Raw genomic sequence first — 72,089 nt, 5'->3', positions numbered from 1 at the left:
CTTTCTTTATCTTTAAAAGTTTAAAATTAACCCACCAATCTTTAATTTTGTTTTGTAAAACCCCTTATTGTTAATTATATTATTTTCTCATGAGGATTAAAATATCATTCAATTAAAAAATATTATTAAAATTTTTTATATTTTTTGGATAGTTGAGATATTGATAATAGTCAAAACAAATGTTATTATCATCATATAAAATTTTAAATATTTACTTTTGTGTCAATTTTTTTGTATTTTTTTTGTTATCAATGGAGCATAGATTTTTAGTATTAAAAGATAAACTAATCTAACATGGTAATATTTAAAATTTTAAATATTTTAGTCATGTACATTATATTAATCTAACATGAAAATATAAATAAAATTTTATCTTTTAAAATGATAAAATCATGCACCATTGATAACAAAAAAATATGAATAAAAATAATATAAATATAAATATTTAAAATTTTATACAGTAATAACAACTTTTTTTTTGGTTATCGACACCTTAACTATCTAAAACATATTAAAAAATTATTATAAATAATTATACAATATAATATTTTTTTTAATAATATTTTTTAGTTGAATGACATTTTAATCTTCATGAAAAAATAACATAATTAATAATAGAGGATGAAAAATAAAATTAAAGATTAGGAGGTTAATTTTAAACTTTTAAAAGTGAGAGAAGTTATATGCAACTGTCTTAAAGTTTAAAAAAGTTTATGCATGTTAACCATTAAAAAACTAACAAAGCTAACCGGAAAGGATTTGGTTCATAATTTATAAAGTTACAGATTCAAATCTTGCCTTTGATGTAAGAATTTTATTGATAGATAATTTATAAATACCTTTATTTGAGCTCTCATTTCACAATTTGTAACCATAAAAACAAGAATTCGCAAGTGCAATTTTCTAATTTGTAAAGAAAAACCTCATCAAACATTACATTAATTTTTAGTGATTTACTACACTTATATATTCAATTGCTAATGTCAAAACACAAATTTACAAGTAAGATTCGCTAATTTGTGAGGGAAAATGATTTTCAATTCAAGTAATAATTTGACATATTTTTTCTATACAAATTAGTAAATCTCACTTGCATTTTTTCAATGTTTGCAAAATCATGAAACAAGAATGGAAAATTTTTAGACCAATCTACTAAAGAACTTAATCTTTATTTCAGATATTCAAATTTGTTGGCTTTTATTTAAGTTTAATTCAACCATTTGACACTTTAATATTATTTTCCCTTTACATTTTGAAAGTAATAATTTAACAAGAGTTCCTCGTTAACAACACCCATTTCAAGAAGAGATCGAACTGAAGCTGGAAAAATATCATAGCAGGGGACTGAGAGGTTTCTTTGAAATTGTTTGTAGAAAGAGGTTAATCAATTCAATATGTTGATCCGTTGACCAAGCTAACATATTGTTTAGAACTGTAGAATCCATGCACAGTGATACCAAGGTACTTTAACCCATTTTAACCATTTGACATGGGCCGAAGAGGTTGGAACTACAATGGCAAGAACTGGGCTTGATTTTAATAATGAAATAGTGTTGAAATTGGTCAAAATGCCTTATTGTTATTGTATGTGAATCTAAAAACTATATTATGTCAGAATAAAATGAAGAAGATGATGGGTTTTTTATTAAAAGATAATTTTGCTCCCAAAAAAATTGTTTAGAAAAGATATGGTCCTATAATACAGGATATCTAACGTTCCTCAATAAAAAATTTAGAGAAAAACATGGGTGTTTAATTAACCCTAAAAATAACACAGTATATGAGACGTTGATTGCAAGTCTTAATATGTATGTGTGTGTCTCAGGTCTACAATAAAAATATTTCAAATATAAATTTTTATTAATAATATTTTAAATAGATACTTTAATTAAATAAACATCCATTTGCCTTCGAAACTACAATATATATTTCATGTTATTATTATTTTTTTATCTGGAATTTCATGTTATTATTAGAGAAATATACCCTTATTATTTTTTCATCAGCATAACCTTTTCACGTTAAATTTAGTCACGTGTTTTGCGCTCTCTCTTCAAGTTGAAGACAATTGTCAAAATCTTGCTTTTTTATGGTCAAGGAATTTGTCAAGATCAGCTTGGTGCACGTCGTTGTGCATTGTACCTTTTTTTTTTTTTCAGTAAGATTTGTGTGTTGTACTTTATTGTATTGTCAAATTCCAAAAACCAAAAACATTTAAGGGAAATTGTTTAATTAATTAGTCAAAAATGAAATTGACCACTAACTAATTTGAGTATAGCATAAAATTTATAGTTTTTTTAGGGCTATGCATAAAAACTCAAAACCCAATCAACCAGATCCAACCCAGTGAGACCTAGTCTAGCCTAGTCCTGAAAAATGTAGCCTTAAAAAGGAACAAACCAGTCGAGCTAGATTGAACCATTAGGTAAGATTGAGTTCAAGACTAATTGTTTAGACTATTTAGTCAGGCTTGGTCTAGGTAATTATATTTATTTTTTGAAAAACACACACACATATAATAAATTCAATTGTTAACAGTTACTTCTCAACTTTTCCTTCTGTAGTAGTTGACAATTTTGGAGTCAGTTTCCCTTTGCTAAGGGTTCCCTTTGGATATTACTGGCCTTTTCTTGAATTTGTCAAAGGTGGTTTGAACTCATGGCTTATTGATTCACTAAAAACATATGTAATCATTTAGCTACTAATACTTCTTTATTATATAATGCAAGATGTTACATTTAAAAAGGTTATTGAGCATCCTAAACCCTAAATTATTATGCAAGTAATATTTTGAACCCTAAATTTCTGATATATGCAAAAACTTTCCTCAACTTCTAAATTCAATGTGCCTAAAACATTATTGTCAAGTTGGAGATAATAGCTATTATTTTTGTAATTAGGGGGCCCAGTTGCTTGTTGATACAACACTCATCTTAAACATTGAAAATAACGGTCATTTTCTCCAACTTAACAGTGACATTTCAACTGCTTAAAATTTAGAAGTTGAGGAAATTTTTGTACATTTTAGGAGTTCAAAGTTTATAATGTTATTTGCGTAATAGTTTAGGATTCTGATGCTCATTAACCCTATCTAAAATAAATTAAGTTTTCAAACTAAATCTGAGTGAACTTGTCATTTTAGTAATTTTTACTTATAAATTTATAAAGATTAACTTGTTGATAATGCATTCTATATAGTCAATCGGTGACTTGTTAAATACATGATATGAATTTCTTAAAACTCTAATTTAACGTGCCATTTTAGTAACATTTGCTTGTCAATTTGCAAGAATCAATTCCAAATTAGGAGGTTTTGGAAATTCATGAGGGAGTCTGTTTGTCACGCTTCAAATATAAGAGCGACTGGCATGGGATATGCATAAAAACTCATATCCCTTAAGCATTAATTCAAAAAAAACTCTAATTTAACACTTTGACCACATTAATAGCATGGTTAAACATTCCTACAATGCTTTTCATATAAATCACAAATCACAAATTTTTTGTAAAAATTTTGGTAAAACATCCCCTATAAATAAGACCTCCTAAAATTTCCACAACAATCGTTTATAACATCAAAACAACAACAACAGTGAGCTCTACTCCCTCAACAGCATATAGACAATTTAAAATAAAGATCAGGACTCTAATTATAGTTTATGCAATGACCCTAAATTTTAAATTAAATAACTTTCTCTCCTAGTTGATAGTTCATTTATTTATTATAACTTTATGGTAAATGAAGAGTTGTGGCCTAGTAGAACTTGTGCTAGTTGCTTACTTGAAGGTCTTGACTTTGAATCCTACTTAAGTTAAAGGCTAGTTTTATTTTGTTTTAATTATGATAAAGTTACCAAAGTGCCCTTGTCTTTATCTAATTCCAAAAGGTATTTGATGGGTTTCTAGTAATTTTATCCAAACAACCTTTATTGTTTAATTTCCTTCTTCTCTTCCATTTAGTCGACTTCACAGAGCAGGGGGGAGGGAGAGATCACGTTTGTTCTTCAATGCTCTTCTCCTCTTTCCTGTAGCATTTCCCTCAACTTCACCGTTGGTGTGCTTATCTCCTTGCTGCCGTGATTTGTGTCATTGAGATTATTGAAGCCAGAGACCAACTCGTTCCTCTTCCTTGTTTATTGTCATCCCTTACTCCTTCTTTGATTCTTCTTTGCTTCATTGTCGATGTGCTGCGTGTCTATGTGTGTGTGATCCTCATTTTTTCCTTCCTCTTTAACTAATGGCGCCATGTGAGTAAGGGTTGTAAGGTGAATGTTTTTTTTATCTTATGGTCAACGATTTTGCCCCTATTCTCCTTTGTTGCTGTCATGATTTGTTTGGGAAATTCTAGTGCTGTTATGGTTGATGTTGTATATTTTATTTTGATATTAAGCTAAATATTGATGATAGAATTAATGTTAGAAGTTGGTTAAATTGTTGGATGCTTATTGTGAACTGAACTTTAATGCATTTAAGGTGTTTGTAGAGGTGCTTGAAAGAAAAATTTGGTGGAGTGGATGAATGTTGCTAAATTTTCATATTATAGCTTGGAGGAGTATATGTAAGTAGTGGTTTGAGCTATTGGTTATAATCTTAAAATATCAGAATAGGAGAAAGGATCAAATAGAGTTCTTGTATAGTACTTTATTAAGTTTAAAGGAAGTATAAGAATAGTTAACATGGTATATTATGATTTATGATTGAGGATGAGCTACAAGGAGGTATGAAGATGAATTAAGATTTATCAAATAGTTTAATTGAGTTAAGTATACTTAGAACTTTAATGAATATAGTGTTATCTTGAATATTGCTTGAAAAATTAAATTATTGATATATTATAGAGTATGAAGTTGTTTATAATTTGGCTTGTTTGATGCTTTGATGTTTTTGAATATAAAGTTCGGTGAAAATAAAACTATTTAATCTTTATATGAAAGTTTGAAAGAATTGTGGATGCTACTCGAGAAGCGCGCGTGCACAGGTTGGACTGTCAATTGGAGTCTTGTAACACCTAAAGGGAGATTATAAGTGAGATAAAGATTGTTGGTTATGTGTTAGGTTATATGGGACATCATTGAAAGTAAGTGAGAACTTAGGCTATAGAAATTTTAGAACCCCTTCATGTGAGGGAAGTAGCATTACAATTAAATATTTTGTAAAGGTTTTTATAAGTTCCTCTATTTAAATCTTTACTTTTATCTCCTTATAAATTATGCAATCTGCATTTCTTATCTTATTTTTACTATAACAAGTTTACAATTAATCTATTTTATTTTCTTTATTTTAATTTAGATGTATGTTTTGTAAAGGGGCTTTTGAATCCGAAATGTGATGATTGTTGATTTCTTTCAAATAATCTTGTTATTCAATTCTATAATTGATTTGAGAATTGTTAACATCGTGACTCGTGCATAGAAAAATGGGAAGGACAGTTGATAGTTTGAATATTATATTTTGAAAGGAATGATTTTAAATTTGATATTTTTGCCCAAGCCTGCTTGTTTATGATTAAGGAGACTAAATTCAGAATATTAGATGCTAACGGCAATTTTATTAGCCCTTAGCATGCGATAATATATACAGTTAGCAGGGTGCTTAAGAAGTGTTAGCTCTGTACAAGGGCCACTGCATGTGAAACAGAGAGATAGTTATTTGTTAATGTTGTACTTACACTTGTTTTTGTGTGCCTAATGCTTGCGAATGTTACATCAGTTTTGGTGCCTGCACTTGTTCTCGTTGCTTCGACCATGTTTATTATTCATTTTAACAAAGCCTTCCTACATTGGATTTAAAAATTTATCATTTTTATATTAGTTTTTTAAAAGTATTTTTCTTAGTTATATCATTATTTGAATTTCTTGTTAGATAATGAATAGTGTGATTCTTGATAAACTTATAAGGTTCCAATATAATTCGTTGACTCTATGATTATATTGTTGAGCAAATTTATCATTTATTTTTAGTTAAAGAAGTATGTGTTTCATTATTCCATTGGCTTGTTTTAAACTAAATTTCTTGGTTACTACTTTTACATGTTTTTTATTTATAATTTTGATTGGGATGCTACTTACCAAAAATTTCTTTTATCTTAAATATTGTAGCTAACCCTACATCTCTTGTTGATCATTGAGGGGCATTGTTGCTTTTTGAATAGTGGAAGCACACATTGACCACTTCTTTTGATGTAAATATGTTTTACATTATAGTAATATCATTTAATATTCTACTATATCGTAGTTAGGTCTTAGTCTTATTTTATTATTATATAATCTGCTGGTGTGTATAGCCAAGATCCTTTCTAGATTTGCTGAACAAGTTTATTGATTATAGAAATTTTGAGAGGGCCTATTTACATGAAAAACTCTACCAAAATTTTTACAAAATATTCAAGACTTTACAAACTTTATATAGAGAGATAGATAGATAGATATATATATAAAATAGAGACTTATTGTTCAATGTAAATTATAAATCATTATTGACTTAATCTCTAGTTAGCTAAGGATTAAATAATTTGAATTTATCTCATATTCCGTGTCGGTCACACCTTTAGCACTGGGGTGTGATAGTTTATGTATAGCATCTAGAATTAAATTTATAAAATACAATTTCATAATTCAAATTTTATATCAAAAGAAGGTTTCATCCACTGTTTTTCCACTTCCAATCAGTAATAAACCACTCAATGGTCAGTAGGAGATTTAACATTAGATAACATATCTGAGATCAAAGATAAATTTTCAATGAATAATGTTATAATTTATAGTTAAAGACAATAATGGAATATACATCAATAAATTAAGTATAACCTTACAAAATAACCAATTGAAATGATATATACTCAAGTCTCATGCATCAACAGTTGTTTATGTATATAAACATTGAATGTATGAATTCCAGTAATAACTGTTGAAAATTCAAGTTTCACTTTCAAATTTCAGTATAGATTTTAAATACTTGGAAATCATGTAATTCAATATAAAATCCAAATAGGATAAAAATAACTATTTACTTTACAAGATCAAATTGAAAAAAAATAAAATTCAAAACTCATTCTTTAATAAGACATAATCAAAAAGATCAACAAGCAAACCACAATATATTTGAGTAACCTCCATCTATATCCTTCAGATATAGGAGAAGATTAATAGAATTACAACATCACAAATCACTATAGAAATCAAACATATCATTTGAAAAGTTTTGGTCAAAGACTTATTTTGCAAAATCAACAAAAATCATAATATATTTGAGTAATACATAGCAAAGCAAACCACACATTTCTCTAATGCATAGTGGACACAACCCACCACCATTCTTATCTCAATTGCATGCATTTAAATTCACCCAAATCAAGTTGGGAATTGGTCCGTGCACCGCAGCTTGCAGTATGTGTGCTGCAGCATATGGCACAGAGTCACACACTCAATATTTTTGTGTCATGCATTGCGGCATGTGATATCATGCATCGTGGCATGCCTATCCAAAAATTCTGCGTCATTTTGACAGCAAAAAGATGAACTTTCAGCATGCGCTGTTTTCATATATGACGCCCAATTAGAGTGATTTAAGCACCCACACGAAACTTAACTAATGAGACTTTGGACACGATCTAGTACTCTAATCAAAATTTGAACACCCAGGTACAAAAAGTCACTTTTTCTAAAAATTTTGCGCACCTAAAGGCTCAAATCGATCCCTTTTTTTCATTAGATCACACAAGGCCTTGAATCAAGTTCCAAAGGACTTAATATACTTGATTGATCATAATTTATCACAATCATACACATATGTTGAAATTTGACCTCTCAATGGTCAATTTTTACATTATCTAAACTTCCACAATTTGCCAACACTTGTCATAACTTGGCCACTTGGCCTTTTCTCAACATAATCACACACATTCACATTCATAACACAACCTTAGCTCCAAATTACTCATTTCATTATAATTTAATACTTAGGCTAAGGTTCACCAAAAAACACAACATTCTCAGCTTATGTACATTCAAATCTTTTGCCCCTTAATTCAATTCACAACATATACATACAATCGGGCTAAGATTACACCAAATTAGTACTCAAAACATGCATGCAACCCTATGACAACTCATATACATATATATATACACTAGCTCTTGGTTCATTACACAAACTCTGGAACCACAAGGCTTCTCAACAACTCAAGCCGGTCCAAACTCTCTTCCCTTATCCTGATCACTGCCTGGTCCTGTAAACATTGATTACGGGGGTGAGATAAAAATCTTAATGACAGAATAACTCACTTCTAATAACTATCACATGCAACTATATGAAAGTAAAGTATAATATACCATTTAAATCTTATTAACATAATATATATCACAAGTTCCACTTAAGTCACATCAATGTTTCGCATTTCACCTTTTTACACCACTTTTCACCACTTAGCTAACACAAGTATCACATATTGATAGTATGATCACTACTGATCGAACCTTTAAATCACCCCGACATGAAATCATAGGCTCGCCTTAGACTAACGTACACTCTCATTGGCCCTAAGCTCACCTTTAGTGATAGAATCACCTGGCTAAAGGTGTTCTATCTCATTTTCAGATTATGGTTTTCCCTAATATACACAATAGGGTATTGTTGACTCTAATACCGTATTACACAAACACTAAGGAGTCCCAAATCTCCAACACCATGTCTCAATAGGTACTAAGAAGATCTTCTCCAATACTGTACCTTAGAAGGCACTAAGGAGGTATTTCTCCAATACCGCACCCCATCGAGCACTAAAGAGAATATGTCATATGGTCTTATTACCACCTTCCCACTCAAGTAAAATTTCACCCCTATGATCATGCTTTCTAAACCATTTAAGGTTCCAAATCATCACTTTTCTCATACATATACATATACACATTTTATATCAATTTACACAAATTTCAATACTCGTTTAACCAAAAGCCCTTTTTATACAATAAATATTCAATGCTACAAAACATGCTCAGCTCAAAATAATTTCATGCACTATATAGCATACTCACACACAGTTACAATAAACAGTCAAACAAAAGAAGTTATTCGGTTACCTCAAACCTTTTATCACTAGAAAAGTTATCCGTGAATTTCAACTACCACAACAACTTATCTCAAGCTTCCTTTCTCTACTTACAGGTCCAATATGCCAATCTGGACATATTTGGCACATTTTAGTCATATGATCCATTTTAACCAAAAACTCATATTTACTACTTAGAGCTATATTCATTCGTAATCTATTTTTCATTTATTCATTCTAAATCCATGACTACTCAATTACTACTTTACTTTACCTCAACCGGTCTTACTTTACTCAAATCAAATTTCTGCCCTAAAATCTCTCTCTCTTAGAGCCAAATTGAGCCTACGGGTATAAAGCTCTATCATTCAGTTTTAAACCAATCACAAAGCTCTAATTTAACTTTTGATAATCTTTTTAATTACTATTAAAAAAGAATCAAGCCCTTAAAACTTCACTGATTCAATTTCTCTATAACTTATTTTTAGAGAACTTTGTGTAAAATGGAAGATAAAAGTTATATATAGCTTACCTGCTAAGTTATTGATCAGAAGCACCTTCCAATGACCTGAAATAGCTTGCCCTAGCTCCTCAGCCCTTCTTCTCTCCTTCTCTCGTGTGTTTCTAAATTCTCTCCTCTGAAATTTCTAAAAATAAGAAGTCATTTTCTGGTCTATGTGTCGTGACACACGCAGTACAAGCTACAGCACATGGCACAGTGAGATTTATTCTCACCACATGCACTTATTTTGACTCAAAACATGATCCTCTCACCTGTTCCTACTCATCTAACATCCCAATGAGTCGATCTATCAAATGATCATCTAAATCTCTAATCCCACTACTTTACTCTCGATTAACAACTAACCTTAGGATTAAAAAATTTAAGATGTTACAAATACAAAGTCCACAAATGTAAATAACCAATAAGCATTGATACACGATCCACAAGGGTAAATAATTAGTTAAGTGAGACTAGAAGCCATGAAATAAGTGCGACAAGTGTCACAAAACAAGCATAGGCATACAACCCATGAATAACAAGCATGATTACTAAGATCAAAAATAACAAGTACTAGTGAGGTGCTCATGATTATCAAATTAGCTGGATTTAACCATGATATGCCAAAAGCTAATGGCACTATCGTTAACAACTAACATTTTAAAATCAGTCCCTTAATTTAAACCAAGCATGAATGGGTCTAAAAAATAATATTTTTATCTCTTCACATCATAATACTCATAAAAAAAATTCAAATAATCTCCTATGTATGAATTAATAAATCATTTCTCAAATCATAAAGTCAAACAATATTAATATCATAATTACTTGCGAATACTCACTTGAATAATATCTCCAATTCTTCTATAAATTTTAATATAATGAACATAGTTCCAAACATTATAATCATTAATAAAGTTAAAATCATAACACACACACACACATATGTATATATATGCCTTAATATTTGTAAGAAAAATAATTTGTTAACAAGCCATTTGGGATGTTATTTTCTTATTTATGGGTTCCCAAGTTCCAAAGATTTTCTCCCTTCAACTTCTATCAATATCTTTTTCTTCCACACACCCAAGAAACAAAGGAGGTAATAAATTGAAATATTTGAAACTTCTTTCACTTTCCCAGACCAATGGAACAGGAAAAGTACAAGAAGGTGATGACTTGTACAAGGAAGGGAACTCTTGAATTAGACCTCCCACAGTAGAAGACTAGCTCTGCACATGCTCACCACCCATGAACAGAAAGAATGGAGGACGAAGGTCCAATAGCACCTAAATCAAACGCATAGATAGGGGTTGAAGAGATGACAATAGAGCAAGGAAGAGAAAATATTCGTGACAGTAGCAATAACAACAATGGATGGCTCTCTTTAATACTCCATTGCCGACAACATTGAAGATAGTAGAGGAAGGAAGAAGAAAGTGGATAATGCTATAAGAGTTTTGTTTGAAGCTCTCTAGCTTTCTCTCTTTGGTCCAAATGTGTGAAAAGAACATCAAATTGTGGAGTGAAAAAAATCTACAGCTAATATGTTTTCTAGAACCAAAGAGTGGATACCAAGGAGTTTTCACTAAGCTACCAACATCTTTCTTGTTATGTCTATCCTACAATTAATACAAATATGCCTAAAATACCTTATCATAAATTTTAATTTTACTTAAAAATTTAGTTCATCTATAAGGGATCATAGATGAAACAAGATTAGTATGAATTTGATTAATTATAGAGATCTAAATCAAAATCATAGGCACTTGAAAGGGCTTTAGGTGCTAGACCGACCCGCTATGAGAAAGTTGCATAATATAAGTTATAAGCTTATCTCATATATAACCATGTCACTAAGCTCTTTGACCTAAAGTCATCATGGATTCCTACACAATGAATACTGAACTTTGACCTAGTCAAAAGTCATCTTTCACCAGGTGATCATAAAAGCTATGATTGAGTTTAATGATATTCATGCAGTGGAATATAAATGATCAAGATAAAATTTTTTTCTCACATTAATTGAGAAATATTATTGGGCCCCTCGATGAAGAAGATTGAAAAAATGTATAGCCATCCTATAATTAAAAGGGTTTTTAGTTAGTCTACTCAAAAATTGAGAAAATAATGATCAGATAAAGGAGAATAATAATTACATGTCTCACACTTGACTAAAATATTGTGTAACAAAAGGAATGTGATACGGTTATATAATTGGTTATATCAGATCATCGATCTCTATATGAATTGGATAGTTACAATGTCTTGCTAGAGGCTACTTGTAACTTGTGGGCTAGTAGTGTTATTGGCCTACTACCAACTTCATACAGCCCTACAAAGTTGCACACAAAAATAGCCTAACTCGAACTATAATGATCAAGTTTATTAAATCTAGAATTTGTCTAGATTCGATAAATATAATAATTTATCTAGGGTGAATAAATTTTGTATGTGTGTGTGTGTGTGTTTGAATATTTATCTGATAAATTTTTTTTGTGTGTGTATGAAATATAAAATTCAAAATATAATTAATATATATATATATATATATGTTTATGTATTTGTATATATATTTTTGAAATATATATATTCATGTATATATATAATATAATATATATTTATATATATATATATGATATATTACGTTACGTTATGTTATATTATTATGTTAGTTTTAAATTTAGTTTTATATGATAAATTAAATTTAATGACTACCATGATAATAAGAAGATATCATATCAGTTCTATAATTTAAATTTATGAGATAAATTCAAATTAGATATGATATTATAGATTTAATTTATGAGATAAATTTAACTTAATTTCATTGGCTATAAAAACCTAATCTATATAACATGGATAAGGGATGAGTTTCCTTATTAGAGAGTATCACTTGATGACAAAACTTTGAGAGTTATGAAAATATCTTAAAAAACAAAAGGAGCGTCTAATTGACGGAAGGAAGTTGGAAGTGCTAGCATGCTGTTCGTATTAGAAAGCTATTTGTGTGGATATCGATAGAGGGAGTTGATATGCATTGTCAACTCTTAAGTCCAAACACTTGAAGAAAACTTAAGAAGTTTGACGCTAGAAAAGGTATTTCTTCTATCCACTTTGACTTAAACGAATTCAATTAGTCTGCGACCGTGATTGAAATTGAAATTTAAATTTTCCTCTACACCTTCCAATCCAACATATACTTCTTATCATATTCTATTATCAACATTCCCTTGCTACATTTTAGAACTAAAAACTCTTTTACTTTTGCATCTCAAGTACTTTGAGGCAGATAGTGCTTCAGAAAAGTAATTTTAAACTCATCTCACAATAACGATGGCACTCTGGTTGCTTTTATGGAAATATTTTTATCCAAATACTTGCTAATCCTTGAAATTAGAACACAACAAACTCAACATACTAAATGTCAAGGCATCTCAAGGCTTGACATCTCTTCTCGGTACCTTCAAGAAATGTAATCAGGTCTTCTAATGCATTGGTCACAGAAAAGGAAGGTGAATTTAACTTCATAAATTCTGATAATTTAACTATAGTATTTTCCACTTTCAAGTCATGTGTAAAAAGGGTAGTATGTTCCTTAGATCTAGAGCTTGATCGTTCAACCTTGAAAGAAATATCTTAAAGAGGCCTAAGGGTTCAACCACCCTTAGTCCTAACTCTACTTTGACGCTGACCTCTACCCCTTAGGGGAAAATCATCTTGCAGAGAAGCTCTACTACCATTAGAACTTCTTCTTGACACTTGACGTCTGGGTGGCATTTCTCATTACACAAAGAGACAAAGAAAATATTTAGCTCAAAATACAAAACTATATATTATAAGAAATCAACAATAAGGAAAGGAATGATATTTAAAGACTCTTTATAAGGCCTTAAATAATGCCTCAATTGTGATTATGCCCGAGTTCATGTTGATAATTGAAACCTCATTAAAGAGTCCTTGTTCCACATAACTATAGGAAAACTGGCTCTACTTGCAAGAATGAATGGGGGAAGGGAAGGAAGAGAAGAAAAAGTAGATTGAGGAAGTGCACTTTGATAATTTTAAAAGGAAAAGAAGCAAAAATAAAATCCCATATCTATTACACCCCTAAAATAAGGGAGTGACCAACATGGGATATGCATTAGAACTCACATCCCTTAGGCCTTTATTCAAGAAAACTCTAGTGTAATACTTTGAACATGCTAATAGCGTGGTTAAACATTCCTGCAGTACTTTTCATATAAGACATAAATCACAAATTCTCTGTAGAAATTTTGGCATAATCTCCCTTATAAATAAAGCCTCTCAAAATTTCTACAATAATAGTTTACAATATCCAAACAATAATAGGGAGCTTCGCTCCCGCAACGACAAATAGATAACTCAAAATAAAGATTAAGACTCTAATTATAGTTTATTGAAAAACTTAGAATTAAATTTAAAAAATATAATTTTATAATTCAAATTTTACATCAAAAGAAGGTTTAATCCATTGCTTCTTCACTTTCAATCAATAATAAACCCCTCAATAGTTAGCGAAAGGTTCATCATTAGCTAAAGTATCTGAAACTAAAGATAAATTTTCAATGAATAGCATCCCAATTAACTTACAAGTAAAAATTTCCATTATAGAAATTATTACTTCCATTTTATTATTTTATATATTGTTGGTAAATCACATTTATCAATGGATGTTTCTTTTATTGGACTTTTGGTAAAATGAATCATTTTGGTTTGTAAATTATGTTATGTTGGATTGATTAAGTATTTATGCAAGTTTAAATGAGTTCTTATCCGATAAGTCATGTATGGAATTTGTTGATCAAAATTATGACGTTAGTTATGAAATTTCCATGCATGTTTGGATGTTGATCTTTAAAAGAGAACTATACACAGAACACTGATTGCTAATAGCATTCCATTAGTCCTTAACGTATTATGTTTAATGACTAGTTAGTTTGATTTTTGTGAGCTCTGCTCTCATGTCTTTCATTCGTGGATCTTGTACCTGCATCTATTTCGTGGCTTTGAGTCATGTCTGGTTAATTATCCTCGTAGATTTTGTATCCACACATCTTACTTGTTTTGTAAAGTCCTCATATTATTAACTTTTAATGGTTTTGTGAAATATAAACTTTATTGATTTTAATTAGTAAATGTTTCTATTTCTATTTATTTATTTATTTAATCTATTTGATTTCTTAAGACTAAGTGATAAAGTCACTTTGTCATTATCAATTTAGTAGTTTAGTATTTGTGAAGTTTTATAAAATCTTTAAATCCCTAAATTTGGTGATTTTATTGGGAGGCTCTCTTTAACTTGTCTATAATTATCTAAATTTATTCATTTATATTCTTTCAAATTTTATTTTGGAACACGATTCACTGAAAATATTTGTAGTCTTAGATAATGTAGTTGATGCTATATCTCCTGCTGATCTCTAAAGGGCTTATTTTGAATTTGATCAGGAGACTTGTTTTGAGCATATCTTCTTTTGATATAATTATGTAGTTATTGTATCATATTTTGAGAATTTGATTTAGGTGCTCCACGTTAACTATAAATAAAATCTTGACTTGTAATTCATATTGTCTATCTGTTGCGAAGGAGCAAAGTTTTGTATTACTAATTTGGTTTTGTAAATGATTGTTGTAGAGATTTTGGGAGTTTCTATTCATTGTGGAGGTTTTGTTGAAATTTCTATAAAAAGTTTTGGAATTTTTTTGTTTATAAGAAAGTCTTGTAATGATTGTTAACTTTATTTCAAATGAATTAAGATACTAAATTAGAGTTTTTCTTGATCATGACTTAAGAGATGTATGTTTGTATATATATTTCGTGTCGGTCAAGTCTAATTTTTGGTATGTGACACTATTATAACATCAAGTCAACTTGTTATAACCTTGCTTGAACTTACCAATTTGCAAGGGTGATTGTCATCTTGTCTGGACATGCAAGAGTGGACTTGGTAAAATCAAACTGAACTTATCATTTTTGTAACCTATTTTTAATAATATGGTCATGATCTAGGTCGCGCTTGAGTAGACAAAGCTATGATACATTAGAAATTACGAGGTCAACGCACCTTATAGGAGGGTTAATGCAAATTAGGACGTTTGAAAATTTATTAAGGAGTATAAGTGAACTTGCCTTTTTTATAACGTTTACTTTTTAATTTACTAAACATAAATCTTTCTATATATTGACAAGTTCTCCCTAATAAATTGATCAATTTTTATTTAGTACTCCATTCATCTCTCTCTATAAATATATAGAATGCTTTCTAAAAGTTTATTTTATCTTTAAATATAAAGGTGTCATGATATTTTTAAATAAGTAGATAATTTGATTCTTGTCTTAAAAAATGGGAAGATAGATTAATGGTGTGCTTTACCCACTATTACTATGATATTAATTGACATAATTATGGATAAAATTAAAAACATATTATAATTTAATGTGATTTCAACTAAATAATAAATTTTTATTGATATATGAGATTTAATTAACAATTTTTTATATATAAAAACCAACAAAGTATGTATTTAAGCATTGGATACCCTCCTCCTGTATCCCTCTCACAAGAAGAAAGTTCTGACTTCTTTGTCTACTTCTTGATTCTTTTTCCCCAAATACAAACCGAAAGTAAATCAAAGTTGTTCTAACAACTCAACGATGGAGAATCTAAAATTTTAAGAAGCAATGGATGAACAGGAGAGAAAATCCTTTGCAATAAATGTCCAATGAATTTACGAGAATTTATTGCTCAGGATTTCCTCAAATCATGAGCGGCCAGAACAACAATGAGATGAAGAATCTATAAAAGGAGGGGGAAAAAAATTGGAAGAATTTCAATAAAGGCCCTTGAACTAGATTTATTTAAATTTAAAACTTTTAAATTTTTAAAATTTCACTTCAGTTTAGAATACTTATTTAATATTAAATTTATGAGAAAAATGATAAAATTACCCCTCATTTAAATTAAGATCAAAATTGCCCTACTACTTTACTTTACTTGTTTATTTACTCATGAAATATTATTAATTAACATACTTCAAATTTTATATTATTTTACTTTTCCTATTTTATAAAAATAAACTCTCGAGTCTTGAGAGTAATTGAGAAAAGAAAGGAAGAAACAAATCATATACAAAAATATTTAATGAAACACAATAAATCTAAAACCACTAATTGAAGTATTTTGATATGTTTTTAAGTTTATTTATTTACAGGATTATGTCATATGCATCCGAAATATTTTAACCCACAACAATTTATATAAACATTTTACACATTTTTTTTTTAAATTTTCACCATGGTTAGAAAATGTAAAATAAAATGAACTGAATTAAAATCTTGGGAAATTTAATTTTGGTTAATTAAGTCACACTTGATACTCTTTTTGTTTTTAAAATTATCCTTGATTTCTTTTATAAATAGATATGTGACAAAATTGTAAGAAAAAAAATAAAACTCTACTAAGTTAGGTTTGCATGTAGTATGGATTCTCATCTTTCAAGAAAAGAGTAGAGATCTTTACTTTTAACCCTAATGTATGAAGCCAATGGTGGTCCTAGGAAAAAGTAGTTTGAGGAGTGGAATATATGCCCAACATAAATATTAGTTTTTAAAATCAAAAATGTGAATATTAATTAAATTAATATGAAATTTTAAATTTATTATATTAAATAATAAGGAAATAATAAAAATTATGCAATTATAATAACATAAAAATAAATTATCTCAATATAAACTATATTTATAAAGAAAGCGATACAATAAGTATTAACTATTAAAATCAAGCTTCTTTTATGGGACCAAATAAAATATTTTATAAGGGCACAATTAAAAAATAATAAGGACATGAGAAGTAAATTTTTAAGGGCATCATATGCAAATTTTTTCTGGACAAAGCATGCAATTTCCTCTGTTGGTTGTCCCCCAACTTCGGGTGCGTATAAATAAACCTAGTTAAAATAAGTTTAAATTTTGCTATGATTAGTTGCTATTGATACCTTTTGTCTTACAAAGAAAAAGCTTATATTACGTCTTTTAAAAATTTTATTTGATTCAAAATATAGAATATAAAATTATTTTTATAATTATTTTTAACTATATTTTTACTTTATTTATTTTTTAAAAAAAATGATGAATTATAATTTCAGTTATTATTACAAGGCTTTTATATAGAATATTTAATAAGTGTATAATTGAAAAGATTAAAAAAATAAGAAATTAAGATTTTAACTGAAATTTTTTTAAAATTGTAAAGTAATTATTAATATTTTATATTTTGATATGAAATGAGTATAACATGAAAGGAAAAAGAAAAAAATAAAAATATTTTTTCCTAGATAGAAGATCCAAATTTTTAAATGAGGTCAGAGACATGAGGGAAAATCCTTTACAATAAATGCATAATAAATTTACAATGCATTTATTCCTAAGGATTTCATTGGTCATGGATAAAGAACCAATTGTAGGTACTGGTTTTGAAGAAGAGAAATAAATAAAAATTATTGACACATGTAACATTTTATGAAGGATGTTTTGGGAAAATTACAAATAAGTTCCATATAATAAATCTATCTATAATATGTTTCATAAAATTTAAAAATTATAACTGAATATCTTTAGACTTGAGTGTAATTTGTGGTTGAGATATAAAGACAATACAATCCTTGTTAATTTGATTTTCACTTACAATTATAACTTCAGAATTTAAAAGTAAAAATTTATAACTTGCAAGTCAAATTTTTTGTTTAATGTTTGACATAACATAGAGTCTCCATGAAATTAATTATAACTACTAAAGATTATAATTGGTTTGATTGGGATGTAAGGAGAATAATAGAGCTCATTTATACATTTAGCTTGCAAATTGTTTAAGGTTCAACTTAATAAAGCTATTGACAGTTAATGTAATTTGGCTTTCACTTATAATTATAGTTTCAAAATTTACAAGTAAAAATTTATAATTCACAAATTAAATTTCTTATTTAATGCCTGATAAACATGGAAGCTTCATGAAGTTAAGCATGCATAATTAACTTCATGGAGATTTTATGTTATATTAAATGTTAAACAAAAAATTTGAATTGAGAATTATGAATTTTTACTTATAAATTATGAAGTTATAGTTAAAACTAGGAATATAGACTAGTTTAAACCATATGAGTCGGTCCATATAGATTGAGAAAAATATAAAATGAGTTGAATTTAAGCAATTTTCATATAAGTTGAAAAAATTCTAACCTAACCCTAGTGGGTTGGTAGGTTAAATGAAATAACCTGTCAATCCATTTATTATTTTTTCATCATTTTTTTAAAATTATACTTAAATGAGAAATTCTATTATGATATTTCATGCAATTAAAAAAATTTGCTTTATAACTATATGAGATTGATCAATCCCATCATGATTTATTCTAAAATCTGCTTCTCTTGCAGGGTTTTGGTGCTAAAAGTCCCTCCATTTTTTATTTTTTAATTTTCTTTTATTTTTATAAAATAATGTTGGTTAAATTGGCCAACTCTAACTAGTCAGGGTTAACCCATTTAAGTCACAAATTTTTTGGTCTAGGCCACTATTTTTATACGGCTCAATATTTTTTTAACCTAACTTTATAATTAAATATTCAAGCCAACTTGTGTAAATCGGCCCATATTCTCAACATTTTTTTAGTTATAAATGAAAAGCCAAATTAACATGGCTAGTATTGTCATTGCACCCTAAACTTAAATTATACTTAAGTTTTAAGGGATTTGACTGTAATTTTTAAATTTTGTAAGACTTATTTATAAATTAATTCATTGTACAGGACCTATTCATAATTTTTTTTTCTTTTTATTAAATAAAAAGAGAAGTGGCACATGTAATGGTATTATGTTTGAAAGAGGAAAATGAAAAGTATAGTATGAAAATCTAGATCAATATGTTTCATTCAACCAGTAAATTATTAAATTAGTATCTTAACTAATTTAATAAAATATTTTATTTATAATTAGTTTGATCATGATTTAATTATAATTTTAATTATTAATCCTTGATCAGTATCTTAATTGATTCAATAATAAATTTAAATTTTATTACCATGATGAAAAAAGAGGGAAGTGACACTCGCGTGAAGAGATGAATAAAGGCTTTAATTTGCAGCCACTAAAGTCAATATTTTGAAAACTTACTTCGAATGAGCTCGAATATAAAGAAAAATTTAGACAATGAAACATGACCCAAGTAACTCAGGTTAATTGACCCGACTCAAAAGCCCTAATTGTTATCACCTTTAATTTTAATTTTTGTTTGTTTTTAAAAGACTACCTCAATTTATATCTTTAAAAATAAAAATTCAAGTTTTCAAGTTTACTTTTTCAATTTGGGAACTAATGTATTTTAAATTAATTTATATTTTAAAAATATTTTTAATCTATTTTAATTTTAGTAGTTAATTTATCAATTTTATTAATTAGTATATTCTCTAAAAATATTTATATTTTTTAAAAGTAGAAGATAAGTTTTTATTATACTCCTCTATTAAAAATGTATGGCATTTTTTGAAGAGTTGGATATTCAAAAATATAAGACAGTTTTAATCTTTTAAGATGTAATTATTACATTTTTTTTAAAAATACCCTGTTGAATAAGTTATTTTATATTTATTTTAATGTGAAATAGCTTTTCAAATAGAAGTAAATATGAAAAAATAAGGTTGGTTTGAAGGTAAATAATTATTTTATTAAAGTGAGATTTAATTAAAAATACTTTATATTCCTTCCGTCTCAAATTATAATGTACTTTTGAAAGAGTTTCTCTGTCCCAAAATATAAAACACTTTAAGTAGATTAAGATTTCATTAAATACTTCAATTCTAATAATATTCTTTCTCTTTCTATAATTAATTTTCATCACTTTTCTTTGTAATATATTAAATGATAAATATTTTAAAAAATTTATATTTTATTTTGAAAAGATAAAATTTTTGAATATATTTAATAAGATATATTAGTAAATAAAATTTTATCTAAAAATATATTATAATTTAAAATAAAAAGAGTATTTTTTATCGGAGTAGGTATGTACTCCCCCCCCTCTCTCTCCATCTTGCCATCATGAAAAGAAAAGAAAAGAAAAAAAAAACTGCAGAATTTCAGGATCGCCGAACGCAGATAAGCTTATCCCAAAAAAATTTTGTGCCTCTTCTGGCTGACTCAAAAAGTTTAATTAAATTAAAAATACTCACTTCATTTAAAAATATAAAATATTTCTAATTTTTTAAAATGTAATTATTATTTTTTTAAAGTATCCTTAGTAATAATAATTTTATATTTATTGTAGCGTGATTAATAGGATAAATATAAAAAAATAAGATTAGTTTAAAAGTAAATAACTACTTTATTAGGAGTGAGATTTGATTAAAAATATTTTATATTTTTAAATAAAAGGGATATGATTTATTTTATATCTGATTCTAAAATTTTTCTAAATTTGTTTAAAGTAGTCCCACAAGTTTGACTTAAATTATTAACTTTTAATGATGATTTAATTGAGCCTTATTTCTCTACACAATATTTAATGCTATATCCTTTCTTAAATGCCATAAATGAGATCGTTTTCATCTTCCTTAACATTTTTATAAGACTTAAAAACATTTCTTTTTATAAAAAAAATAATTGCAAGAATGATATATAAATCTCTCTAAAATAGAGAAATAATAATTTGGTCCTATAATATATGGCAATGACAGTCCAAGAAACTTCTTTGAAATTAAATTTACGTGTGAAATTATTTTAATATCCCTCTACGATTTAAAAAGTTATAATTTTTTAAATTGTTTTAGTCATTGATAAAATCAAACTTTTGAATATTTATACCAAACTTACAGAATGATGTTAAATTAGTTAGACTTTACTTAAAATTATAATTTTTAAATCATTTTAGTCATTAGTAGAATTAAACTTGTAAATATTTGTATCAAACTTGTTAACTATATAAAATTATTTGAATTTTGTTGGATAAAAAAAATTGCTGGTAAAAGTTGTGATTTTCTAAATTATTTATATTAGTTATCGGTGAAATCAAATTTACAAGTATTTATATCAAACTTATGAATTATATAAAATTAGTTGCATATGGATATTAAAGTAATTTCACACAAAAATTATTCATAAAGAATTTTCTTAAAATCTCATTTTTATTATGACATCTCACACGAAAGTAAATCATATTATTTTTCTATTTTAGAAGAATTAACCTATCATTCACTCAAAACTGATTGCTTTTACATTTCTTATTGGTTCTTCTAAAAGCCTTTAATTTCAGCATGTAAACGCTTATTGAATAATTCAATTTACAAAAAATATATTATTTATAACTCATAAATAATTTAATTTATTTTAAGCTCTATAAAATGCACATAAAAATGAGTACTTTTTAACAAAACATAGCATTAATAAATGAATTTGAATTCAATGGGGTTTAATTCTAAGTAGGGAAAGCTTTCTTAGTATTTTTTATTCACAAAATTCAAATTTAAAATGTTACTTAAGAAATATGGATTTTCTTAATAAATAGTGTGATTGGTAAAATGAATATAATTATAGAAACCTCGCTTTGATCATACATTGTTATTCAACTCTATCGACAAATAACTTTAGATATATTAAATTTATCAAAATATATTTAACAAAACATACTATGTATAAAATCACGGATATTCCAAGTCATTTCATTTTACATTCTATGTTGTGCACAAAAAAGGAGTTTGCTTTTTTTTTTTGGCAGCAAATAATCTAGTATTAGGTGCTAACAATGAATCTAAATCCAACTCGGTTTGAGTACTCCTAATTGCAAAATTGCTTTCTTAATATAATTTTGAATATTCACAAAGCTCAAATTTAAGATGTTACTTAAAAAATATTGATAATTAATAATGATAATGATAATGATAATGATTTTCATGTGGTTGGTAAAATGAATACCTTAATTCATATTAATAATTTCTTAGTAAAAAATAATCTAACATTGGGTACTAATAATGAATTTGAATTCGCGATGAATATAAAACAAGTAATTACTCTAATTTTGTTTTATACTAAGGACTAGAAAATTTAAGATAAAATTAGAAAGTTACATATATATATTTTTTCAATTATATCATATAACCAACATTTTTTAATAAGCATGAAGTTAAATAACTTTGTCTTGTATTAAGAACTATAGTAATACTTCCTTTAGTCTCTATTATAAGAGACATTCAACTATCTCATTGGAGCCAATATAAGATGGTTAATTCATTAATTTTGTCAAAAAAAAAGAATAAACTTTTAATTTTACTTATATTAAAATAAAAAATTTACATCATATTTATTCTCATAATTAATGAGTTTAAACAACAATAACATTAAAAAATATAATTAATACCTTTATTAAGTACTTTATATTAAATATCACCAATGGCTTCTAAACATGAATTTTCTTTTAATACTCATTCTATTTTTATATATAAGAGAAAATAATTATATCAATATTAAAAAATTAGTTAATGATAATAATTGTATCTGGAATAAAAGAATTAAACTAAAATATCATTATACTTATTCAAAATAAAGTTTCATTAATTATTTTTCATAAATAAAAATTATAATTTTATGAGAGATGATTTAAAAAATTATAATAAATATTTATTAAAATATATGATTTTACTCATAAATAAAAATAAAATAATAAATAATAGCTTTTCTCATGCTATATTAAAAGGGAGAAACAAGAAGAGTAACCCATAGTAGTGCGGTTGGTAAAATGAGTATAATACTACCTCTAGTTAGAAGATACCCTGATCTGACTAGAGCGATGGTTTAGTAAGTTGTTTTTTTTTTTTTTTTTTTTTTTTTTTTTTTTTTTTTTAAAACCCTGAAAACATTTTTAGATTTTTAAAGTTCTGATCTCGCATTCTAAGAATTGTTACTTACATTCTTCTTCCGGAGGCAGGTGTCATAGCTCGAAACCGTCGTCTAGTTTGACGCACCACAACTTCCTCCTACCTCTTCTGTTCATAAATTGCTCTCATTCTTCGCAATTTCTCAACTTTTCACCCTAATTCAAGGGCTCGTTTCAATCCCTCAAATTTTTCTGCCTTCATCGTCTTCTCTCTGTTGATCTTGATGGGTTTCTTGATTTCTCTTATTCATTAACGGAATCCCATTAAGCATAATCTACGTCCTGTGAAACCCAGTTGATTCATGGTGTTTCATTCAGTACCCAAATCCGAAATACCTCCTCCTCCGCCTTCTCCTCCTCCACCGCCGTCCATCTGCCAATCGCCGTCCATGGCTTCGACGTTCTCTCCTGCAAAGACTCACCAGCCGCTTCACAATTTTCCTCTCAACTTGAAGTGGTCGATGAATCAGTCCAATTCCCAGCGCTTTCGCAGGCCTCTTGGTCCCACTCATCTGTCGCCTTCGCGTCATTCTGATCAGGATCAGCATCGCTCTGCTCGAAAGAATGACAACAGGCTCATCAAGTTGTCCTACCGGCCTCCAAACTCTTCTGGATCGGGCAATTCTGCTCACGATGATTTGAAGACTGTATCTGCTAGCGAGATTCGAGCTTTGAATTCGGTTGAAAGTTCGGACAAGAAGCTGAAACTGAAAAAGGAGGAGAAACTGAAGGGATCGCATTTCCATCAAACTGTACTTACCCGAGCACCGGCGAGGAGCAAGGCTGATACTGATGCCGAGGATGATACCGAATGGGCGGATGACGATGAAGAACCTGTGGCGAAGACTTGGAATCTGAGGCCGAGACGGGCAGTGACAAAGCCTCCAAATGCCAATGGAGCGCCGTTGCAGGAGAATAAACCCTTGCCGCCTGCTCAAACTCAACCGGAATCGATTGTCACTGAGCAGAAAGCTGCAAAGAAGAAGCGCAAACTTTCAGTGTCTCTTTCAAAGGAAGAAATTGAGGAGGATTTCTTGATCTGGACTGGGTCGAAGGCCCCCAGGCGGCCAAAGAAGAGAGCTAGGGTTGTGCAGAGACTGCTTGATGTAATTTTCAATCCCAATTTGATCACATGATTATCTGTTTTGTACTTTTGTGGGGATTTGATGCAAGCGTTGCTAATCTTTTGCAGGGTCTTTTTCCGGGCTTGTGGTTAACATCGGTGACTCCTGACATGTATCGAGTTCCTGATGCTCCTCTCAAGGTAATCCTTTCAGAGTCTTGTTTCACCATGTTTTGATTTATTGTGTGTTGGCATGCTTTTCAGAATCTTTTCTGATGAAGTCTAGTTTACATTTGATCTATGTGAGCCTTGTCCTTCGTTGATGGAAGCCGTATTTGTGTTTGAAACATCTTGGACACTTGTATTAGACATGACGCACTACTCTTCAAGATCCATATGAATAATTATATTACTGGGCCTGTGCTAGTTTGTGTTCCTTCTCTGTGTGTCCATGCTTAAATTGATGATACGGATGTTGTTAGTTAAGAGAGAAATTTCATTGTCTTCAAGATAACCTAAACCCCTTCTCCATTAAAGAATAGTAAATGGACTATCTTATTTAAGACAAATGAGTGTTCGTTATGTATTCAACTTCTCGTGTCGGTTAAACTCATGATACTGAGAAATCTTTATGCTTCTTGCAGGGTTAGACTTTCCAGTTGCCGGTTCTAGCCTTCTTGGACATTGGCTGTTCTTTGGGTTTCTGACTTCTTCTGACTGTGGAACATTTTTTTTGCTGTCAGCAGAAGGTATAAAATACCATATACCAACAGATCATATGAAGATGGATAACAAATGTATCTGGTTTTTGGGCCTCGTCTGACTGAGGCATCCAATAAATGTTCGAATAGTGATAACAGGGAAGGGTTATGTGTAGTCACAGATGTACATGAGTTATTTTGTTCAGTTTCTTTTTAGAGAAGAATTGTGGCAATATCAGTTTTATTTATTTATTTTTTTCCCCTAGCTCGTAAATCGTAATTACTGTTTTACAGCTTTATTTTAAATCTCAAGAATTTGAGAACTGGTTTCCAATGTCATCTGATCAAGGGAGAGTTCAAACATGTAACTCTGACTGGTGATATAATGATGAATTAGCATGCATCACTTCTAAGTAAATATTACTGCTTTTTAGATCGCTTTCCCCCATTGCAAATGTGTTTGTTTGCAGCTATTCATTGTCATGATAAATTAGTAAAGTTTGATTCTTAGATGGCTTACCATATCATCCATGTTTTCACGGGCCGAGTTGGAGGGGAACATGTAAACAAGAATGAAAGAAATGTAATCGTAAATGGTTGACATATTTGAGCAAGAGAAGTCTTTAAAAAGAAGAAGAACAAGAACAAGAAGAAGAAGAAGAAGAGGGGGGTGCCTGTAAATTTCTAACATTGAAACAATTTTTTCTGAATTATTGGGATAAAAATACAGGTATCAAATGTGAGGCAAGGAAGATTTTTGTTCGTGAACTGGTAAGCAAATATGTGTGACCATTGGCGCGAGAGGGAGGGAGGGAGGGAGAGGGAGTTAGATAGTGAAGGGATTCAACAATCATCACATGATTATCTGGCTGTCGAGTAATGGTTCCTTCACACAACTACACGCTGTGATGCTTTCAAATGAGTTTTTTTTCCCTACTTTAACTCCTATGTTGATGCTAGGATCTGTTTTATACTTCATACTTTATTGGAGTTAACAGTATCTTGATTATGTCCTTTGCTGGCGTGCTAATGAGATACTGAAAAAGGGTTGTGCATCGATGGCAAACTTTCCCTATTTACCTTGCTTTCTTTTACTTTTTCTTTTTGATCTGTTATCCGTTTATCCATGTTGCATGTAAGGTGTAATTTCTGGACCTTTTTAGGTGTCATAAGAGATATAAATGGAACAGAATTCTTTCCACTATTGCAATTGTAATGTTGCTTGAATTGACAAATACGGGCGTGGTTTTTTATCCCACTATTGTATTTGTGTTATTAATGAAGCGAAATGCTTTAAAGGACTTTGTTGGAGTTTTACTTTCTTATTGATTCTAAGATCTGCACTTGTCAACATAAATGCTCTTGAATGTGAAAGGGAAGATATAGAACAGAATCTTTTTAAATTTCATTGAAGCTACACATACATAGATTTTTTTGGAGATTATGTTTGTGTGATACCGAAATGAAACGCATGATATTCTTTCACCTTTCCTTCTAATATTGATCTATTTTGATTTTGATTTGATAGCTTGTATATGTGCTGTAGTTCGGGGAACTTCTTAGGTATTGATCAGGATATAAATAGCAAATTTTCGCTCACAATTATACCAAGCATGTTTCTGTTACTTGACAATGCCATTAAATAAATGGTTTATTATACATTAATTCATCAGCGTATAATCATCTGACTATTTCTTCTAAACCAAAAGATAGATTTGCTCTCATGTCATCATTAGATATATTGTTTTTACTTTTTAAATACTTCTATGTTAGTTGCCTTTTTCTTTAGTTTATCCCACTGACAGTGATCATATTTCAGCTTGAGATTTTAGGCTGGTAAATAGGTTGGGCCAGCTCATTGTCAACTGGTAACGTGCACTTACTAAATTATGACCTTTTTTTTAAGTCCCAGATGATATACTTAACAGTTTTAGATTGCTTGTCACAGTTGTGTTCAATGCTGCCACTATAAGTAGCTCACTGAGATTGTAAAAATGTTAGTTTATTTAGTTTGTCACCCAACCTTGCCAATAACAAACTAGTTATCAAGTTGCTTTTGACAGCTTTATATTTACTTGCTGCGTGCAATGTGACTATCTGGGATTCCTCTGATTTGAACCCTGCTGTGGTCTAAAGTCTGATCCTTTTCGTTCTGCTAGCTAGATTGACGAATTGACTACCTTCTTTGGATCCAAGATTAATGCAATGGCTTATCCCTTTTTATGCTGGAAATCCGAGGGCTGATAGATTTGACAAGGACTATCCCCCCTTCCCCATCTCTCTTTACGTATATTGTGATATATATTTCTTCGCCTTCTATTTTGGTTCTGGTTTTTCTTCATGCAGGTTTTTATTAAGGACATGACTTCAGTAAAGTTCCATAGGACTTTGCTTCGGAAGCATATGTTTGAGGTAAATTTTTTTTTTCAAGGCTTATTTATGTGGTGCTGAGCTATAAAATATGACTTATCATGTTTTTATTGGAATAGCTTGATAGCAAAGACCTAAAAAATGTACTTATTGATAGCAAAGACCTAAAAAATGTACTTAAGTTTTGTCCTTTTGTTAAAAGAAATCCTGAAAGTGTTTTTGAAATTTGTAATTTGAAACCTAAAATGGTGAGATATTTGTATCTTAGAAAAATTAACTGGAAACTACATTAATGATGTTTCTATGTTCTTATTCTGTAGTTCAGTGTCCTCTGCCAGTGAGTTATTGTCTGTCCTAACTGCTTGATGATAGCCTGAATGTTTATTTATGAAGAAAGAGGTAATTACTCAAATGAAGTAATATCTCAATCTTGTTTTCAGTTCGAAAAATTTCCGTTTTGACAGCTAAAATTTTTCACTGACTTAGTTGTCGAGGAAACTTAATGCTTAACAATAATAATGTTTCTATGTTCTTCTTCTGTTGGTCAGTGGCCTCTGCCAGTGGGTTATTGTCTGTCCTAACTGCTTGATGAGAGCCTGAATGTTTATTTATATAACGAAGAGGTAATTACTCAAATGAAGTAATATCTCAATCTTGATTTCAGTTTAAAAGATTTCCATTCTGGTAGATAAAAATTTATCAGTGACTGATCTCTTAAGCAAACTTATTGCTCAACAATAATGATGTTCCCATGTTCTTATTCTGTAGGTTAGTGGCCTCTGCCAGTGAGTTATTGTCTGTCCTAGCTGCGCGATAATTGCCTGAATATTTTTTATATGAAGAAGAGTTAATTAGGAAGTATTAATACTTCTGTAATCAGTTACTTTTTTGACTTGCTTTCTGTTCTGGGCATGGAGTTACGAAATGTTAGACTTGATGTTGACGATGCTGCTGCTTACAAAAAATGTAATGGCAATATTCAATCACGAGGTGTCTCAAAATGATTCCTCAGGAATATACTAGAAGTGGAACCATTAACTAGGTCAAAAAGGAATAGAACTTCTGATCATTTTTTGGGCTTTTAAAAATCCTTTCTTTTTTTGACTTTTAAGGTGCTTCATTATGGTTTTGTCTCCTTGGGCTAGAGAATATATGAAGGCATCTGTACCATAATCCACTGTTGGAATTTGCTGAACTGCATCATGTGACAAAAAGATAGAATAAGAAGTTTCTAGATTACAGGTATATAATCTCAAAAAGTCTTGTAGGAATTACTCCTGATGAATTTGTTGTACCCTTTGGAGAAGATAAAGCTTTGATGATTTGTCAATTTTAGGGTTCGGTTTGTCTGCAGCCTCTGCAGTGCAATTGTTCAGCCGCAGTCCACACTTTGAAGCAGCTTCATCAATGGGATCCAATTGTTTATCATGTTATCATCCACTAAATACAACAACAATAATATCCCTTATCCCATTAGATGAAATTGACTAAATGAATTGTACGACGTCATTGTACTCTATTCTTTAATAAATTTGATATGCTAATGCTATACATATATCGTGATTGTGCAGTGAACTTTCTCTCAAGACTTGCATACTCCTGCAAGAAAGAGAAGGAAAGGAATGGTTAGAAGAGAGAGAGGGGAGATGGTTATGTAGTCAGCCGAGAAAGGGGGGGGCGAGGACTGGTTAGAATCTGGTGACCGCTTTTTTCTCTCTCTTGAGGATGATGCAGTTGCAAGTGGGGATCTAATCTCAGTGAAACTTATGCTTACATGTATTGTGTCTTTTTAAAGATTAACTTGATGTATATTTTTTTTATGACTATTGAATAATAGAGAGAGTTTTTTTATCAGAAGAAACTACTCTACTAGATTGGATTTAATATTTATATTGATAATTTTTAAAAAATATAGATTAATCTGTAACATTAAAATTTGATTTGAATGGTTTAAATTTATTGTAGAGTTATAGTGGAGAGAAATCAAGTCCTTTTTGGACTTGGGATGCCATGCACTGGAGCGATGTTTAGGTCAACGTAAGAGGAGAGTGGTTAAAATATCCATTTCTGTTGAGGTTGATATCTCAAAAGTTCTGGCCAAGATGCCATTGACGCATTTTGAATTTGAGGTTCTCGGGTCAGGAAATGTCAAAAGTGGATAGCTTTCTTTATATATGGCGCAAGTTTGATCTCCTCAATGTTCTCTGAAGGCAGACAAGTGATGTGATATTATTTACTTAATTAATGTTTTTTTTAAATTTAGGTAAGTTGGATTTTGGAAAATTACCAAGATCAACTAGAATATGCTCTCAGACTCAGAGTACTTCCAAAAATATTTATAGATTGTCAACAAATAAGATTATAAAATTAATGATGAAATTTGATCTCGTAACATTGTGGACTGTGTAGGTCAAATGAAATTTGATCTCGTTTTTTTTTTAATTTTTTTTAAGCACTGTGGGATCCCACTAAACCAACAACTGTAGGTGTTTGGTGATATATATAAGTAGTGTGGTTTTTCTATTTTTAATTAAAAAATGCATCATTGACAGTCGAACAAGGGTTTCAGCCTTAGAGTACGGGGCTTGTGCAAGCAGTGCTCGTGCCTTCCAAGCGCACGCAATTGCGTCAATTATATATATGTATATGTGTGTGTACATATATAAAACAAAATGCGATTTATATGGTTGACGGGGGAAAACAAGATTTAAAATCTCTAAGAGTTGAAGTTCTCTTTTATTCTTAAATGATTGTTCAAACAGTCTTAATATTTTAAATTATTTGTGATAGTGGTATCACTTTTAAAATAATTAAAATGTAATAATGTTCTCCCGAATGTTAAATCCTAAAAAATGTCCATTAGTTATGGCCTCATTCGGCCCACTTGTTCATTCAGTCCTCTGCCACACAATTAATGAACGTTTTTGAGAATTCAACATCAAGGGTAACATTGTTACATGATAAATATTTTAAAGATAACATTGCTACTACAAAGAGTTAAAATACTAGGTGCTCCTTTATGAATAATTTAAGGGAAAAAATGAACCTAACCTAATTTCTATAAAATTTCTTTTAATATTTTTGTTTAGGGAAAACATGGATCCTATAAGAACATTAATGACAATTATATATCCTAAATTATTGAAATTCTAATAACAAATCATGGTCTTTACTTATTGTTTAGCCAAAAATGTGATTTTGCTTCAAACCTAACTATTTGAGCTAAAAGAAGTAATTTTAGCCCAATGTCATGGAGCCATTGTTCTCTTCCCAAAAGACTAACTTATTAGAGCGTGTAGCGCACCCGTTTATATAGTCAGGACCCTCCCCAAGTCCTTCCAATGTAGGACCTGGCAACTCCCCAGCCAATCCATGACGTCTCGTTATGGGTGGCTTACCAGAGGGACCCACTGAATGGGCAAATTCGGGTCTGGCTCTAATGCTACTTTGTCACAGGGCCATTACTCTCTCCCTAAAAGGCTAACATATTAGGGTGTGCAGTGCACCCACTTATATAGTCAGGACCCTCCCCAAGTCCTTCCGATGTGGGACCTGACACCAAGCCCACATAAATCTTCTAAAAGAGAGGTAATTACTTGCTAAGAAGAAGAATCGGTGCACCACTTTAAAGATGCTAAAGAGTGGATGAAACATAGGAGAAAATTGCAATTAATAGCCCTAAAAAGTTGAGCATGTCAAGGGAAAATTATTACTTTGTGCCAATAAAAGGAACCTATCACACATGTGCGTGGTCTACACAATTTCTCTAAACATTTCAACAACTCAACCTCAAAACTAGACTTGCTAAGTACAAGACTTAAACCTTGACCCTATATCACCCAAGCTTGCCTAGCGTGACTCCTTTTATCCTTTAGCACATTCAACATAATTTTCTTAGCACGCTATGCATTTAGCAAAGAATAGTGGGTTCTCCAGTAACTAATAGAATGCCTGCTCCCAGCAAAATAGCAATAACAACATACTAGCATTTTTTCTTTTACTTTTCCATCTTTTATTTCATGTAATTTTGCTTATATCATTTTCAATATCATGATTGCTCTCACCATGAAATGCCCACATTTTTCTTCATCTTTATTTATTTATTCCTTTTACTTATAAGCACTTGTATTTAGGGAAGTTGTAGTAAAGGACACTTGGAACTTATTGTTTGATTTAAAAGTCAGGTACATCACTCCTTTTGAGGACATGCTCATTTAACACGCCCAAACATTGTGAACAATTTTTTGGCATGCCTAATAGGATCTATGCATGTGTACTAATGAGTTGGATATTTTCAATGCGAGAATGATTTCTTTAAACTTGATGACTTAGAGAATTGTCTTAAGTACTAGACACCTTAAAAGCTAGTGATCTGAGAATCATAATACCTAGATATCATCTCTCCAATAGAGTCATAAATCAGTGAACCCTTGGAATCAATGACCTAAGCTCCCTAAAAGCTAGCTATCTAGGAACCAAAATACCTAGAGATCATCACTTCAACAAAGTCATAGATTAATGACCCTTGGAATCAGTGACCCTGTGTCTCCCTAAGAGCTAGTGATTTAAGAGCTAGAATACCTAAAGAACTATGCTTAGAGATTAGCGTTCCAGTAGACTCATGAATTGGCTCACCCCTAGAATCAATGACCTAAGAGCCATTGATATGGAATCAAAATACTCAAATGAGATTATAGAACCTAAATACTTAGAGAACCATGCTTTAGATATCAGTGCTCTAGCAAAGTTATAGATTAACACACTCTTGGAATTAGTTACTTGGGCTCCCAAAGAGCCAATGATCTAGGAATTAGAATACTTAAAGAACCATGCTATAATGATTTATGCTCTAGAAGAATCATGGATCTAACCAGAACGGAGCCACATCCTTGTGGAACTGGCATGGAACTATACCATTAAATTGAAAAATAATGATAAAAATTATACCTAATCTCAGGGTCTAGAATGTGATACTAAAAGCATAGTACCCAGGTTAACTACATTATGATCCAAAAACAGGTATGATAAGAAGAGCTCTAAGGTGTATGCCATCTTCCCAACCACACATTAGAACCCTGAACAAGTATCAAGAACCTCAAAATGCAACATAGAGCATCAAGTAGAGATCTTAGAGCCTTTAAGGCAATGCATCATGGCCTTTAATAAGTACCTTAAGTCTATCAAGAGCATATTATAAGAGCTCGACGGGTACTCTAATAGCTTCAAGGATAAGCTTTGTAAAGAAGACAAGCCAATAGCTGACTCTTAGCCTTTAGATCCAAGCATATTTGAAGAGCTCAAGGGGAACTTTTCATATAGCTTCAAGAATGAGCTCTACAAGGATAATGAGCTGGAGGCCAACTCTAGGTCTTTAGAAGAAATCTTATATGAAGAACCTGAGGGTACTCTTTTGATAGCTTCAAAGATTATCTTTACGAAGATGATGAACCAGAGGCTAACTTTGAGCCTTTGGAATAAGTTACAAGTGAAGAATCAGATGTCATCTTTAGGCCTTTAAAGCCAGTTATAAATAAAGAACCTAGGAGGCAACTCTATAAGAGCACCTAACTCTTTAGAGATGATGAACTAGAAGCGAACTCTATGCCTTTAGAACTTTGATTAAAAACAACTAGCTTCTTAAGTCCCATGTCACATACATTAGGAATACATGGAGGATGGAACAAATCAAATATCCATATAAACTTGCAATGAATTTAGCTAATGCAAAGGGCAATTGTTTAGGCCAAAATATGAGTTTTGCCTCAAACCTAACAATTTGGGCTAAAAGAAGTAATTTTAGCTAAAGTCCACATAAATCTTCTTAAAAAAAGGGGGTTATTTGCAAAGAAGGAGAACTGATGCACCACTTGAAAAATGCCAAAGAGTGGATGAGACTTAGGAGAAAAATGTAGCTAATGGCTCTATCAAAAAAGTTGAGCATATAGTCAAGGAAAAACTACTACTTCGTGCTTATAAAAGGAAAGCCACCACAAATATATATGTTCTACACAATCTCTCTTAATACTTCAACAACTCTATTTCAAAACCATACCTACCTAGTGCAAAACTCAAACCTTGATCTTGCATAACCCCAAGCTTTCCTAGTACGACTTCTTTTATCTTTCAGTAAATTTGGAATGAAATCAACTGAAAGTAATGGATAAACAATAGACAGTAAGGCAATGAACAATATAATGTTGGGTAATGAACAATAGTATGTAAGGAGATGAACAACTTATATTAGTCTGATAAAAATATTTGGAATGAAATCAATTGAACATAATGAACAAATAACATAGGTCAATGAACAACTTAAGTGTAGGGTAATGAACAATAGATAGTAGAGAAATGAGCAACTCATGCTTGCGTCGTCTGGGGTATGTTTTGTGGAGGGGTTACTTTTGTCATTTCTCTCAACATTTTAATTTCACTTTGGTGCTCTTAAACTATAGTGAAATTTCAAAATTTTTGGGATTCTCTTTTTTATTAACTATGGTCAAAGGGTCTTTATTGAGATTTCCCTTCTTTTAATGGTATTCTTATAACAGAGAAAGCATTTACGCAAATGATGAAATTGCGACTCCTTTAATTAACAAGGATATATTTGAAAAGTTATAATTTTTTAAATAAATAAATCAACATAATAGTTTTTCTTAATTTGCGCAACAAATATCCCAAATACTTTATAAATACGACATTGTGAAGTATATAACATAGAATATATATATATATATATATATAGGGAAAGATGTTTTCATTTTTTAATCATTCAAGTGAGTTGGATGCATTTTTGTTGTGAGGATGATTATGTGCAAAATATTCCTATTATTCTGCCAATATGTCATCGCGATCTATTTATTAGTAATAATCAATGAACAGAAAAAGAAAAAGAAAAATGATTACTTTTGTGCTAAGAAAAGAACATCCATCACCTAAAAAAAAGCCAAAAAAGACTCAAGATTTTATATATTTTATATAATATCAAGAAGCTTTTATATGACAGATTTAGGAAAATTGAATGCAATCTGTGACTTTGATAGAAGCTTTAAAACTTGTCAACAAAGAGTTCTTTGATTCCCATGTTTTAATAAAATAGTTATCCAAACTATAATATAAAACATCTTTTAAAAATATTACTTGGTCTAAAATATAAAGTGTTAGATAGTTTTTATAATTAATTTTTTTATTATATCTCTATTGCATTTATTACTAATTTTGAAAAAGAAAACAATATATTTAAATTTTAATTGTTATTATTAATGCACTTATATTAGATATTTAAGGAGGATATAATTAGAAATATGTAAAAATTTTTAAGTGATTAAAGTTTCACCTAAACCATGAGTAGTTATTAATGTTTTATATATAGGTCAGGAAGAGTATATTAAGAAAATTAGATAATTGCTCATATGAGAATAGTGTGTTACCATATAGCGATTACATATCATAGAAGATAATTAATACAAACAACAATAATAAAAAATATTATCCCTTAAGATGTGGTATGAATTGCATTAAAACCATAGCTTTCATGCCACTAATTAAGTCATAAACTTGGTTTTCCCAATATAATTGGTGATGCCTTGTTTATGGATGCAAGGAATTCGGAGAATCCATCAATCCTATAAATCCCAAGACAATTACCTACTGAACAACTAGCTGACATGATGTCTTTAGAATGGATCAACAATTATGAGAAGCAGTTTCATAGTGTTCAAAGATATGTTTATACTACAAAACTCCTATCATTTACAAGAAGCAGGACAGTACTGTTAAGTCTATTTTTAAGAAACCTGGAACCATAATCTAAACAAGATCTTTAAAAGGATTATGTCTATTTCTCCAGATTTTACATCATACAAAGAACATCCTCCAATTGAGTGGTTTAATGTAGATGCTCAACTTGTTTATGTCTCAATATTAATGGTCATTTTATTTGGTATTGTGCCCTAAAAATATGTGATCCTAGTTGTGACTATTATTTCTATAATGATTTAGATGATGATGATTGCAATTCCAGAAAGAGAAAGACTAGGAAGCCCAAACATCCTAGATCTCTATGTGGACATAAGTGACCCCTAAAGGATGATGATGGTGACCATGGCTCAAAACAAACCTTAAAAAGAAAATGGGTAAGACCCTTAAATCCTCCCATTGAAAGGAGTACTCTTTTTGAACTTCTCAAAGAACTTGGCCATGAGGACCTTCACCCACTTAAGAAGCTAGATTTAATAATTCCAACCATCCAACAAATACTTGAACCTATAATTCCAATAGTCCCACCTGTACTAGTACAAGCTTTGCCTTGTATTGCTATGATGAGACCCTATAAGGAAGAATTTCCTCCTCTTGAGAGAAAAATTGATAATAGGACCAAGGTGACTAGCAGGCCCTTTGTCCTATAAACAGAAGTATCCCCTAAAGGGATTCTTAAGCCTGTAACTCCAGCAAAAGAAGTTCTAAACTGGTAGTCTCAAAATGCTATCAATCAAAATAGAGTCCTTCACAAAATAGATTCTAAGCTTGATTATTTGACAATCACATCAAAAAACCCATTCTCACAAGTTAATCTAATTGATGATCGAATACAGAATCTTTATTAAAGACTCTACTGATGAGAATAGAAGATGGATACAGAGCTCCTTAAATTTATAGATCAAGGATATGATGGACCAAAATACTTTAGAAAACAAAAAGAAATTTATAAAGTAAAGAAGCAGCTATAACAAATAGAAGCAAACTTAGCCTAGGACTAGTCCAGGACTATTTATGAATGCCATCCAACCTTTCCCATCATGACTAGACAATTCCCGACCTATACTTCTATACACCCAACATACCCAATTAAGCCTGATTACAGTAAGGTTTCAAGATGTCTTATTCAGTTCTTAGAAAAGCCTAGAAACAACCACCATAAAAACCAAAAACACCCGTGACCTATAATTCACCTTCTTACCAAAAGCCTTAAGAATATCAAGCCTCACCATCATTTATTAAAATTCTAGAAAAATCCTTGATTATAAAGATACCACCTAATTCTCCACCAAAGACCAAACCACCAACTACATTTGAAAAATTTAAAGGGATTAAAGATGCCTCAAACCCCTCTAGAACAATTACTTCTATGAAAAATTCTATTTTTGGCCAGTTTTTTTTGAACAAGAAGATTCACATTTTGTAGCCTTAATTAAGAACTCCACAAAATACACAAATTCTAAATCAAACCAATTAAACCACCTGGTTGATCTATCAAAGATTTCTATGGTCCAACCTCAAACTCAACAATAACCAACTCAGGAAGAACCCAGAAGATAATCTAGAACAGAAACAGTTGTGGAAGATCTCCCTGATAAAGAATCAGTAGCAATAACTATGGAAGGTGTTCAATATACACCTATCCATCAAGACTCAAATTTCAAACCTACATTTGGATCCTAATTTACATTTGATGATACTCCTCCATACAAGTGGAGAGATAAACTTCAAGAATTTAATGCTTTGATTGATTTACAAATGATAAGATTTAATGTTACCATGTGAGAAGTTTTTTCAAAATTTATCTTCAAAATGACTAGAAACCTAAGAGAGTGGTTATAAACTCTTAATGAATACAAGATTAGAATCATATAGCTCAATGCCTCTTAGTTCCTTGGAGTAATTATAAGGAATTTATTGGAGATTTCAACAGCATTTTCAAAAGGAGCCAATAGGAGTTTTTTGAAATGAAATGTTGCTCACGTGATCGACAAGATCTTCAACATACATTTACTGCTTCATTACCAGAAGAACTCCAACTAGAGCTACACGGGGCTATTAATGCATTAAGAAGAGATATGTCACAAATCTCTCTTGGTGAAATTTATCAACTAGCTTTGTCTACCTTAGATAAACTTTATAAGCAACAAAGTTTCTTAAAGTCTATATTGAAAGGAAAGCCAAGACTTCAGTCAACCTATAAAAAGCCTTATCTAAAGACTAAATGTAAAGAAACTAATCTTTGCTCTTACAAAAAGTTTTTACCAATACAAGCGTAAACTGTTCAGACCAAAAAGGCAACGTTCTTTTAGATTCTTCAAATAGAGAACCTCAAAACCCATGAGATCATATAGATGTTTTATCTGTGGACAAAGAGGACATTTTGCAAAAAGATATCCTAACAAATCCAAAAAAGACATGAAGTTATTACAGTCCCTTGAGATTGTTACTCCTCTTGATGATGATAAAGATGTTGAATTAGTTATTGAAGAACAATCATAAAAGGATGAGAATACTTGCAATATGTTACCAATTTCTAATGATAGTTTAGATGATGAGCAAGTTTTCCATCAATATCCTCCCTTTCATGCTATTAGGCCTAGCCTAATTAAAAACCTTAACCTATCTCCTTTGAATCCAACACCCATAGGCCTTATAAACCTCAATCAGCTACCATATCTACCACAGTTACCACGACCCAATGTCAAAATCCAGATATTCCTTCCAAATATGATAAACATGTCTTTATTATAGCTTTCATGGATATTGGTTCTTGCAAAACTATTATGAAGCCCCTTATTCTCCCTCGAGAAGAGTGGGTCCCTCATAGTGAGTATGTTACAGCTGATGATAAACTCTTCAAAATAGATCTTATTATCAAAAGAAAGATTGGTGTAAGATTTTTCCCTGAAAACACTTATTAGATAAAAGTTCTTGGAAGCAATCTCCCTACCGAAGACATTCTTGTTAGATTTGATGTGTATAAAGAACCTAAAGACTTGCAAATACTCCCTAAGGGTATTCATTTTAAAAAATTTTTTAAAGAATACATTGACATCTCAAGCATTATGGAGATCCAATAAGCCCCTCTAGGATATGAAAAAATCAGGGATCAACTTCATGAATTTTGTTATAAAAGTCATATTCAATTTGAGCTTCCATCTCTTTTATGGAAAAACAAAGAGTTTTTTATCAAGCTCCCTTTTAAGAAAAATGAAGATGTCAACCTAACAAAAGCATTCCATCCTGGGATGAATGTAGAAGATCTTGCCTTGGTTAGAGAAGAATGTCCAGCCCTACTCAAATAAGGTCTCATTGAGCCTATAAAGTCAGATTAGGCTTGCCAAGCCTTTTATGTAGAAAAAAGATATGAAAGATAGAGGGGAAAAAAGAGGTTGGTGATTGATTATAAGCCTCTTAATGCCTTCTTTCAAGATGACAAATTTCCTCTACTCAAGATCAACACTTAGATGATATATTTGAAGCAAGCCAAGATATTTTCAAAGTTTGATCTTAAAGCAAGATTTTGGCAACTTGGAAGAAATCCTACAGACAGATGCAAGACGGCCTTCTGCATTCTAAATGGCCAATATTAATAGACAGTCATGCCCCTTGGACTAAAAATTGCCACATCACTATTTCAAAAGGCTATGATCAAAATCTTTGAGCCTATTATCCACAATACTCTTGTTTATATTGATAATATTTCATTATTTTTAGAAACTAAATAGTAGCATAAGGATCTTTTGGCTCAATTCTACAAAATTATCTAATAGTACAGGATTATGCTTTTTGCCTGGAAAGGATATGTTGGTATAGCCTAAATAGAATTTTCAGGTATGTTAATTCAAGATGGATAGTACCAGTCTAGTCCACACCTTACTGAGGAATTATTAAATTTTTCTAATGAAAACTTATCTAAAACTCAAGTACAATAGTTTTTGGGTATAGTTAATTACATTAAAGACTTTATTCCTCAAGTGTCTCATCACATAAGCCAGCTATCCAGACTTTTGAGGAAAAATCCACCTCTTTGGGATCCAAACCATACAAAAGCAAATTTGTCAACATTCTCCTCCATTTAGGATTCATGACAATGACAGTGTATCTTGCAAACTGATGCTAGTGATGATTTTTAGGGAGCTCTACTTCTTGAAGAAACATATGGGAAGAGACATTATTATGGTCATGCCAGCGAAGAATTCAAAGTCTCTGAAAAGCATTATCATATAGCATACAAATAAGTCCTAGCTGTGAAATGTGGCATTGAAAAATTTACTTTTTATCTCAGCACCTATCACTTTGTTGTAGAAATGGACAACACGTTATTTCCAAAAATCCTAGATCAAAATAGAAAGATCCTCCCTAAAGCACAACTCCTTTGATGGAAAGATTGATTTTCTGATTATAAATTAACAATTTATCACATAAAAGGAAATCACAACACCATTGCTGATTAGCTTACCTAACCTTAGAAAGAAAAAAAAATCAACCTCATTACTGTGCCAAAAAAGCCACCCCTCTTCATCCTAAACATAATGCCCAGTAACTTAGTTTCCCACTAAGACACAATCCAACCACTGTCCCAGAAGTCCAAAAGTTAGCTAGAAGAAGCCTGTTTTACTGGCTTCAAATTCTCCTACAGAAATTTCATATCCAACCTCATCTTGAATATTTTGATATTCAAGCTCCTTACCTTGCTATCCCCTTCATCAAAGGCCTTATTCCAAATGAACTCATATAGTATATTTGATCATTATCTTCTCTTTATATATGTGTTATAGTAGTTCTATGAACACCGTATTTTGTCCGGGCATTTTTTTAAATTTAATAAATAATCAAAAAATACAAAAATTGAAATTTAATCCCTTTTTAAGATTATATTTTCAAAAAATAATAATAATGATAATTTAACAAAATCAAAAAAAAAAAGAAAGGTTAAATCTTGAAAAAGAAAATCCCTCTTCAAATTATCCCAACCATTCAAGATATTAGGAGCTAATTTTTGAGAATCAACTTCTTTTGAATTTCTTCATTTAAATTTTGTTATCTTCTAAAAAAAATACATGCTTGCTTAATTCCAAATTAGATTTCTTTTGTCTTTTTTTTTTCTCTTCTAATTTTTTTTAAATTAATAAACAGGATTTTAAAAGAAAAAAAAGAGAGAGAGAAGAAAGGATTATAGATTTTTTTTCTCTTCAAATATATATATATATATATATATATAAACCAATGGGTTAAATCTTAACCCATTGGTTCCAAAATTTAGTGCTTAGAGTTAGAGGAAGACGAAGCCAGCCAAGAACAAGAAGGAAAGAAGTAGAGCAGCAACGTACGGCAATATCAGAGAAGACACAACAGAAACATGCAGAAAATAGAAACATGAGCGGAGAAACACAGCACACACACATGCAAAGAAAAGGAGTCAGAGATGCATGCAGAAAAAGAACACACACGTACACTTTCGGCTGGGCGCAGAAGAAGCAAAACAGAGCAGAAAAAAAACAGCAAGCAACCGAAACACGTATGCATATGCTTTCAGCTAGTAGGAGAAAAGAAACAGAACCAAGGACGCACGCACGCATGCAGGAGACGGCACAGCAGAGAAAGCAGATGGAACAGCATAGAAAAAGTGAGAAGAAATAGAGGCAGAAACATAGAAAAAATAGAGACGGAACAGCACAAAAAAAGAGAAGAGACAGAGGCAGAAACGAAGAAGAAGCAGAGCAGGAGAGTAATGATTCACCTTTTCCATTCTCTATATGAGGAGAAGCTGGGTAACCGAAGAGAGGAGGCTAGGAAAAATCGAAGAAAAATAGGGGCTGGGCCAAAAAAAAACTAGAGGAGACGGAGGGAAGAAAAACTGAAGGAGAGAGAGAGCACGTGGACGAGAAAACGAAAAACAGAGCATGAAGAAGGAGCAAAGAACCTAGACGATAGTAGAAAAGGAGAGGAAGAGAGGAGAGAAAAGGAGGGAGCACTGATTCAAAACTAAAAAAAGAAAGCCAGAAACGAGAAGCAGAGCACCGAGAAGAGGAGGAAGAAAAGAGCACGAGAAAAAAAAAATAGAGGAGAGACGAAAGAAAAAAAAAGAGACAGCAAAAACACGAGGGAGAGGCGAGTCCAAGGAAGAAAAGAGAGAGATGGAACGAAACTGGAAAGGAGAGAGGAGAATAAAAACAAAGCATAAAAGAGGGAGAGTGAGGGAGTGAGAGGACAGCGATGGAGTACTCTGATGTGAAGAAACAGAGCATACATGTGCACGTGGGTACTGAACGAGATTATCTTCTTCTTCTCCCTCAGTTACATGGGCTCGATTGCCAGCAATGCACAGGTTCTGATTCGATCCATCAGTTGGAGGAAGTGATATAGCTTTGAAGCACATCTTGAAGGAGCTTAAGGACTTGCAGAAAGATCCATCAACTTCATTCTGCACAGGTTTTAATACAAGTTTTTCATAACTTCATGCAGCCTTATATTATATCATTTCCTAATCTCAATGTATGCATAGCTTGTTATAAGGTACAGTGATGGATATATCACACTATAGATTTGATTTTGGCCGCCTATAATTAAAACTCAAACATACTTTTACAAATTAGATTCTGTTAAGCTAAAAATCTTGATTATATAATGAATGTGTTTTTGAACAACCCATATCATAAGAAAATTTTTTATCATAATAAAAAATTTAAATCCCCACAAAATGATCCTTTATCGTGGAAATCAATAAGATTTTGTGGATACGAGGATCAATCTTGTAGGCATTTATATGAGTTTCAAAGGCCCATTATTAAATTTTTTTATATAATAAATATTTAAATCTCACGTGAGATTTTAAGAATCTTCGTAGAGAATTAAATTAATCACATTATCGTGTGGGATAGTAAATCCTCGCAGATATTGTGATTCACAATTTATACGGTAAATAAATAAATGAGTTTTGTAAATAAAATAAAAAACATTTTTTATAATTTTAATTAATTAAATTAATGAATTTAAATTATAATTATATTTACCCATTATATCTTTTGGTCATCTGAGATTTTTGAAACTCCGTAGACCTTTAGGATAATCGTACTACCGTATGATTCAATAAGGCTTCGCAGGTATAACGATTAAGATTTCTATGTTTAAAAATATGCGTTATATAATTACGCATTAAAATATATTCAAAGCGAATATTATTTAATCCTTTTATCATGTGAGACCTTGTATCTCTGCAAATATTTAGGATAATCTCGTATCGTGTAAATTAATAAGGTTTCGCAGATATGAGAGTAAAACTTGTATGTTAATATGAGTTCAAAAGGCCTATCATTAAATTTAACTTTCTTTTTTATAACCTAAATTAATAATATATTTAAGTCTTATGTGAGATTTCAAAAATCTTCGTAGAGATTTAAATTAATCACATCATTGTGGGGATAATAAGTCCTCACAGATATAGTGATTATTAATTTCTATAATAAATAAATGTTTTTTTGTAAATAATCATGTAATACACAATTTAGAAAAATTAATTAATCAAATTAATGAATTTAAGTAGTAATCACATTTACCGATTATATCTTTTAGTTATGTGAGATTTTTGAATCTCCGCAAACTTCTAAGATAATTGTATTATCGTATGAGTCAATAAGACTCTGCAGATATAACGATTAAATTTTTAATATATATATATATATATATTATATAATTAATTAAATCAATTAATTAAATTTATTTCCTTTATCGTGAGAGATTTTAGAATCTCCGCAGATATTTAGGATAAATCATATTATCGTATAAGCCAATAAGGCTATATAGGTATGATGATTAAAATTCTTTAAAAACATATATACATTCTTAAGCAAACTATTATTAACACTTAAAAATAAATAAATTAAATTGCTAAATTCTTTTATCGTGTGAGGTTCCAGAATCTCTGCAGATACTTAGAATAATTGCATTACCGTATGAACTAATAAGGCTCTGCAGGTATAGCAGTTAAAATTCTCAATCATAAAACATTAAAAAAATAATGATTTTAAACCCTTTTCTTTCTTTTTTCCAAAAATTCAAAAATGGAGAAAATAATTAAAATTAAATCACCTTTTGCAATTTAAAACACACATATCAAAATTTTAAAAATTGTTTTATTTGCAAAATGGTGAATTATTTCTAATTAATTTCCCTTCACAAAGTATTTTCACCAACAAATTTTTAAGCCCGAACTACGTGGACTTTGATCCCCATCACAGGGTACGTAGGCCTCAGAGTTAGATTCTGAGTCAAGTCCGTCCTCCCAAATAAATAAACATTTCTCACCTAATTCTTATCATTTTTATATCAAACACATGAATATAAAAGGGATAATTAAAATAATTATAAAACCATATTAAAAAGGCACAACGAACTTCAGGTAACCGTTCTAACGAACGGGTGTTGTGGGGTGCCTAACACCTTCCCCACACTCAACCGACTCCCGAACCTATTCTCTGATTTCGTAGACCATCCTTATCCTCCATTAATCGGTTTCTCGAGATTTACCTCAAAATCTTAGTGCCAACTCCTCGTTCGATCCGGTTCCCGCCGCGAAGGCTAGGATCTCCGCTCGGGCGCCGTCCGCGTCGCATTTTTTCGGGTACGACAAGTTCCTTCCTTAGAAATATATCATTTCCTGTATGACTTAGCTGTTGAAGGTTCAACCCTATGAAAGCTCCTTGAATAGTTCTCACCTGTCCCTAAATAGTGCAAAGAACTCTCTAGAGTAGTCCAAAAAGAATTATTATAAGAGATCCCTCTACATGAACAAAAGGCCTATTAATTTTTCATCCTTCATCACCCTTATCACCTCAACAGTAAGGGAAGACTTTATGTGGCCAACCAAGTTTGCTTATGGAAGAACATCACTGACTGGACAACACATGAAAATTCCACTTTAATTAAATTAAAAGAATTCTTATGTGAAATGAATAATTATCCTATTCTAGATCCTTATCTTAAGTGCACCTCCCTCAGACTAATCCCTCACCAACCTATTCTACTAAGTAGTCCCCTTTTATCTATCAAATATCAATTCCTTGAATGACTCACAAGCCTTGCTATACAAATAAGATACTCTACTTGAATGGAATCCTATGATGGAGCATCATCATCCACACCTCTATCATTCCCACCAGACAACCGGGACCTATATCAAATAGAGACCTAAACTTACCAGCTATTTCCAGAGCTAAAGGACATATCAACTCCAGAACCTACTCAAGATATGTATCAAGATGCTTGGGAAGAAGAACAACTAAAATAGCTCAAATGAGACAACCTTGCCGTTAGAAGGCGTTGAAAGGAAGAAAAGACTTGGCTCAATCCGTCACATGACTAGGAATGCATCCACAAAAGCTTGCGCTAATCATAAAAGGAATCTGCTTTTAGTCATGTCCTCCTTTATCTGTCTTGTCTTAATATAATTTTGTCAAAAAGTCACTTTTGACTTTAGACAAAGCAGTTTGCTTTAGTCATGTTAGTTTGTTTTTACCCCTACTTTTACTTTTACCCTGTTAGGCATGTGATAAGTATTTGTTTGTTTGCAATCATGTATCGTTTGTTTTGACTCTTGGCTCCATCTCTATATAAGGGGCCTTCTACTTCTCTTGTAAGGCAGAACTTGTTTGGAAATAAAAATCCTTTATGTTTTCTCAATCATGCCTCTCTAAACTCTCACTATCTCTTGAAAGCTTGATTCCCTAATATCTTGTATATGTCACACTAAGATTCAAGTATGCTTTGCATTTGCTTCTTTGAGGAACCTATGCATTAGAAAGAATCTAACCTATGATCCATGTGTATGAGCTTATGTCACTACGCTTAAAGATCCGTGGGTTGAAGTGTCAAGAAGTTGAGGATCTTAAAATGGCTAGAGTTTGCCTGGGAGAGACGTTTAAGGGCCTTACTTGGATCAATATACCTTATAGCACTGAGACACAAGGATCTCTAGGATTGGGTGCACAACCTAACTTTTGGGAGAATGACAATTAGGTCCTAGAATCTTAAATTAATAATAGTTTGGTGTTCAACATATTTTAAAAAAAAAAACAGTTGAAGTCTCAATCCAAATAATTGCAAATTCAAAAATTTAAATTGCAAGTAAGTATTAATCAAGTTTCAAATGTAACTTTTAGATTGTAATAAGAATTTTTGTTTATAACCATTTAAATGGATATTTATAATTTATTTTTCAGAAAATTCTGTCAGGAATCTAACTATCATTAATTCAATTTTTTAGAATTTCACTGCCAGTTTCCCCAATTTTTTTCTTTAAATTATATGTATATATGTATGTATAAATTAGGGACTAAATTTGGCTATCAACAAAAAAATCATCCCAATTATGAAAGCAAATAGCTTTTTGTTATACTGTGCGAGCAACACAGCATTGTTTTCATCTTCAATTTGAAGAACATCTATTTCCATATAAAAAACATACTTCCTCCATTTAAAAATGTAAGGTATTTTTAACTAAATCTCACCTCCAATAAAGTTCTTACCTATTTTTAAACTAACCATATCTTTTTATATTTACCCTTATTAATTACCATATAATAAATATAAAGTCACCATCAATAGGGACACTTTTGAAAAAAAAAAAAAGATAATGAATACACTTTAAAAGACTAAAAATACCTTATATTTTTTAACATCCAGCTCTTCAAAAAATACTTTATATTTTTTAATGGAGGGAGTATTCTTTTTTATACAAGAAGCTATAAAAAAAAACAACATAGGCCGCAACTTTCTTTAAGAAATAACAGCTTTTAATATTTAAAAGTCAATTTCTTTTTTTTTTTTTTACTTTTGGTTTTTAAATTTTGGTTGTCCATAAGCACAGAATCTCAAGAAATGGATCTATTTAAATTAACGATATATTATATTAAATTATTTCTCATTTTATGTTATGAATATTTAAAAGATTATTTGGATATCCATATCTTTTGATTATTATTATTTTGTAAATTTTTATTTAATTTAATTGTAATATCTGTGCTTATAAATCGGGCAACCCAGATGTAGTCAACTCATCGAAATAAGAAATATCTTTTCTCTCATTCCCCCCTTCTAGTTTTAGTCTTCTCATTTCCTCTCAATCTCTATTTTTATAAGAGATTGCATATTTATAACAAAAAATGATCAATCCAAATTAATGCAATAATTAGAAATTAAAACGAAGACAAATTGAGAAGATCCAAATTCGTGCGATGCATTTGACCCTAAAAAGAATTATTTTGATATAGAACTATATTACAACAAAGTAATTATATATAGCAAAACCAAACTCAAGTACTCACACTTCTGCACTGTGTTTGAATATTCCAAAACCATATTATTGATATCATCGTTATAAATTCCCTTCTTGTGTGAGCATATGTATAATAACTCAGAAACATTTGCACATATATTATTAGTAAGATGAAAATGAGAAGCCTCCATTATTGTTGCTGCCAAGGTTAACCTGTGTGAGATGAACTTCTTGAGGAAGAAGACGATACTTAATGCCGAGGCTCTCGAAAATCCTCTTCAGTTCGAGCAAAAGCTCCGATCGCCGGCCGTTTCTCTCGGCAAAGTTTTGGTGGTTAATGGTGTGTTGAACGCAGAGAGCCATCTTCATCTTGTCCATGTTCTCTATCTCCTTCACTATCACTGAGTGTTTTGGATTCCAGTACTTCGGTTTGCTCTCAATGTACCTGCAATCACATAATTAAATTTTATGATCCTTAGCTCATATCTATACAGAGCCCGAGTAAAAAGGTTAAGTTTGATGGGCCACTTGTTTAAGATCATTTTTATAAATATTTAATTTTGAAAATTTGAAAATTTTTAGTATAACCAGGCTTATAATTAAACCTGACCCTATGAAAAGGAAATCGAGCACGGACGATCGATTTATGCCCTTTTTTATTGGCATAATTACATACAAATCTTACTCAATACAATTAATTAGTCTCAAGTTTATTGACAATTAAGTTAAGAAGAATGACAATACAAGTTATCAATAAACCTAGGAGTGCTTAATTGTGTTGAATGGAACTTTAGAGTAATTCTACCTTTTCCATTTTACCACTAAAAATAAAATATTTTTAATTTTTCAAATAAATAGAGAGTTTAAAATATGTTTATGTTTTCAAATTTGAATTTATATTACTTATTTTTAATTTTTAAAGATTATATTTTATATTTTAAAGAAAAATATGTAATATTATAATATAAAAATTATAAAAATGGAAAAAGGTCTCACCAACCTAGCACAATCCAATCAATAAAAGTTAGACTTAAAGAAATGATTAATTTTACAATAACCGGGCTTTTAGGTTTGAACCCACAAGGGCCAAGCCAACCCGTGAACCAGATCTATGTTTATATATATATATATATATATATATATCCATATGCTTGAGATAAATCTAATTAATTAAGAATGTAATGTGCTTACGCTTGAATGGCCTTCTTGAGGGCAGTGATATTGTCCAAAGAGGTAGAGGCGTCAATAGTGAATTCCACAGCGTCAGCCATGTCTGGGCTTCTTCTGAAATTGCTTATTGGTTTCGTCAGAAGAACTGAATTTGGATAATATATTTTCTCGCCGTCATATCTCAAGAACACTGTTGTCAATATGTTCATCTCTTCCACAATCATCTGCAAATTTAAACCACATTATTCACCTGTTTTCACATATAATTAAAAAAATAATAATATTTCTCTCGTATATAAATGTGCTATACTCATTATTATTCATGAATTATCACCATTGCCACTCTCTCTCTCTCTCTATATATATATTTGTGATTTATAATTCCTCCCATACTTATTATAAGGATTTATTAGAATTAATATAGATTAAGAAAATTAGTTAAACGTCACAAGTTCTTATAGTTTTCTAGAATTACACTTAATTAATCAAGTTAAATAGATCTTGTTCCCACCATGTTTTCACTGAAAAAAGAAGGGAGAAAACATTTTTTTTTAAATGAGTCATAATATATAACTATGTATTTCGTAAAATTTTACATATAGAGTCTTGTATTTGATCATAAAAAAGGGTTTCATAACTATGATCTGGAATGGCTGCAAGAAACGACAGCATTTTCTGTGATTATATGTCCACAGAGACTAGAATATCAGTCTTGTGTAGTAATAATAAAAACAAATAAAAGCAAAAGGTGATTAGCTTATTTGGTTTCTGTTCATATTTTTTATTTTTAAAAATTTTTTTGTAATACAGTTTTTAAAAATTAATTTTTTAAAACAAAACAAAATAAAAATTCATTTGTTATGTTAATTTAAAAATAATTTTATAATTAAAAAACAAAATGATAATAATGATTATTGACAGTTAATGATAGTGATTTATCATAGAAATTAGTCAAGATAACTATAATTTTTAATAATCAAATGCAGTATATTTTAAAAATAAAAAAATAAAATAAAAACAACTTAAAATTGTTTCTATTTTTTTGTTTTTAAAATAAAAAAATAAAATCAGTTTTAAAAACAATTAAATTAAAAACACTTATCCAAATAAGTTGTTAAATTTTGTTGTTTTGAAAAAAAAATTAAAAATAAAAAACAAACAGGCCCTATTTTTTAGACTCTATGTATTGCTGTATATAAAACACGCATGCCTAGTTTATATTGATGTTTGCTAAATAGATATAGATGAGAAAATACCATTCCAAGTCTCTATACTTTAATAATCAGGTATGGTTTTTAGTCGATGCAGCTTATTTTCACAGTTTCTCAGTCCTTCTATTTGGTCTGTGTAAAACATTAGTCCGTTTTTTTTTAATAAAATACTTCTAAGGACCATGAGTTGACCCAACCAATGTTAATTTTGTTGAGGTCCAACACCCTAATGCTTATTTGATGTATTTGTCTCTCACTTTTGCACGTAGCCATTTTAAGGATCTGGGATTTATTTTCTTATTTTTTAATCAAAATAATTTTTTTAATCAAAAAATTTTATAATTTTTTTAGGTCAACATGTTTTTCCTTGACAGCAAATGGGTTTAACAGTGATGTTAAATTCACCTAAGCAAAATTAACATCGTTTGAAATATGTCATGGTCCTTCTAAGTATAATTTGTAAAATATAGAGAATAACATTTTAGATGAAAAAAATAAAAGGAATGAAAAACCACGAAAATAAACCACATAAACTAAAAACAAAACACTATCAAAGTATAGTAGGAACTTGGAGGAGTATTTTCCTTATGCTATATTTGGATACATATAAACTTAGATTTGGGCCAAATCTCTCATGTGAACACTTAAAAATTTATGAATTTTGATTTTATTTAAATAAAAATTTTATTTCAATTTCATAATTTAAAAAACCCTTGTTATTTCAAATATGCACCCTTGTTATTTACACTACCCAACTAAAGAATTTTAAATACATGGATTTGAATCAAATCCAAATTTACCAATCCAATAACTACTTTATAGTATTATTAGGCAAAAGAAAAATATGGTTAATGATGTATAGTATAAGTACGCATACCTGAGTGTTCTCAATGACACAACGATCTCCGACATCGAAAGGGTGCATGAGGAAGACAAAGATGATGGATTCAAAGACAGTTTTGCACATATTTTGGAACACAAAACCTACGAGCAAGAGTTGAGAAGTGACGACGAAGATGACTTTGGTTGTGGCCAAACCCATCACCAAGAGGGACACCACAGAAATGATCACTACTACAATCGCACTCGCTAGTTTGTGTAGTTGACGAACCGCTGTCTTTGTATCGTTCAATGAATGAGCCAATGCTTTTCTCTCTACGTACGCTTGCACCTGCATGCATGCATGCATCATCATCCTCATTTTAATTATTCAGCACAACGTCTCAATTGAGTTCGAGTCCGTGTTAATATATAAAATATCTTTAGAAGAGCTACTTTCAATTAAACTCAACAATGCTTGAATTTAACCTCATCAGGAAATTATATATAAAAATATGTTAAAACATACTTTTAATTTTCTAACTTTATATAAAAATTTAATTTAATCTCTTAATTTTATAAAGTATGCGCATGTGTATGCACATGTGCACGATAGAATTTCTTACTAAAATGTATAAACAAGAACACACATATATATTTGTGTGTTTGATGTTTAATTTGACAAAAGTTCATTTGTCACAAGTCTATTTATATTTTGATATATTTTTCAAAGATCAGTTTAATAAATTAAAAATTCGTTTGAATAATATAAAAATGGAAAAATCACATTCAATGTTTTGTGAAAAAAATTACTCACAGATAATGACCAATAAAAAGTTATCATTTGAAAAATAACAAATTTATGTTTTTATTTTAACAACAATTCATTCTATATTTGTCCTTGTCTGTAAGTAACCGCCTTCATAGTTGTTTAGCTTGGAAGCAATTTTCCATATAAAAATCAATTGAAATTAACTTCAACTATTTGAAAAGTAAAAAGCTATTTAAAGATGTATTTGCCAAGTGGATTTTTAGTTGAATTTCAAACGGATTTTCATATAGCAGCACAGTAAATATGCAAACATTTGCACTTAGGTGGCATGCCATAATGACCTTCTGAATGTCGAAATCTCTATCCAAGCATACCATATGGTGAAAGGGTGTATACGTGTGTGCCTGTGTGATCATGCAAAAGTTTCCTTATTGTAATTAATATATAAAGTAAAATGCAATTACTTCTGTAACAGCACGACCTCACCACTGCCTTCCCAGAGTCTTTTGGCGGTGCTGAGACTCCTCCCCTCATGTGGCCTAATCCAGCATTCGGCACTAGTGGTACAGTGCCTTTTGAAACCTCTCCAAATTCGATCTTCCAACCTCTACCACCTTAACGAAGTTGAGGCTGAATCTGGTACCATTAATTCAATCCTCCAACCTCTACTACCTTAACGAAATTGAGGCTGAATCTGGTACCATTGAGTCAATAGGGAGGTTCCAAAAGACCCTCGTGAGGGTGGGGTGAGGAATAGCCACAGTATCACCTATGGTGAATGCTAGACTGGGCCCTGTGAGGGGAAGGGTCCCAGCACCGCCAAAAGATCTTAGGGAGGCAGTGGTAAGGCCGTGCTGTTACATAATGAAAGGAAGACAACTTTATGCCAAGTTGAGTAAATGTGAGTTTTGGCTTAATGAAGTGAAGTTTCTAGGGCATGTTGTTTCTGAGGAAGTTATTACAGTTGATCCTCACAAGGTTGATGCAGTATTGAAATGGAAACGACCGACCTCAGTATCAAAAATCAGAAGTTTCTTAGGGTTGGCCGGCTATTATAGGAGGTTTATTGAAGGGTTTTCTTAAATAGCATCGGCATTGACTAAATTGACCAGGAAAGACAAACCTTTTTTGTGGACCAAAGAGTGTGAAAAGGCTTCTATCACCTTGAGAAAGAAGTTGACGACTGCACCAGTCTTAACTATCCCTGATCCTAAACAATCATTTGATGTTTATACAGATGCATCGCTTAAGGGTCTTAGATGTGTTCTCATGCAAGATGGCAAAGTTGTAGCCTATGCATCGAGACAATTGAGGCCTCACGAAATAAACTACCCCACTCACGATCTAGAGCTAGCAGCTGTTGTCTTCGCTCTTAAGATCTAGAGACATTACCTCTCTGGTGCACGATTTGAAATGTTTAGCGATCATAAAAGTCTTAAATATTTGGTAGACCAGGAGCTGAATATGAGGCAAAGAAGATGGATGGAATTCTTAAAAGACAATGAGTTTGAACTGAAGTACCATCCGGCGAAGGCCAATGTAGTGACCGATGCCTTGAGCAGAAAGACCGTGCATGTAGCTTGTATGATGATTCATGAACAAAAATTATTAGAAGATTTCTCTAGTTTTTCACAAAATATCCCAGATTATGCTATGTTCAATTTGAATACTACGGTGCTTACAATCGAATTTTGGGATAAGTTGCGAGCAACTCAATTTGAAGACCCATACTTGTTAGAAGTTCAAAAGAACTTAGATGAGAAGATGACTGGCACAGATTTCACTTTTAATGATAGTGGTCTTGTAGTCTACAATGGGAGGGTTTGTGTTCCTGATGTGAAAGTGTTGAAGGACACAATTCTTGCTGAAGCTCATAGAAGCAAATTCACTATCCACCCCAAAGCAACCAAGATGTATCAAGACATGAAGCGGTACTGGTGGTGGTATGGTTTGAAGCATGATGTGACGAAATATGTGAACAAGTGTCTAACTTGTCAGAGGGTGAAAATAGAGCATCAGAGGCCTGGCGGTTTATTGCAGCCATTGAAAATTCCAACCTAGAAGTGGGAAAGTATTTCCATGGACTTTATTATGGGTTTGCCTAAAACACAGGCATGGTACGATGCAATATGGGTCATTGTTGATAAAATGACGAAGTCAGCCCATTTTCTACCTATCAGAAAAGGTTATACCATGGATAAATTCGCGGAACTGTATATCCACGAGATTGTGCGATTACATGCAGTGCCTAAGGATATGGTTTCAGATCATGATCCAAGGTTCACCTCGAACTTTTGGAAGGTGATGAATGATGCTATGGGTACTCAATTGAAGTTCAGTACGGCATATCATCCACAAACCGATGGTCAAACTGAAAGAACAAATCAAACTCTTGAAGATATGTTACGCGCATGTGCACTTGAGTGGACAGGTAGTTGGGACAAGCATTTACCGTTAGCGGAATTTGCCTACAACAACAGTTATCATTCAAGTATTCATATGACTAGGTAAGTGTTCTAAATATTTTTTTCTTAGTCGTTTTTCCCTTTAAGCTGCAGATTCTGAAATTTTAGAAAACCTAGGGTTTGAAAGAGGGATGAATTTATGTTGAATAAATATAGTTTTTAAGATTGTTAGTAGTGTAATAAATATTCTAAAGTATTATTTTGTTGATAGAATTAGAATTTGAGGCATTTGAGTTTATCCCTAGATCCCTATAGGTAGATTTTTAATTAAATCTGAAAATATAAATTGATTTATTGATATTTAGATGATTATTTGAGATGAGAAATAAATTATTATGGCTATAAAATAATGATTCTAGGCTTGAAATCAAGTTTGCAATTTTTGGGTATTTTTATGTGCAAATATTTGGAATAAAGAGAGAAATTTTCATATTAGAAAATTATTTGAATGAAATTATTGTGAAGGAGACTATTGAACCAAGTAGATAGGTTCAAATACATTAAATTAAATTTTAGAATTCAAGAGACTAAGACTAAATTCTTAAAAAAAATATATAAAAATATAATAAATACTTAGGTGTTAGAGTATGAGTGAAAATTGTGTTAATAATATTATTGACACATTGAGATATGATCAACTATAGATTAATTTTCTTTTGACACTATTCAAGCTTTGGAAAGCTTTGAAAGTGTTGTAACTTGAAGGGTAACCTTTAACCTCTCAAAGGTTGAGGTAATCGAGAGAAATCTATTTTATACATTTGTATCTTAATTAATTAATTATGTTAGTGAAATAAAAGAATATATATATATATATATATATAATTTGAAATAGTTGTTTGTAATGCATATGACTTTGTTGAGACTTTATGACTTGTGAGTAATGAGATTGATGGTTGATGATTATGTGTACACTCTTGGTTATAAGTTGTGAATTATGCACAGTGATGAATTGTATGAGCATGTTGAGTTTTATATGATGCTAATGTGGTTTTGTATGATAATTTAAAAATTGATGCAAGAGGCATGATTGAAATATGATAATTCCTGATGTTTGTTGAACAAGAAAGTTGATGAGCATATGGGATAATTTTGAATTATATATATGAGTTTTTGAAATACATTTTCTCATGAGCATGATCATATGACGGGAGTTCGCTTTAGTAAAGGAGTTAGCAATTATACAAATCCATATGATACTTGGCTATTAATCAATAATCCTAGGGGTTATAGCCGCTACTTACCTTGTAAGGTACTGTAGCATTGTTCCTATTAAGGGACTTAACCCTACTGGCTTACCTGGAGTTTTGGATAGAGCTAGTTTTGGGCATGACACCCCATAGTGTGTGATTTGGGAGAAACCGTGTTCATAAGTAAGGTAACCCTGGCCTGGTAGCCCCTCATGATATGATTAAGGCTTTGAGTAGTCTCACCACATGGACGATCCCTTCTGGTTGTTGGCCCACGGATTTCATGTCAGAGGAAATAAGGGGGATATAAGGAAAAGATTGATCATGCATATTATTATTATCATGCCATTTGAGTGATTGATGGCTATGTTAAGAATATGATTATAATTGTGGAAATGAGAATATGTACTAATTTTGTGAATAATGTATATATAGCAATTTGTACAAAGTTTGTACTTGACTTTCTTCTTGAGATTGTTCACATGAGTTAGATGCTAATGTGATTAACATGTTATTAATGTGATTATTTACATAGTCACTTTGATAAACTTATTAGCCACTTGCATGCATGATTAATTATCATGCATTTGTACAACTTAGATGTACCTTGGTTACTGAATGGTTGTACTCATCCCTCTCTTTTAACATATTAAATATATAATAGCATAGCCTCACCACTACCTTCCCAGGGTCTTTTAGCGGTGCTAGGATCCCTCCCCTCACGGGGCCTAGATCCAGCATTCGGCACTAGTGGTACAGTGCCTATTCCTCACCCCACCTTCACGGGAGTCTTTTGGAACCTCCCCAGATTCGATCCTCCAACCTCTACCACTTTAACAAAATTAAAGCTAAATCTGATACCATTGAGTCAACCTTTTATATAACAGCACGACCTCACCATTGCCTTCCTAGGGTCTTTTGGCTGTGCTAGGACCCCTCCCCTCACGGGGCCTAGTCCAGCATTCAAAAGACCCTGGGAAGGTAGTGGTAAAGGCTGTGCTATTACATAAAATGAAAGCGACCACGAAGATGTAAGCCCCGTTCTGTTACTCCACTTGGGACCATGTGAATGCCTGTGTTAGATCGGCCATGTTATTATTGGGCCAAATATTGTTGGGCTCCACACTCGTCTCAGCCCATCACCTATACGAGAAACCAACTTCTCTGGCTCCGAGGACGTCGTTTCCGACACTGCATCTCTGCAGATTGAACTCGAGGACTTTCTTGAATCCAATTTAGAGTCGACGACCCACTCACATCACTTCTGTAGGCCTTAAGCTAACAGCACGACCTCACCACTGCCTCCCCAGGGTCTTTTAGCGGAATTTGCCTACAACAACAATTATCATTCAAGTATTCATATGGCTCCATATGAGGCGTTGTATGGTAGAAAGTGTAGATCTCCACTTTGTTGGACCGAGTTGAGTGAAAGAAGCATTATAGGTCCAAACATTGTTGACCAAACCACTCAAAGGATTGAGACAATCCGACAAAAATTGTTGACTGCTCAGAGTCGGCAGAAGAGCTATGCAGATAAGCGGCGTAGACCTTTGACTTTTGAGGCAGGCGACCATGTGTTTTTGAAAGTATCACCAATGACAGGCATTGAGAGGTCAATAAAAGCTAAGAAATTAACTCCTAGATTCATAGGTCCTTTTCAAATCTTACAAAAAATTGAGACTTTGGCCTATCAAATTGCCTTGCCACCTCATTTGTCAAGAGTTCATGATGTATTTCATGTCTCTCAATTAAAAAAATATCAACCCGATCCATCTCATATAATAGAACCTGAAGAGGTTGAGCTAAGGGAAAACATGACCTATTAAGTGGAACCAGAAAGAATTGTGGATGTAAGGGAGAAGCAATTGAGAAATAAAACCATTTGCCTTGTGAAGGTAATCTGGAAAGGAATGGCCCCTGGTAATACAACCTGGAAAATTGAGGAGAAGATGAAACATTCTTATCCTCATTTGTTTGAGCAAGGTATGTTCCCTATGATTATTCAAATTTTGGGGACAAAATTCCTATTAAGAGATGAGAATTGTAACATCCCAATTTAAATTTTAATAGTTAATTTGGATTAATAGAAATTTTAAAAAAAATATTTAGAGGTAAGCAAATTAGTGGGAGATGATTATTAAATCTAACTTAAGATATAATTCTAAATTAAAATTTTAAAAAAATTAAAATTAATTAATTAATTAAAAAATATTAAATTATTATTATTATTATTATTAAAAGAAAAGGAAAAGGTATAAAAAAAACAAAAGAAAGAAGAAGAGAAGCTTTCGGCGTTCGTCCGCGTGTAATGATTACATATATATATTATGTAACAGCAGGGTCTCACCACTGCCTCTCTAGGGTCTTTTGGCGGTGTTGGGACCCTTTTCCTCACGAGGCTCAGTCCAGCATTCGGCACTGGTGGTACAGTGCCTATTCCTCACCTCACCTTCACGGGGGTCTTTTGGAACCTACCCATCCAGTGCCGAATGCTGGACTGAGCCCCGTGAGGGAAAGGGTTCCAACACCGCCAAAAGACCCTGGAGAGGCAGTGGTGAGACCCTGCTGTTACATAATATATATATGTAATCATTACACGCGGACGAACGCCGAAAGCTTCTCTTCTTCTTCTTTCTTTTGTTTTTTTATACCTTTTCCTTTTCTTTTAATAATAATAATAATAATTTAATATTTTTTAATTAATTAATTAATTTTAATTTTTTTAAAATTTTAATTTAGAATTATATCTTAAGTTAGATTTAATAATCATCTCCCACTAATTTGCTTACCTCTAAATATTTTTTTTAAATTTCTATTAATTCAAATTAACTATTAAAATTTAAATTGGGATTCCCTCTCATTTTACTAAAATGACATATATATTTTTTATTTCAAAACTTACACTTTAGTCCAATTATCAATACTATTAGGAATATTCTGTTAAATTTTGATTAAAAAAGGAATATTCTATTAAATATTTTAAAAATATTTTAATATTTTTATTTTTAATTTTGTTAAAGAACTTAAAATTATTAATTTTCCCCAATAATCTAATTACCTACTCTTTGTCCCCTCAATTAAAGGAACTTTAAATAATTAAGTATGAAAATATTAAAATAAGTAATTTTGAAATATTTTTTTCAAATTAATAAAATTAGAAAAAATATAGCTTTTGGTCCTTATACTTTGCTTTCATTTTGCTTTTAATCTCTATACTTTTTTTTGATACCTTAGGTCTATACACTTTTATTTTTCATTATTTTTGGTCCCTCTATGAACAAAGTATAGGGATCTTAGAAGGACCAAAAACATGAAAAATAAAAATGTAGGGACCAAAAATACTAAAAAAATACATAACTAAAAGCAAAACATGAGTAAAGTATAAAGACCAAAAGCTATGTTTTTCCTAAAATTTAAATAAAAATAAAAAAATAAATTATATTTACTATTTGTTATCATATAGTACATCCCTATGTTATTAAGTTTTTTGCATGCATGTTTGAAATATTATTTTAGACAAGTTATGCATTTATATTTTTTTAAGATTACTAAATAAATAAGCTTGAAAAACTAAAAAGTTTAAAACATAAATTAAATTTTTTTAAAATATAAGCATTAATTTGTTTAAATATCTTGAATGATTTTCAAATAACATCTTTATTCAAAGAGGGTATTTTGGTCCAATATATATGACTTAATGGTTAACTAATGGTTGTGTATATGAAAATAAAATTTTAAAAATAGAAGGGACAGGTTTGCATTTCTAAACTATTAATTCCAGCAGATGTTAATATATGTTTAAAAAATAAAAAGAATGTATTCATAATTAAAGAAAACTAGAAGGGAAGTCAATGCATTTTATTCATATATACATACAACATAGATAAAATTAATAGCAGTTAGGCTGAGTAGGAAAAACTTAATTAAGGTTTCAAGTTTGAGTTTTTGGCAATAAAAAATGTATGTATATATAGATATAGGGAGAGGTTCCACTGTTTGGATTAATAAAAGTTCTTATTGGGAGTATTAATTAGGGAGGTTAATTTTCAGAGAAATACCTAGATAGACAAAATGCACCACATCATTTATAATTTATCTAATAAAAACATGATATTTAAATAATATTAAATATAAATTGATTTTAATATTAATGATAGATGAGAAAAAAATGCAAGAAATCAAATGTATATTTTATTATAAAAATAAAATTAATTTAAAAAATATCACATAAAATTTTATTTAGATTATTTGAAACATTTTAATTGGATAAATAATAAATGAAGTGGTGCACCCAATCAACCTAAAAATTTTTCTAATTTTCATTGTGTTGGAGGGTGTATATATTAAGAAGCTAATTGTTAGTTAATTAAGGCTTACCACCCAATTTCGAAACGAGGACTTGGTAATTTTTCCAGTTTCCAGTGCTCCTCCAAATAAAGGAAAAATCATGTACACTTCGTCTCTCTTCAAGAATCTGAGTAAGTCTTCTTCTTCTATGTATCTGAAATATTTATAACCCAAAACATTAATCAATATAGGATTTCCTTCAAAAATTCATCACAAGAAGAAAGGTAGAAACGATTATATATATGTACATCTAAATCTATTTATATTTTGGTAAAATATAATTATTGGTCTTCCCTCTAGTTTTATTACGTTTTGTTGTCGATCCCTATATTTTTTTTTTAATGTTTTAAATCCTTTTATATTTTTTCATCTGAAACGTTGGTCGTCCCTCTATTTTTTAAACATGCCCATAGGGACAACGACGCCGCACAAACGTTATTAAATTAGGATATTTGATGCATAAGGTAAAAGGTTTGATCCACAGTGATTGAAAGTCACCTTTCAACAGTAACAGGACCTGTGGCCAAAAGTCCAAAACAGCCTTTGTAAGAAAGTAATCTTCCCTTTTGTTTTTACCTACTACTAATTCATATCACTAACTCATTATATTTTAAACATGCTAGCATTTTCATTATTAACATTGTTAGTTATGTATCAACTAATTTAACACTATTATTAGTGCCATATCATTGTCCCTCTATGCATATTTAAAAATAAAAGGACTAACATTATAAATAAGAAAAATTAGAGGGATGTGGAACATTGAAAAAAATATACAAGGATTAATTAAAAGCAAAACATGATAAAAATATAGGGATTCATAGTTATATTTTTCCTCATGTATAATATAAAAACTCTAACACAAGCCACACTATATAAGTCTAAACTATAAATACTACTGTTCAAGTCTAGCTAGATATGTTTAGTAATTACAAACGGGCTGATCAAGGACTTAACATTTAAGAGCAGCCCATGCCCAAAAAAGACAATTGAATTTATTTATTTATTTCTAACTTTGATGTGTGAATGAAGTCCATAGTAATGCTACTATTCATGTCTTATGAATAATTTAGCTTCCTAAATCATAGTAATCAATATGCATTTGGACAAAAGGGAAAAATCCAATCTTAATTTGTTTTAACCAACATCCCGATAATTTGAGGGCAACTTGACTCATAAAACAAAGTACCCTCAAATATTTCAGTTTTTAAAAATTTTGGAGTTAAGACTTTTTTTTATTTATAAATCTACACCGATAAAGAATTATGGATCTGTTCATGTCGGTGAGGTCATAGGGAATAATACTATTTTTTAAAAAAATATAATTAAGATTAAGATTGTTAACAATAATGAAATATTTTCAAAATATGTATTATAGAGTCAGTAATTTGAAGTTGCCAGACTAAACTTATAAAAAAAAAAAAAAAACGCACACACATATAAATAAACTCAGCCTTAATACCCATGGGCTTCCAACTTACTCAAGTTAGTCCAAATACCTAAATTATTATTTTTTTATTTTTTTTAAACTTCAATATTTAATTTAAAATTAATTGTTTTTGTTATTATAAAAATATAAAATATGCTTTTTAAAACTTTAGAAGACTCAATTTTTTAAAAAAGAAAATTTGAGAGTCTTAAAGTTAGAAAATCAAGATTAAATACATTCTAAATAATATTTTAAGATATTTTATCAATTAGAAATAATAAAAAATAAAAATATTAATTCTTTTAATTTTTTAAATGTAAAATAATGTGATCAAATATATAATTTTTATAATATAAAAAGTTAATTTTTTTTCGAGCATGTTAGCCTGAATTATCAATTTTAATATATTATTCTATTTTTTACTCAATAAATTAGACAGGGCATGATGAGAGTGCACTTTTACTAATTTATGAATACTATACTACTTTATGGATTCTCTTGCATTATTGTCACAATCAAATGAAACTGGTTGAATTATAAAAAAGAAAAATAAAAAATAAAAAAACAGAGCACAACGCAAAAAGGTAATCAATTGATTTTTTGAATTTTACAACTAAACTAAACTCTTCCACTATTTATAATTAATTTCTTTTTATATTTGTAGCCAAATACTTTTTAAGATATACGTTTGAATTATATATTCTTTAGTCTTATTATATGGCATTTCTAACTATTTTATGTGAATCAAGAAAGAATAATTGAGTCATTAACTTTGGCTTAAAATAAAATAAATTTTTAATTTTGCCCCTATTTAAGTAAAAAATTCTGAATTTGTATTACATTCTCTTCATAGTTAATGAATTTAAATAAAAATAATATTAAAAATATATAATTAACACCCCATCAACTGCCTTATATTAAATACAAACATTATTCTAGAATGCATCCTATAATAGGTACCAGAGGGGATATTGATCGCGCAATAACATTTTCTTTTATTTCTTGTTTTTCCATTAAAAAAACTTATTCTTTCTCTCTAAATTATTCATAAATTTATGGTTGCGCTAGTTTTTCTCCATAAATTCATAAAGTTATGGTGGTTCAGTATCATGTTTTCTCTATCCATGGTCTCCCACTCTTCCTGCGTCATTTTCCATATAAAACTATAACCATTGATATTTGGTACACATGACTCCATACCTAACATGGGTCTCACAAAAATATTGAAAGTAGCCAAATGAGAGTGAATTATTTTGTTCTTTTTATTACAAAAGCTGATGAAGAGACAATGACATGTCCACTTTGGGAGACACACTGAAGATGACAGCTTTAAAGATAAATAAAAGTAGACAACAGAAGACTGAAAGAAAGTAGGAAGCGTCCATAATGATATAGTCATACCAATAAAAGAGAGAAACTATTATAATAAAGACGCCCATAATAAAGTCCGGTTCGTCCTCAGTGCTGACATGTGCTCATCACCCACTAAAGATCTGAGTCATCTAAATTTTTAATCTGAATAATTCAAATTTTTTTTAATTTTAAATTTATTTTTAATTCTATATTTTATAAAAACAAAATTTATAAATTTTTTTGAATAAATAAATTCATTATTAATTTAGATGGTAGCAATTTAATCTGAGACTCTAATAATTTAATTTAATATTATAATTTTTATAAATTAATTATCTAAATATACTCTGAACAAAATAAATTTAATATTAAACACATCAATTATAATCAATGTGAATTTAATATTTTCGTTATTCATACCTAAGCGCTTCAGCACTACGTTCACATTCATTTGTATTGGAACCAATTTTATTACTTATCGTATACATGAGCATTGAAAGCTTATTATTATTATTTTTTTAGCCAGGAAAGCTTATTATATTTGAATAATTTAAATTTAATTTTTATGATCTAGATTTATAATTTTTTAACAGGTGTTTTTTAAATAAAAAATATTTTTTTTTGAAAACTATCTTTTTTAGATTTTGTATTCAATAAAATATTCTTTTGAAAAAATAAAAGTAAAAAATTGAAAATATAGACTATTCAAATTAGATATAAACAGTCTCAATATCCCTATGTATAATAAGCACTAAAACTGATTTTGATGTACATACATGTGTGTAAAACCATCTTAGTATATGTTATTATTACATCATATTCCAGCATTGTCATTACAATTTGGGATATCTCTTTTAATACAGTTTAAAAAAAAAAAGAATAACTTTAAATTTTTACACTTAAATTTTGCTATAAACTCATGCATTTTTTTATATTTTAGAATATCAAAAAATAAAAATACAGGAAACTAAAATATTAAAAAAAAGTTCATAAATCTATAGTAAAAATTGAGCAAAATATAAATACCTAAAGCTATGTTTTCCCTACAATTTTTTTGTTTCAAATTCTCACTTGTATTTGAAAAGAGAATCAAGTCCTTTTCATTTGATTAATTTTTCTAAATACTTTTGTTGATTTTTCATAGAAATTAAATAAAATTTGAATTTTAATCCTCTTACTTTACATAAAATTTTAATTTAATGTTCCACATTTTTAAAATATTTTTTATCCTCTAACATTAACATTATTAATTTCATTAATAGAAAAATACTTACACCGAAATTTTAAATGATAACAAAGAATTCTCAAATGATAATTTTCAATCCAGTCATCTTTATTTTTTAAAATTAAATTTAATATATAAATATTTAAGAATGTTATGCCATTAATAAAATTGTAATAATAACATGTCACTTAACGAAAGTAATAATGAGGTTAAAATCAGGGACCGAGAAAATATTTTATAAAATTAAAAGATTAAATTAAATTTTTTTAAAATTATACATAAAACCAAATGTTGTGTGCTACTTTTTCCTATCATTTAGGATATACTCTTATGTTTAATATTAATATTAATATTTTTTATGATGATGATGATAATAATAATAACAAAAACAGATATAGCTAATTAATGACATAGAAGGATGAACATACTTACTTGGCCCCATCCTTTGCAACATTCTTGAATATCCTCTGAGCACAAGTCCTAGCCTCCCACTCGCTGCTAATCTCAGACTCGGCGTTTGCAAAATCGTCCACCGTCCTCGAAATCGTCGACAGCCCCGACGACATGACGTAGCTCACCAGCCTCTTCACGCTCCACGCCGTCGCTCTCCCATCCATGCTCAGCCTCTTGAGCTTCTCAATGTCAATCCTCCTCGCCCCATCCCCGGCCTTCCTCGACTTCGACTTCAACGGCTGAGACTTCTCGTACCTTAGCCTCGCCGGCATCGACTTCGACGCCTGCAACTGCCTCCGCGCCGGCAGCTCCATCTCGTCCTCGTCCAACGGCGGCCCAGAGAGTGCTTCCAACACGTAGTGATGGAAAACACTCTCTTTCATTCTGTCAAAGAAAGCTGCGACGTGAAACGATGACGCTAGAACTTTAACTAGTACTATCTTTAGCAGCCATATGGTCGCGCCGACGAGGATGGCGATCAGAGCTCTGAAGAACTTCTTGAGGACTTTGTTTTTGTTATGAGCCTCCTGGAACATAATCGTCCACGCGATCAAAACTAGTGCCAACCACACGCAGTTCTGGAAACTCTTTCGAAGACCGTACACGAAGTAGAGTACTTTCTCTCTCAACATGAAGTTTCGTTCAATGAGAAACACGATGATCCGGACTACCCATTCGGAGACTAGACGGCCACAGAAGATTACCATCACCAGCAAGCACCATTTCCAGATCTCTAGGCCCCACTGAATCTTGTGCTTGAGAGATTTAATAGTAAGAGAACATATCAGGCAAGTCATGATGATGAGAAACAAAGTCCATTCCAGTAAAGCCCTCTTGTTGATCTTTCGCTTCCTCTTCTTCCTATACTTTCCGGTGGCTTCATCCGCGTCGTCACAGCCGTACTCGTCACCGTTTTCGAACCATTCGTCGTCATCGTCGTCGGTGGATGAGTAGTTAGTAGGGTTTTCTGGTTGCGAATTCAAGGGCTGTTGATCATCTGATTCAGGGATGGGATTGTACGCTGGTTTGGGTTGGGGGATGGGGTAGTTGATCTCTTCAAAACGTGACTTTGGTTTGGAAAAATTGAGACGTTTTAGTGTTCTGTTTCCGGGATGGGATTGAGAGAGAGTACTGGTAGGGTGTTCTTGAGAAGCATGATCTTGTTTAGGGTTTGGATGTTGCTGATGATTATCCATGTTGATGACGACTTGGTCACTGTTAGTTTTGGGGGTTTCGAGTTTGTGGAGCTCCATGAATGGAGTGATCTAGAGCTCAGTGATGATAGCTATAACATTGTGTTGTGTGTCAAGTGAAATGACAAGGCTTCGCTGTTAAAGAGATCGAGAAAGAGAGATAATCATGGCGGCCTTCCGCGCTAGATGACAAAATAAGGCTGGATGAGACTTTTAAAATTTTTATTTTTTAAAAAAATTAATGGCTTTTTAAAGCTGTTTTTCCCCCGATGTATCTTTGACAAATTTGAATAATTTTTGTCATAATGAAATGAGATAAAGACAATTATAAATTAAATTGAAATAATCTTACACGGTAAAAATTCAAATTAATTTGGGTGAAAAATGATAATACTCTAGATTTTTTAAAATACCGTGTGATAGAATTTTAAAAAAAATTTGATAGAGGAGTTAGAATGATAGAGATAAATTTTATCAAAAAAAAAAAAAAAGGAATGATAGAGATAAAGGAAGCAGTGGGATGACAGACTGAAAATGTGAAAAGTGGTATTATAAATAATGTCATCAATTTAAATTCTCGCTTCTCCATTATTTCATAGCTCATTATTTTCACTTCCTTATCAATTCATAATTTTATTTTTGAAGCTTTTATAGATATAAATCATGTTATAGGATGAAATCAAACAAATAATATAATATTTATTATATTTTATATAATGATTAATTTATTATATTTGTTAATAATATATTTATTATTGTCAAACTTTTAAATTAACTTTATGAATTTATCGCTTTGATATTTTTAATTTACATATGTTAACTTGCTGATCAATTCGAACTAGATAAAACTTTGTTAAACTTGCTAATTGACTCTTCAAGATTACTGTTTTTATGTTTTTAACTTATAAAATTGTGTCAATCTTCTCATAAACTCGTTGAGTAAAATATGCATGGATTATGTAGAACTTGATTTATGGAAGTGGTAAGATCCGGTTCAATGAAAAATAAAACTCAAAAAAACAAAAAATAATATTAATAAAAAAATAAAAAATACTAAAAATAAGTTGCCCTATTTTAAAAATTCTACTTTGAGTATAATACTCTATGAATGTAAATAGATTTAATTTTAATGATTTATATTTGAAATATATTTAAATTAAATTATGATCATATTTTATATTTTAATTATTTAATTGTGCATTTTTAAAGATTATTTATTAATAGTAGTAAACTCTCATAAGTTTTCAATTCGAATTTACATTTTAAATTTACATCCTTATCATAAGTTTACTTAAATTTATGATTTTGACAACCTGTTGTATATTAATGATAAACCTTTTATAAATTTTTAATAATAAATACATTATATATTCATGATAAACTCATTATATATTAATGATAAATCTCTTGTATATCAACGTAAATTAGCCACACTTCCAAATTTTTAAAAATTAATTTGATCCATATGTTTTAGGTATGAGATTTTTATTTTTATTGTTTTGCCAATGAGCTAATTTATGCTCATTTTATTTATCAAACCATCACATTTCATTTTTTTTTGGCCAACCAAATTGCTTTCTACTTAGAATTAGAGCCAATCTCCAAAACATAAAGTCATAAACAATATGAAAGCAATATGGTGTTTCTATATCACTTCCTTTTGACCACAATATAAGATATTAGATGACTAATTCACAATTCTATTAAAAAAAATAGTTGAAACCTTAATCTTTTAAAAAAAATTATACCTTTACCATTATACCCTTATTAAATACTTTATATAAGTACATTGATATTGATAAATTAAAATTTTAATGTAATACATTATTTTTTAAAAACGAGTAATAAATAAAGTATGAGTATAGTTGAAAAAATTATAAAATTAGCTAATACTTTATATTTTAAACTAAGTAAGATTTTAAAAAAAATCTTATATTATGGTGCGAACGAATTATAAGATATGAGACAATGATTTTTCCCTCTCTTTCCTTTTATGTCTTTGACAAGCTTTAGTATTTTTATTAGTTTATAAGGCTAATTATTCATAACATAAAAGACATGAAATGATGGTGTTTTGTTAAAATGATTGCAGGGTTTCTTGAATGGGGATGGAGACTACAGGCTTCACAGAACCAAGTCCGTTGCTGCTGGCTGTTGCTTTTTGACATCAAAGTTGAACTATCCAGCAAATCTGAATGGCCTATTTTGCAAAATATTCTTTTTAAATGTTCAAACTATTTTATTTTAAAAGATGCAAGATAAGGGTAAAAATAATCTCTTAAGTATCCATAATTAAAAAATAATAATTAGTGATTACAATAAAATAGAATAGAGATAAAAAATCTGAACTTGGTACAAAATATAAATGAAAAAAAATGAAAAAATGAATTCTTTTTTTATTAAAAATTATGAGAAATTTTCTTCACAAATCGTCTCACAAAAAAATATAAATGAAAATATGAATTCTTTTTTTATTAAAAAATTATGAGAAATTTTCTTCACAAATCATCTCACAAAAAAATTCCCACCTTTTTCTTTCAAATCCTTTCTTTAAAATATGATTGCTAAATGCAAAACCTTAAGTTAAATTAGATTATTGTGCTACTTCTTCCATAGGATGCTTTTTTTTTTGTCCCTAGAAAAAACTTGAATCTCACTCATTCTTTCATTAAAGTGAATTTTAAACGTTTATCCATTAAGAGTTTGTTTTTATTATTTGTATATAAATAAAATTATGCATTTTTTTAAAAAGAATGACACCCATCTTCTATTGATACATAAACAACGTTGAAAAAAAGTTAAAGAAAAAGTACCTGATGCATTCAAAGAAGACAAAGCACTCCCAATTAAAATTGATAATTTAGGCAAGTCAGGTTTATTTGAATTAAATTTAAATTATTCTACCTTCTTAGAAAAGCTCATATAGCTAAGCTCTTTTCTAACTTTTTTTGCCAAGTTCGGGCTAATCCATTGGGTTTGATTGAAATTGCCAATTATATATACATATAGAGCTAGAAATTTTAGGAGTTGAGCTTATTCTGGCCAGGCCAAAAATATCTTATTCTCTTAAAAAAGTCAATATAGTTAAGCTCGACCTTAACTTTTTTTGACAGGTTCGGGTTAGTCCATCGGACTTGACCCGAATTACCAACTCTACTCCCAATCACATCCATATATTAAAATGTTACATCTTATAAATATTTATTTGTTTATTTCAATTTAAATTTTTGAAATTATATAACTTTTAATTTAGTCCTTAAACATTATCACATTTATTAATTTAATCCTTAAATTTTAACTTAGTATAATTTAATTTTTGTAGTTTATTAAGGAATTGTAAAGCCGTGCAGTTATAAAAAAAATGGAATTGATGGGACTAAGTTACATTGAATCAAAAACTCACTGATTTTTTATAAATCAAAATTTAAGAAATGAATTGTTGATTGAGGAAAAGTTTAGGGGCTTATACTTTTTTATAATTTTTATTAAAATATAACCTAATTAAATTTTATGTTGAAAAATACGTATTACAGGAAATGCTTGTTTAGAATTTGTTCAATTATTTAGAAAACAAATAAAATATGTGTGTAAATTTCAACAAATTAATTTTTAGATATCTGGTTACCTAATTTAAAATTCATGTATTATTTTAGTATTACAGTATCCAAGTGCAAATGAACTTGAACTGATAGATGAAGTTGCACATTAAATACAATTGAGCTTAATAATTAATATATAATAAAAAATAAAGAAGCTCAATTGCAAGACTAAGAACTTGGTGTTTGTAATTTCTATGATATGAGAAACTTATAATGCTCACACTTAAGGGATTACTATAGGATATCCAAGTATGAGTAGATTTTTTTTAATTGCTTATAGATATCTTTTTATTAGAGGTAATTTTGTTCGAGACACAATCAGATACTAAATATAGACACTTGTCACAGTAAAAATTTAACTTATGAATAGTGTGAGTAGACTTAAGTCAATGTAGGAAATCTCACATCATATAAAATTTTAAGTTGAGCCTTAAAATTTTAAGTTAAAATGTTTGTCCTTTTGTTACTTTTTTCTATTTATTCTCTTCTCCTATTTCCAAGGGGTTTAAAACTTATGTACTTAATTAACGTGTTTTTCCTAATTGAATTTATATACTTAGTTTGAAATTTGATTAAATAATTTCATCAATGTAATTTATTTGCGTTCACTTGGATAGCCACCCGAAAAAAATATGTTTAATACCGACATTATCTTGTCAAAGCAGAAACATTTAAATGCATTTTTGAATGGTCAACAAGCCAAAAAGCAATTTCTTTAATTGTCAACACAATTTGGATGGGAGAATAATTGCAAAAATTCATTCTATCAATAAAACTACATGATAATGATTTTAATTATAAAAAATATATAATTTTTAGCCTCTATAATTTTATCAAGTTTTACTTTTAATCTTTATACTTTTTTAGTATTTTTAATCCTTAAAATACCAAAAAACTGAAACTACATGGATTTAGAAAAGAAACATCACCAATTTTTCTAAAAATATAGGGATTGAAAATGTTGAAAAAAACTAAAAAACTAAAAATAAAATTTAATAAAACTATAAAGATTGATAATTATGTTTTCCTATTATAAAATTAGAAAAATGCAGCGAGTGGATCTTTTTCAAAAGAACTTATATTTTATATTTTAAACTAAATGAACGTTTGATGGAGGAAAAGAGAAAGATACAACAGAACATATTATTCATCTTGTTTTGAATAAAAAATGTTATCAGAAGAACTATAAAGGATACTCTAAAACCATCTTCTTTGGGCTTTAAGTGATGCTCCGATTGCCATTAATTAATTATTTTCAATTTAGTAATCAGTGTTAGTTGCTTATAATTAGTGGTCATTGCTCACAATAAAATAGTTTAAAATATAAAGCCCTGGGTACTTATTGATTCCACTACTGTGGTTTAATTAATACTAATAATTATGTAACTTTTCGTTTTTTTTTTTAAAAAAAAGCAGTATTGGTATAAATAAAGTAGGCAATGACTTACTGAGCACGCGGGGACACATTTTTATAAATTTTTATACAATACACTTTCCATCTTTATATATAAGATATTTTTAATTGAATTTAAGCAAATCAATAAAAATAAATTATTTAATTAAAAGTACAGCAATATTTTAATTTTATCCTTAATTATTATAAATAAAAAATAAATAAAATAAATATCTTTTTTTAAAGTAAAATAATGAACTAAAAAGTACATGCAGGACAAGCTTAAATATTTTTATAAAATAATGCTAATTAAGATGAAGGTTTATATGTCCTTTATTTTACATATTATCTTATATTTCCTTCCTTTTTAAATATAAAAACTTAATTAATTCATACAATTTGAAAAAATTGGTTAAGTATAATAACTATGCTTGAAATTAAAAAATTTAGACTAAATTATCTTATATACTTCTTTTGATCTTGTTTATAAGTTACTTCCATCATTTTCACTAGAACAATAATAAATCTTAAAACTCATTATATCTATTTAAAAATTCAATAAATTTATAACTTTATCCATATTAAATATATATATATACTTTACAAATAAAAAACTATAGCATTCAAAAACCTTCCCAACATTTAATAGGGGCCGAATGATAAAGATGAACATAATAATTATTGAAGTACCCTATTTAACACTCTAAAATTTTCACTAATTTTTTACAAAAACAAGATTAAATAATCAAAGCTTAACTATTAAACACTTACATAGTAGACAAATATCTACCATGATAATAAAGAGTAAAACCTAATTTTTCAAAACACTACCATTGTGAATAAATGTTTGTCATAGTAGAAAGAGCTTAATATACCACTTTCAAACTATACCATGATACAAAAGGAGCTATCATGGTAATTAAGAATAAAAATTACTTTCATAAAGTTTACCGTGGTAGAAATAAAGAGCTTTTCTTATAATAAAATATTTTTAAAAAATGGACTATCATGATAGAAAAGGTTCTACCGGATAAAAGAAAATTAAACATAAAAAAAAATGCCTACCATGGTAATTTAGGAACTAAATAAGTTAATTAAGTAGGAACCAATGGTAGTCCATTTTAAATAAATACAATGGAAGACAATATTAAATAAAATGTACATAATGTGATCCCACTAAAAATAATACTTAAAACCATGTTTTTAAAAGTCATACCATGTTTTTAAAAGTCATAAACACGAGAGTCAAACCACAACAACCAAGCCCCAGAGAGAGAGAGAGAGAGAGAGAGAGAGAGGAGAGAGAGGAGAGAGGAGAGAGAGAGAGAGAGAGAGAGAGAAGAGAGAGAGAGAGAGAGAGAGAGAGAGAGAGAGAGAGAGAGAGAGAGAGAGAGAGAGAGACTTTTGGAGGCGACTTTATTGTTAAAAGTTTTTAGTAATAACTTTTTATCACCAAAAATCTTGTTGCTAATAATTTTTTATAACAATAAACATAGTCACTGTCAAAAATATACAATTAGCAGTGACATTTGTTGCTGTTAGAAGTTTTTCACCATTAAAAGTTTATTTTTAGATAGTTGCTGCTAAATGTATACTTTTAACATAAACTATATTTCTCATTGCAAAAAACTATTAGAAACAAGATTTTTTATAACATTTTAGCAGCAAAAAGTCACTGCAAAAAATCTTTAGTGACAACTTTTAGACTTTTAATTGCAACAAAAAGTTATTTTTTTAAAAAAAAATAAAAGAGCCATCTTGTGCCACGTATGCGCCTTGTCACATCATGAACTTCTAAAGTTTGACTAGTTAGAATATAAGAAAACTCATATTCCATAAGCCTAAACCCATAAAATATCTGACATAATAATTGGCCGATCTCATCATATAATCGTCATTCATATTAAACAACTATCAATATTAACAAAATATTTAAACTTGTTGCAAAAATTTCGGCAGAGTCTCCCTTGTAAATTGGACTACCTGAAATCTCTACAACTTGTCAAAAGAATATCCAAGCAACATTCGAAGTTTTACTTCGATACATTATATATATACGTATAATCTAGAACATTTTAAATAAGGATTCTACCTATAGAATTCATGGAGCAACTCTAGAGCAAAAACAAAATACTTAAATATTTACATTAATCCACAATGTCAATGGAGCAACAAAAATACTTCTTGTCTTAAGGAATCCCACGAGGTCTACTAAAAAGCAGGTACACTTCTACTATCTGAATACCAAAAATTCTTCCAGTAAATAACATCCTCAAATAATTTAATAAATAAAAATGATAATCGTAAACATATATAATAGGAAACCAGAGATTAATTTAATTATCAATGGTATCAGAAAATTACCATACAATTTATCCTTGGTAATTGAGTAACAAAATAGAAAAAAAGAATAGAGAATTGTAATCATCAAGTCAGGAATATATTCTTTTTATAAAACAAATCATAAAAATACAATTATTAAGAGTGAAAAATACAATTTGAAAGATTTCTTTTCTGTTAGGACCTAAACAGAGCGAATAACAGGCGTGGACACACAGTTCACAAGGGTAAGTAACATCTAGCGTGACTAGAAGTCATGAAAACAGGCGCAAGCATAAAGCTCATGAATAACAGGCGTTGATTATATCCATGAAATCCCATCCTCCCTTCCATGTGTGTTGGCTGACATACGGGGCTAGCACCTCCAATATACTCTGCTAGCTAAGTGTGCCATGGTGCCCCCAGGTTAATGAAACTATCGTTAGTAACCAGCGTTCTGTATTCGGTCCTATAAAACATTTCTGTCATGTATGAA

At 30.1% G+C, this 72,089-nt stretch overlaps 2 protein-coding genes and 1 long non-coding RNA gene across 5 annotated transcripts; 2 read left to right on the top strand and 1 right to left on the bottom strand.

Moving 5' to 3' along the window:
• Positions 1-23,517: 23,517 nt before the first annotated feature.
• LOC129288391 (uncharacterized) lies at positions 23,518-25,517 on the top strand. Its single transcript, XM_054924929.1, has 3 exons — positions 23,518-24,594; positions 24,681-24,752; positions 25,196-25,517. Exons 1-3 carry the CDS (start codon positions 23,791-23,793, stop codon positions 25,199-25,201), a joined length of 882 nt encoding a protein of 293 aa, XP_054780904.1. The 5' UTR covers positions 23,518-23,790; the 3' UTR covers positions 25,202-25,517.
• A 532-nt stretch (positions 25,518-26,049) lies between these two features.
• On the top strand, positions 26,050-29,472 carry LOC129288392 (uncharacterized). 2 transcript variants are annotated; one of them, XR_008587993.1, is made up of 3 exons: positions 26,055-27,664; positions 27,943-28,021; positions 28,171-29,472. It is a non-coding gene; the product is annotated as an uncharacterized LOC129288392 (long non-coding RNA). The 2 variants fall into 2 exon arrangements; XR_008587992.1 differs by having other exon boundaries at positions 26,050-28,021.
• A 17,242-nt stretch (positions 29,473-46,714) lies between these two features.
• On the bottom strand, positions 46,715-64,420 carry LOC129288380 (mechanosensitive ion channel protein 10-like). Of its 2 annotated transcripts, XM_054924916.1 has the most exons (6): positions 63,069-64,420; positions 58,660-58,783; positions 56,162-56,212; positions 49,914-50,207; positions 47,847-48,049; positions 46,715-47,100 (listed from the first exon to the last, which is right to left on the bottom strand). In XM_054924916.1, the coding sequence occupies exons 1-6, from the start codon at positions 64,340-64,342 to the stop codon at positions 46,818-46,820; spliced, it is 2,229 nt and encodes a 742-aa protein (XP_054780891.1). In that variant the 5' UTR covers positions 64,343-64,420; the 3' UTR covers positions 46,715-46,817. The 2 variants fall into 2 exon arrangements, with proteins under 2 accessions (XP_054780891.1, XP_054780892.1); XM_054924917.1 differs by lacking the exon at positions 56,162-56,212 and having other exon boundaries at positions 63,069-64,419.
• Positions 64,421-72,089: the final 7,669 nt, after the last annotated feature.

This window comes from Prosopis cineraria, unplaced genomic scaffold (assembly GCF_029017545.1).
Source record: "Prosopis cineraria cultivar Desert tree isolate PC_DT_omini unplaced genomic scaffold, ASM2901754v1 PC12, whole genome shotgun sequence".
NCBI lineage: Eukaryota > Viridiplantae > Streptophyta > Magnoliopsida > Fabales > Fabaceae > Prosopis > Prosopis cineraria.
The sequence above is the reverse complement of the archived record's forward strand: the minus strand, read 5'-3'. Positions and strand labels throughout refer to the sequence as shown.

What these genes read in the sequence shown, in the direction of transcription:
- LOC129288380 (XM_054924916.1), bottom strand. Translation starts at nt 64,342, where the DNA reads ATGGAGCTCCACAAACTCGAAACCCCCAAAACTAACAGTGACCAAGTC. An exon ending in CCTCGTTTCGAAATTGGGTG is followed by an intron (nt 56,213 to 58,659) that starts GTAAGCCTTAAT and finishes TCAATTTTCCAG; the next exon opens with GTTGTATTACCAGGGGCCAT. An exon ending in TTACCTTCACAAGGCAAATG is followed by an intron (nt 50,208 to 56,161) that starts GTTTTATTTCTC and finishes GCATGCATGCAG; the next exon opens with GTGCAAGCGTACGTAGAGAG.
- LOC129288391 (XM_054924929.1), top strand. Translation starts at nt 23,791, where the DNA reads ATGGTGTTTCATTCAGTACCCAAATCCGAAATACCTCCTCCTCCGCCT. An exon ending in TTGTGCAGAGACTGCTTGAT is followed by an intron (nt 24,595 to 24,680) that starts GTAATTTTCAAT and finishes AATCTTTTGCAG; the next exon opens with GGTCTTTTTCCGGGCTTGTG.